At 51.8% G+C, this 62,969-nt stretch overlaps 3 protein-coding genes across 7 annotated transcripts; 1 reads left to right on the forward strand and 2 right to left on the reverse strand.

The window, feature by feature from the left end:
• Positions 1–2,111: 2,111 nt before the first annotated feature.
• On the reverse strand, positions 2,112–22,135 carry PRRG3 (proline rich and Gla domain 3). Of its 4 annotated transcripts, none has more exons than XM_037908842.2 (4): positions 21,999–22,135; positions 16,437–16,478; positions 6,711–6,871; positions 2,112–6,139 (listed from the first exon to the last, which is right to left on the reverse strand). In XM_037908842.2, exons 2-4 carry the CDS (start codon positions 16,441–16,443, stop codon positions 5,603–5,605), a joined length of 705 nt encoding a protein of 234 aa, XP_037764770.1. In that variant the 5' UTR covers positions 16,444–16,478; positions 21,999–22,135; the 3' UTR covers positions 2,112–5,602. The 4 variants fall into 4 exon arrangements, 1 of the variants encoding a protein (XP_037764770.1); XR_005226746.2 differs by lacking the exons at positions 2,112–6,139; positions 6,711–6,871 and adding exons at positions 12,673–13,285; positions 15,295–15,498 and having other exon boundaries at positions 21,999–22,116; XR_006283636.1 differs by lacking the exons at positions 2,112–6,139; positions 6,711–6,871 and adding exons at positions 12,673–13,285; positions 15,295–15,536 and having other exon boundaries at positions 21,999–22,116.
• Positions 22,136–29,230: 7,095 nt separating this feature from the next.
• Positions 29,231–41,112, reverse strand: RIPPLY1 (ripply transcriptional repressor 1). 2 transcript variants are annotated; one of them, XM_043522886.1, is made up of 5 exons: positions 37,771–41,111; positions 35,555–35,839; positions 34,727–34,802; positions 30,578–30,648; positions 29,244–30,176 (listed from the first exon to the last, which is right to left on the reverse strand). In XM_043522886.1, the coding sequence occupies exons 2-5, from the start codon at positions 35,785–35,787 to the stop codon at positions 29,921–29,923; spliced, it is 636 nt and encodes a 211-aa protein (XP_043378821.1). In that variant the 5' UTR covers positions 35,788–35,839; positions 37,771–41,111; the 3' UTR covers positions 29,244–29,920. The 2 variants fall into 2 exon arrangements, with proteins under 2 accessions (XP_007064033.3, XP_043378821.1); XM_007063971.4 differs by having other exon boundaries at positions 29,231–30,176; positions 35,555–41,112.
• Positions 41,113–47,043: 5,931 nt separating this feature from the next.
• Positions 47,044–48,401, forward strand: CLDN2 (claudin 2). The gene has a single exon (XM_007063936.3). The coding sequence runs from the start codon at positions 47,044–47,046 to the stop codon at positions 47,731–47,733; it is 690 nt and encodes a 229-aa protein (XP_007063998.1). The 3' UTR covers positions 47,734–48,401.
• Positions 48,402–62,969: the final 14,568 nt, after the last annotated feature.

Consider the following 62,969-nt stretch of genomic DNA (forward strand, 5'->3'; position numbering starts at 1 on the left):
CTGGTAGGCCGAAACCAGACCAGTGCATATTGCCTTCCAGACAAGGCTCTTGAGCTGCGCTATAAATATCACAGCATGGGCTAATCTTCCCAATGTGCCTGTGAAGTAAGCATTATTCCCACTTTACAGGGTGACAAAGGTCACAGTCCAAAACAGACTCTAGCCAGTGCTGGGCTGTAACCTGAAGACAACACGCCCTGTGTTTCCAGCACAGCGTTCTATGAGCTGAAAGTACAGTTTCAAAGATGAATTTCATGCCATTCTTTCTCTCTCAATAAGCATAATGACAGCTCTAGCCCTGCATGCAGCGTTCTTTAGTCCTTCCTTTCAAGCTGAGTTTACTGATCACCTTCATCCAAGTTAGAAAGCTAGTCCCTAAAAGGCACACAGGGCCCAGTTCATCCAGAAACCTTGTACTGTGTGTAGCTATTTACACTCATACAATAGGGGTGAAAAATGGTACCCTTGTGATTTCATAGTGCTTCACTTTGCACTGATGTAAATGACTACACAAGGTGCAAGGCTGAACTGGGCCCACAGAAAAGTCCTCCAACCTAAATAGGAGCTGACCCCCCCCCCCCAGAGTAACTCGGAACCAACAAGTTAGTTCAGTTAAAAGAAAAGTCGCACTAAACAATTTTGACAGTGTTTTTTTTTTTAATAAATAATATTTTGGCACAGAAATATACCAAGTTTTACAGAATACAAACCGCAGGGTTAATTACTGTGAATATTACAGAGAGAGAGAGGAATAAATTCCCATCTATCTCCCTCTGTTCCTTTTCAGGCTCTGGTGGATCCTGATCCGGCTACAGACCATATATACCTCTCAGCCCACTAAGGCCCACATGTGGAACACAGACCCAGAAGGAGAGAGAGACAACAAACAGTAGTGCAGGCATCTGCAAACAATGCAAGCATGGCGCCTGGAACAGAAATAACATTTTCTCTAACCTTCAGTTTCCTGAGTCCACCTTTCCGCTGTCAGACATTTTCCAGAACGAAGGAGTGAGAACACGGGATGTGCTTGGGCCAGAGGCAAACCTGGGACAGTTGAGAGGTATATGTAGTGACGGGAGTTTCCACCCAGCTGAAATGTCCTTTCAGGTGCTTGTGGGGGGAGATTTGTGCTTGGTAACATTACAGGGATGGCAGTGCTGGACGTTTCAATACTAGCACAGTGAGACCACCACATAGGGGGCTGCCAACAAGAAGGGGGGGCACAAGGGAGAGAGCAGGAGCCCCCCTTGCTAAGCCAAGCTCCTTGCAATGAGGAACTCACCAGCAGGGTTGTAAAAGAGACAGTTGGAGGTGCAACTCAGAGAAGCAACTGGATTGCTTTCCAAGATGGCATGCAACAAGAGTACGGGCAGTTTCATTCCCTCAGTAATTCCTTTCATGCTTATCCTAAGTATAAGCTGTCGGTCCTTGTACCAGTCAGGGCATAAGTGCACTGTGCAACTCACGGGCACTAAACAAACATCACCAATAATCCATTTCTCCTCAAGAAAGTAACAGAGCTGAACCATTGTTCAGATCCAGTAAGCAGTAATCAGCTACTTTTCCAAAGCAGCTTTGAAAAGGGGACATCTCCAAGTTAAATATCAGACCCTGCAAGACAGAATTAGCCTTCCAATGCTATTAGCAACACTAAAAGCAAAACAGAGTTCCCTTTATGCCATTTGTGTACTGGATGCATTTCATGGCCATGCTGCCGTGGGTCACTTTCTGATCACTGATTTCAGAGTAGCAGCCGTATTAGTCTGTATTCGCAAAAAGAAAAGGAGTACTTGTGGCACCTTAGAGACTAACCAATTTATTTGAGCATAAGCTTTCGTGAGCTACAGCTTACTTAATCGGATGCATCACGAAAGCTTATGCTCAAATAAATTGGTTAGTCTCTTAGGTGCCACAAGTTCTCCTTTTCTTTTTCTGATCACTGTCAGGCTCCTCTGCCTTTGCACAATGTTGCAGCTTTTAGATTCACAGGACTGCAGAAGAGGTTTAAAGAGTTTAGGGAAGTTTGAGGCACACAGTTTTTTGTTGGTTTCATTAAACCTTTTGCTGGGGTTTCTCTTTGATTTTACTGTGCTCATTGTGCTTCTGTTTTCTGAAGAAAGGGGAAGAGAAGGAAAGAATTTGGAGTGAGGCAAAAGCCCACTGGGAAACAATAACAAAGGTGATGTCAGTCAGAGAGCCAAATTCACAGCTGGTGTATGACAATGGAGTTGTGCCCTCGTAAGAGCAAGGAATTTGGTCCACTGTTTAATTAAGTTGCTCTCTGTAACTACTCATGATGTTCGGTTCTCAATGTTTTGACCCCAATAAAAAGTCAGGGACTAAAACACAGATTTTTCAAAAAAGATATTTAGAAAACCAAACATGATCAGTGTGTCTGACACTTTGTTTCTTTAAAAAAAAGGCTGACAATATTCTGTGAAATCCAGGCCTTAGCCAAATCAGCCCACACCCTCAATTTCTGCACATTCCATGCATTCTGAAATGGGCCCAAGAACAGATACAAGGGAGCAGCATGGGAGCATGAGGTCCACTATTGCTGATGAAAGCTGGGCCACGGAGTGTGCACTGCAACTCTAGAGAGTCTGACAGCACGTTCTGGTTTTAAATTGGTAGCCCTATAGCCTGAAGTTCAACACAGCCAATAGGGAAAACCCACAGATAATCCAATCCATGTCCACGCACCAAAGCACTCTTAAACCCATAAGGAGAAGAGGCCTCTGCAGACTAAGGAAGCTCAAAAGAACCTGCAGAATCTTACAGGGAACTTTCCTAAGCTCTGCCCATTTATCTTGCACTGGATCATTTGTACCTTGATCCAAGGATCTCAAAGCACTTTACATGCAGTAAATTTAGCTTCACAACACCCCCACAAGCTACTGTCTGTTCGGAGGAGGAAACTGAATCACAGACAGGGTAAGTGACTGTCCCAAGGTCACACACTGGCTCAGTGACAGGGCCAGAACCCAGACCTTCTAGCTCCCAGTCCTATGCCTTAACCACAATCTGCCCCACAACATGCAGCCTCTGTATGTTTGTGATGTTTCATAGATCTCTTTACAGTTACTGGTGACCAAAAGTCATAGGAAAGAGTGGAGATTTGACCTCCTGGCTGCATATAAAGCACAATACTGTGAACATGGGATCTTCAACAGAGAGTCACATTTGTGAAGCTTGGTAGTGGCCTGTATCAAACATGCACCATGCAGAAAATGCCTCCTCCCCATATGGCCAGCCCCAGCCTCTGGAGACATTGCCAGGGGTTCGGGAGGGGAAAGAGTCCACCAGCCCCAGCAACTCCCCGCTCAGCACTTCCTGCTGAACAGAAACATCACAAATCACCTGAGCTGACAGCAGCATGGTTCAGTTGGCTAATCAGAGCGCCTGAGTGTCTAGGGGCTTCCTCTGAGTTATGGGCTGGACAGCACTGAGTTCCTCTTTCCCCCACTTTACTTCACAAGACCATGTTCACCCACAATTCCCCCTCCCTTTTCCCTTGTTCCTCTGCTCTCCCTCGTCTGTGTCTCCTGCCTCCTCTAGCTCTGCCCTGCCAACTGTGTGAGCTCCAGAAGGCAGCAAGGGGCAGCACAAGATGCTGAAGCAAGTCATGCTTGCCTTACCCTTGCAGGTGCACCAGGCCCTACGGTCCCAAGTCAATTCGCCCTGATCTCACAAAGCCCCAGGGATTCCCCTCTGCCTTAGCAGGTTCTATACAGTAGCCTCAGCACAGATCACACTGTGGGCCTTGGAGACCAGTCTCACATCCTCACCTTGCAGAGCTGACGGTCCCGCAGAAGCAAAGCTGCAATGGAAATGGGGAAGCACGTCTGGGGTGCAGGATGGCAGGGGTGCTGCACTTCATCTGCCTCCAGCCTGGTGAGCATGTAGTTCAACGCATTCCTTTCTGCAGATTGTTCACAGACTGCACTGGTATAAGAAGCTGGAGCATGGTGGGATGGGGAATGGGATGGAAAGACATCCTCTTTAACTGTGTCCAATTTGTGGAAGAGGCCCTGGCAGAGGTCTGGGAGGGGAACGGGGAAGAGTCAAGGAGGAAGAGGCATCCCCACACTTAAAGAAAGGGAAGAACCTTAAAAATCTGCCAGAATCAATCTTTGATTTGGCGTCATGCAGGGCAAAAGGACAGACCACTGCCCACCTGCCTCAGCCACACACAGAGACAGGAGGCACAAGAGGACAATCCCAGCTCAACTCCCTCATCCCCAATTGTTACAGAAGCACCGCTCACTAGAACAGATGTTACAAAAAGCAGTGATCATTGAGACACAAACCCCAGTCCACACCTTTAGAGACATTCTCTACACAGGCGCTAGCCCCCGGGATATTCCCCTTTGGAAATAAGATACAGGATCACAAAACATCTCCTTGGTTGCAGCCGCATCCTGCAGAAGATCACAACAATGCAGATGGGCAGAATGAGCAGAGAAGAGGGAGGAGGACGATATAAACTGCATCTGTTTCACTGATCCTGGTAACAGAGCTAGAGAGTGGATTTGTTTCACCCCTTGTGCAAAGCTGTACAGGGATCTCAAGTGATTGACATTCACACACACCCCTGGCAAGAAACCAAGGAAAAATAAATCTTCCAAAGGCAAAATAAAATATCAGTGCTAAACAAGTGAGCAGTGAAATAGCCAGGACCATCCCCTACCCTCTCCCAGACAAAGATCCCACAGTCCAGATGCAGGGAAAAACAGGACCTCATCCAGAAGTAGGAACAACACGATTGCTGAGGCACAAACCATCATCGGCTCCACTGATGGATGCTGCAAGAAACATTGAAAAGGTCCTGTCTATCTGTTCGCTGGTCCCATGACTACGGGCGTCTCAGCGCCATGGATGCCAGGGACAGTGTGTGCATATGCAGTGAGGCTGAGGTGGGCACCGAGGCAGCAGTGTGGCTGTTTCAAACACAGGACGACACTACACCTATTTTTTGGATTGAACACACCGACGAGAACTCCCACAGGGCCAGCGACAATCTGCCACTCATCTCCTGCTGTTATGGCACTTATGGGAAAGGGCTGGCGGGGCCATTCTCTGTTCTCGCAGCCTGGCACTCCATGGAGCACCCCTCCCCGCTTCTGTGAGTGCCACGTCGCCTGTTTGGGATGGGCAGGAAGCACCTCTTGCCCCTTGGGAAGGTTTTGTTCATGCTGCTCTGCTCTTCCCACTACAAAAAGAAATGGGGCTTTGCTGGGATACAGGGAGAGGAACTCCACTGCTGCAAGATCCTTTCACCCCAGTGATCATGGGCACCAAGGAACCTAACACAACCTGCCAGGGTGCCTCTAGGGGGCTGGTCTCTCTCCATGCAGAGCCTGTGCAAGCTGGATTGTGGCTGCAGGAGAGGGGGGATCTCCAGGGCTTGTGCCTTCTTGCATCGGTGGCTGCTCTCCACTGCACCCCAGCCTGGACTCTGGTGCCACCCCCTACCCCCCGTTAGGGACAGTTATTTTTGGTGAGCGAAGAAGGTAAGGCTTTTCCGTGATGGCATCGTCTAGTAAAAGTGAGAGAGAGAATTACACCAAAAGGAGGGTCCAGGCGCATGGAGCTAGCGCCACTACTTGCCCAAGGCAGGGGCCACTCCCACTATCTCTTCATATTTGGGCGGTGGGTCATTGTAGGAGACGCTGGTTTCCTCGCCACTGCTGCTCTCCGGGTGCCCGGTCACCTCCTCGTAGGAAGGGGGCGGGGTGGCGCTAGACAGTCTGGAGAGGACTGAGACGGAATGCTCCGGCGGGTAAAGAGTGCCATCCAGCTGGGAGCTGCCTCCTGCTCTGCCATCAGCAGGCACCCTGCTGCCTGGCTCACGCTGGGACTGGCCATCCCCCTGGCTGTGAGATGTCTCTCGGTACACCATGACCCTGGGGAGGCTGCGGCCCGCTCGGCTGGCCAGGTAGCGGTTCTGGGCGTACGAGGGACGGTGGCGCGTGGCTTTCTGCAGCTGACACCTCCAGATGATGAACAGGGCAATGACTATGAGCAGAGCCACTCCCAGGAGAGGCACCACCACATACATGGCATCTGAGCGCTCTGTGCCCTGCCCGGGGTCCTTGACGGAGTAGACAGAGTTGGTGTATCCTTTCCAGAACTCCATCTGCAGAGGGGAACAAACCAGCACCAGTCACAGGCGTTCATGTCAAAGCAGTGCCCCTCAGCTTGGTGGCCGAAGGAAGGGGGCTGCTCGCTTACATGCCCGACTTCCACTCTGTAGCTGAGGTAGAACTGTTCCGCCACCGCCTACTGGTTCCCCTCCAATGGAGCACAAACCCGGGAGCCAGTACCTGAGACATCATGGGAACCAGTGCACAGGTTTCTGGGCTCTCGCCCTGACAGCAGCAAGTGGCCCAATGAGCGCCCCTGGGCTAGCACCACCTCCTGCCCTGGTTAGACTGGGGGGCAGGGAGTGTGCCACAAGCACACAGTGGCAATGCCAGCAATGCCTTGCCCACACCATGGATCGCAGTGCAAGGACACCTGGCAGGGAGATGGCGTTGCGTGGGACAGGTGAGCTGAGCTCAGGTTTCCTGCTGACACCCAGGGAACAAACCACCTCATGGGCAGGGCAATCCGCTCTCTCTCCCCTCCATCTCCTTCACACCCCCCTCAGGGCTCGAGTTATTCCATCTCCTCGGGCTCTGCTCCCCACAGCCTCACCCCCCATGTACCGTTTTCTCCTTGTTCTCAAACACCTCCTTGACCTCCTCATAGCTGCAGATCTCCTCGATGCACTCTCGCTCGATGGTGCCCTGGCGGAACTCCTCCAGGAAGCTGTTGGCCCGGGGGAAGCGTTTGAGAACCGAGTGGGCATTCTTGGCCCCCAGGAACACTGAAACACAGAACGCAGAGAGGCGCTGAGGACTCCCACACATCCAGCCCCAGCACGATCCAACGAGCGGCCTCTCGCTGCCACAGGGACCAGGCTACTACACAGGTGGCAGCTTCGGGTACCCAGCAGCACAGGTGCCCACTGGCTATACTACACAGCCCAGTGCTAGAGTCCGCCCACCCAGTCCCGCGAGCTAAGAGGGCACAACATCCTACCAGAGAGAGGGCAGAGCAGGCGCTGAGCAGCCCTTACAGGCTCTCCCGCTGCCTAGGACCAAGCTGGCCAGTGCTAGCGTGATGGAGCCAGACAGGAACCGTGCGCTGGGCTGAGGGAGGACAATGGCAAGAGAGATTCACAGGTAGAGTTTTAATAGTCCCCACCCCTGCACCAGCAGAACACAATGACCTCGGCAGTGCCACATCACAGCCCATCCCTCTCTCTCAACAGCCCTGAATGCTTCAAAGTGCGGGCAGGACTAGACTGAGGGGAAAACGTGCGAGTGCTACAACGGACTGGTTGTAACTTCAGGCCCTCGGTGCTATTGTCCATCCCGCCCCTCTGCCCAAGCGAAATCCAGTGCTGTTGGGATGCAGGGGGAGGAGATCAGAACCCAGCCTGCAATCAACCCACACAATGGTGATCACGGAGGGACTCTGGGCCGTATCCACTAAAAGCATTGGCCAAGCTCCAAGGGGATTTTAGTCACACCTGGGGTATACTGTTCATGTTAAAACCCTGCCTGCCCTTTGGTTTGCTGCTCCCTGCATATGACTGAGGGTCTCCTGTTGCAATATCACCCACCTGCAGTCTCCTGTCTAACGGCATCGGAAGCCTATGCAACACCCAATCTGGGCTGATCCAGCCATCCTGTACCACCTGCCCTGGTTCCTTACAACAACACGTGCACTCAGTTCAATTGGCTGGGAACCACCGGCTGAATTAGAGGCAAAGCGCCCGCTGCAATAGGGGACCAGAGCACAACTGGTAGCGCTATGGCACTGCCCCATTTATGGCCACAACAGCAGGAGGCAGCCTCAGGGCACAGGGAAGAGGCATGGATGGAGGAACAGGAGCTCCTGAGGCAGAGGGTCTGAGCCCTCCATTGGCAGGCTGCGTTGCCGGCAGCACCACCACTGCTCAGGAGAACCAAAGCGCCATGCGTCTATCTGCTGCCAGAACCAATGATGAGCAGGGACTCTCAATTAAGAGGCGCCACCGTCTGAGGGAAGGAGATTGGGGCTTTTGCAGCCCTTCTCCTTGCTTTTTTTACCTCTGTTTTCACTAACAAGGTCAGCTCCCAGACTGCTGCGCTGGGCATCACAAAATGGGGAAGAGATGGCCAGCCCTCTGTGGAGAAAGAGGTGGTTAGGGACTATTTAGAAAAGCTGGACGTGCACAAGTCCATGGGGCCGGACGAGTTGCATCCGAGAGTGCTGAAGGAATTGGCGGCTGTGATTGCAGAGCCCTTGGCCATTATCTTTGAAAACTCATGGCGAACGGGGGAAGTCCCGGACGACTGGAAAAAGGCTAATGTAGTGCCCATCTTTAAAAAAGGGAAGAAGGAGGATCCTGGGAACTACAGGCCAGTCAGCCTCACCTCAGTCCCTGGAAAAATCATGGAGCAGGTCCTCAAAGAATCAATCCTGAAGCACTTACATGAGAGGAAAGTGATCAGGAACAGTCAGCATGGATTCACCAAGGGAAGGTCATGCCTGACTAATCTAATCGCCTTTTATGATGAGATTACTGGTTCTGTGGATGAAGGGAAAGCAGTGGATGTATTGTTTCTTGACTTTAGCAAAGCTTTTGACACGGTCTCCCACAGTATTCTTGTCAGCAAGTTAAGGAAGTGTGGGCTGGATGAATGCACTATAAGGTGGGTAGAAAGCTGGCTAGATTGTCGGGCTCAACGGGTAGTGATCAATGGCTCCATGTCTAGTTGGCAGCCGGTGTCAAGTGGAGTGCCCCAGGGGTCGGTCCTGGGGCCGGTTTTGTTCAATATCTTCATAAATGATCTGGAGGATGGTGTGGATTGCACTCTCAGCAAATTTGCGGATGATACTAAACTGGGAGGAGTGGTAGATACGCTGGAGGGGAGGGATAGGATACAGAAGGACCTAGACAAATTGGAGGTTTGGGCCAAAAGAAATCTGATGAGGTTCAATAAGGATAAGTGCAGGGTCCTACACTTAGGATGGAAGAATCCAATGCACCGCTACAGACGAGGGACCGAATGGCTAGGCAGCAGTTCTGCGGAAAAGGACCTAGGGGTGACAGTGGACGAGAAGCTGGATATGAGTCAGCAGTGTGCCCTTGTTGCCAAGAAGGCCAATGGCATTTTGGGATGTATAAGTAGGGGCACTGCCAGCAGATCGAGGGACGTGATCATTCCCCTCTATTCGACACTGGTGAGGCCTCATCTGGAGTACTGTGTCCAGTTTTGGGCCCCACACTACAAGAAGGATGTGGATAAATTGGAGAGAGTCCAGCGAAGGGCAACAAAAATGATTAGGGGTCTGGAGCACATGACTTATGAGGAGAGGCTGAGGGAGCTGGGATTGTTTAGTCTGCAGAAGAGAAGAATGAGGGGGGATTTGATAGCTGCTTTCAACTACCTGAAAGGGGGTTCCAAAGAGGATGGCTCTAGACTGTTCTCAATGGTAGCAGATGACAGAACGAGGAGTAATGGTCTCAAGTTGCAATGGGGGAGGTTTAGATTGGATATTAGGAAAAACTTTTTCACTAAGAGGGTGGTGAAACACTGGAATGCGTTACCTAGGGAGGTGGTAGAATCTCCTTCCTTAGAGGTTTTTAAGGTCAGGCTTGACAAAGCCCTGGCTGGGATGATTTAACTGGGAATTGGTCCTGCTTCGAGCAGGGGGTTGGACTAGATGACCTTCTGGGGTCCCTTCCAACCCTGATATTCTATGATTCTATGATTCTATGATTCTCTACGTCATCGTCACAGCCCATGCTGCAGCTACATTATAGGTCAGCAGATTAGGCAGCATCTGCACCAGCGCTGAACCACGATAGCTGCAGCAGGGGATAATGCCAGTCTAAGTACCAATGGGCCAATGCACCTATGCTAGCTGTGCTCTCCCCCACTCTCCCCGCCCCTTATGCTGCATTACCAATCCCACATTCCCAGTACACCACTGCAGGGTGAGAGATTCTAAAAGGCCTTCTGTGATCCCAGAGGGATTGTCGGAGATGAGGCCAACCTCCCATAGTTCCCCAGGAGTTGGCATTATTTCCAACTCCCCTTCTCAAACAGGCCAGGACAAACCCTCAGCTCAGGAATGGTTCCAGCTGGAGCTTTGGAGAGGCCATCCTGAGATGCATCCGACAGCTGCTACGAGGTACAGAGAGCCCTGACAGCATCTGTGAAGAGCCAGAGACCAATACCAGCAGTTCACGCAGCTTCGGCTGCAATGCTCATGTCCCTACCCCACCTATGGCTGGATCTGTGCAGTACACAAGGATGACACTCCACAGATGAAATCCCACTTTGGGTCCACAGCATGCCACAAACTGGGGACACCAAGTGGTTCAGGACCTGTGAGGAGCAGCAAGCAGCTGCATAACTTCATACTAAGGAAGGACACTTTTCAGTGCAGTGGGTGTGGACTAGCCCCAATGCGGAAGCACCAGCCCACAAGGAGGAGACAGCGAATCACCCTGCCGAAGAGTGGCGATTGCCCTGTGGAAGCTATCCACCCAGGACAGTTATTTCTCCCTTGGGTCCCAGTTTGGGGCTAGGAAGTCTCCAGCAGGTGCTGGTTTCAGACTCTCGCAATGGCATGGCATTCCATGCAGTGGCATGTGCTCAGAGCAGCCAAGGTGGCAGAGAGAATTCATGGATTTAAATAATCAGGGATCACACAAAGATCATGCAAACATACCCAGGGTGCTCAGAGCACACAGGAGAATGGTCAAACACTCTGGACTCTTCCAGGAGAACAGAGGGGACCCCTACTCTCACTGAACGGCCCAGGCAGTGATGGCGTCTCCATCCCCACAGCAATTCAGGGTCACCCAGCAGGCCAACCAGTGCCTCAGTTCATGAAACCATTCCCAGATGGCACAAACCCAGAGATCTGTACCCAGGACAGTGCACATTTGGGAGACAAGGCCAGGTGGGTTACCAGTCATGACACTTCACTGACTACTGCAGCAATTATCTCTGCAATCACATGCATTTTGCAAAATCCATGTGAAAGCAAAGGCAAGATCTCCTGTGCACAATGGAGCGAGAGGGCAGTGGGATTTGAAACAACTTTCACACAGCCAAACTGTTACACATGAAGCAGTTGTTCATTAGCACAGCCTGCAATTTGCCCAGACAATAAGTGCTCTGTGCACACACTTTCTAACTAATGGCAGGACTTGGAAGAAGGATCATGCAAGCAGTTAACTAAAAATGTTACCTTGTCTTTAATTAGGAGTCATTTGTTGCTATATTGGTGGCAGGTTTCTCCTTATGTTTTCATGAGACCTTCATTTTTCCTACTCTCAACTGGTATGGTGAGTGGTTTTATGGAGTATACTGCTCCAGAGGCACTGATGTGTATTTGCAATTACTGCTAGGACATGCCACCATCTTTTGGTCATGATGGGATACACTTGATGAGTTATTGCATTTACTTTTTTCCCTAGGGTTTATTATATTTGCTCTGGTGAGGGAGTTAATGGAAGAGAGAACTGCTGTTGTATGGACTGTGACACTGGCAGATCAGGTGGCAGCTCATGCCAAAGTTCCCATGTCTCAACTGATCACGGAAAAATATACAGCTGGAAGCAGTCTGGCTCACCTGTGTGTTAGTGTTATTAAAATAGGTATGAGAATTTAATAACATGTTTAGCCTTTACAGATTGCTTGTGAATTGCTGCATGCATTAATCTCACCTTAAAATATGGGATACAGACGCTGCAAGTAATATTTAAGCATTTGTATTGTAAGCTTCTGTGACGCTGTAAATCACCAGACAAGAGAGACATTAACTAGTGTAAAGTGCTAGTCACCAACAGAAGGTGTTACGTCCTGGCCAAGAGGAAGGCCCATCAACATCAGATGGACTATTGTAGAACATTAAAGAGAACAAAAGACATTTGTTGCTCTGCTCTTCCTCCCACCACGAAGATGAGTCATGCAAGTGGATTGCTCCCATCAGCTGAGTTCACAACTCAGAGCACAAAGAATCATAGGACTGGAAGGGACCTTGAGAGGTCATCTAATCCAGTCCCCTGCATGGAGAGAGAGGAATAAAAACACTTAACAATAAAGAACTGGATCTCTATGATGCTTGGACTCTGGGGGGCAAGATTTTCTATGCATAAGCAAAAGATCCCCAGAGCTTAGTCCAGGTTAGCCCTAAAGGACATATAGAGCTTGCTTTTTATAGAAGCTTCTACCTCTTGAAACTTAAGATTGTAACTCATTTGTATATTTATGTTTACTGCTTGAATCTTGTAAATAACTCATTTCCTTTTCTATTTACTAAATCTTTAAATAGTTTATTATAGGATTGGTTACAAGTGTTGTCTTCAGTGTGAGATCTAAGGTGCAACTGATATACGGCATATCAGTATATAATATGACTCCATATGAAGGCTGTTACTGAACCGGAGTTTACACTTAATAATTGGTTGGCGAAATCTAAGTATAGAACTAGCAGGCAATTTGGGGTTTCTGCCCTGGTTCTTAGCAGTCTGCCCTGAGGTTGGTAGTCACGCTCCTGAGTCACCGCAGACAGCTCGACGTGGATAATAAAGAACAATATGAAGGATGTGAATTACAATGACTTCTCCAGAATCTACTTTATTATACAAAGATGCAGGCCAACTGCAATACTAGACCAGAGCAACATATTTACAAAAACAATGGGAATGGAGAGGCTATTTTACAGTCATCAAGTGCATCTCGCTGGGGCCCCAGCTCTCCTATTTCTTCAGTCTTTGTGAAGGAGTTTCATGGGGAATGGCTGTGAGGGAGCTGTCCTGAGAGGAGCACTGGACAGCTTAGCAGGGATGTATTGAGCAGATGATGCAGGGATCGGTTGCTGGGTCAGCTTTGGCTGTCATCTGCTCTTCAGCCTTCATGCACTGGGTGGAGATTTCACAATGGAGCTGTCTATCCTCAAGTCATTTCCTATCTTTCTGGAAATAGCGTGGCACTAGCTCCTTGGCCTTCTGCCTTGACCCATCCAGTCTTTCAGAAGTGCATCTCACTTCCTCCTCCTCGCACTGGAACACTCACTCCGATCTCCTTTGAGTCTCCCTCTGTGTTTCCTGAAGTGACAAGCCTGTTCCTGCTTTTCCTGGACCTCAGGTTTGCCAGCCTTTCCAACACTGTGCAACCTCGCCACCTGGCCCGTTCCCTGCTCTGGGACATCCACGGTGCTATACTGGCTTCTATAATGAAAAGAAACAAATAAGAGCTTCAATAAGGGAATCAAAAGCTCGATCATTCCTTGGATCATTAAGGAACACAATGGAAGTCATTGTTCTAGCTCAATTTTGAATGCCAGTGCCTCCAGAAAGGCTCTCCTTGAACTGGAGCCTGCAAGGACCCCTTAGAATTCACAATTGTTACAAGAAGGATGGAGATGCTAAATCATTGGAACGAAGGACAAGGAACGGATGGGGAGCTACTGACAGTCAGTATAACCACACAATCAAAGGCTACTTATCAGGCAAACAGGAGCCTCAGAGACATGTCTGTGCGGATGGTCCCAGCAAGAGAGAGCAAGATATCAGAGCAAGGCGGGAGGCTGGTAGGTTAGCCCTGGAGTCACTCAAGTGGACACTGGGGGACAGGCTCAGAGAAGGCAGGGGTTGCGTGAGCTTCTACAGCAGGGGTGGGCAAACATTTTGGCCCGAGGGCCACATCTGGGTGGCGAAATTGTATGCAGGGCCATGAATGTAGGGCTGAGGCAGGTAGTTGGGGTGCAGGAGGGGGTGTGGGATGGGATGCAGTGTGCAGGAAGGGGCTCAGGACAAGGGGTTGGGGTGCAGGAGGGGTGAGGGGTGCAGAAGGGGGCTCAGAGCAGAGGTTTGGAGTGCAGGATGGGGTGCAGAGTTTGAGAGAGGGTTGGGGTGTGGGATGCAGGAGGAGTTCAGGGTGTGGGCTCCAACCCGGCGCTGCTTACCTCAAGTGGCTCTGGGGTCGCAGCAGTGCGGCTAAGGCAGGCTCCCTGCCAGCCCTGGCCCTACACCATTCCTGGAAGTGGCCAGTATGTCTGGCAGTGGCTCCTGGGGGTGGGGTGGGGCAGGCAGCTCCGCCATGTGCTGCCCTCGCCTGCAGATACCACCCCCTGCCCAAAGCTCCCATTGACCACGGTTCCCCGTTCCCGTCCAATGGGAGCTGCGGGGGGGTGGTGCCTGCAGGCGAGGGCACTGCACAGAGCCCTCTGCCCCTTCCCTCCCCAGGGACCATAGGGATGTGATGCCGGCTGCTTCCGGAGCCTGCCTTAGCCCTGCTGCACCACAGGGCTGGCAATCCCGCGGGCCGGATTGAAAGCCCTGATGGACTGGATCCAGCCCACAGGCCGTAGTTTGCCCTCCCCTATTCTACAGGGTAAAGGGGAATAAGCATTGCCTCCAAACTGGATGGGAGGTGTGTGTGGGGGGGGAGTAGAGATTTTCAAAGGCACTAAGACCAGTGAGCCCCAGTGACTGTCAACAGCAGGGTGTGCCCCTGAAGATCTCCCTCTGTACACTGGAGCACAAGCGTGACGAAAGATTTATAGACACAAAGGAATAAGGATTACAGTTAATTGGTATCCACGGTAGATTTCTTTCAATGCATTCAGTGCCTGACAGCAGGTAGGATAAACAGTAATTATCCTGGCAGCTCCCATGGCCTGTGTTAGCTCTACATCACTTTGATAACAAAATATGCCAATGACTGTCTTTCATGCATTAATCAGACAGAATGGCACATGACTGAGGCCAGATAAGAGCAGCATGCTAATTGGGTGCCATGACCCAGAGACCAACAGATGCAGTGCCACAAACGTTTGGCCACAGCAGACAAGAGGTAGCTTCCTGCCACCAAGTTCTTATTTGTAGGCTTAAGCTGCAGTTTGTGTTATTTTGTTTTCCCCCCTTACTTCACCAGCTTCGAGTCCAAGCAGATGGCATTGCTCAGCGGCTGCTGGGTACAGCCACCCTAACAGTGAACGTGGCTCATATGGCCAGAAAGGCATTGGGCAGGGTTACTGGGGAATTATTGGGGAAGGGCTTGGTAACTGTGGAGCCAGGGATGGCAGGGCAGGGGGAGAGGTGGGCCCTTCCACCTTGTCTGAGGCGATAAGTGCCTTTTAAAAAGCACTAATGGCAGCATCCATAACAAGCCACTCTTTCCCCTGCACCTGCCCTCAGCCACTGGCACAATATATATATAACAAAGAGCTGCGTACCTGGCACAGAGTAGCCCTCGTCCCCCAGCTCTTCCTGCTGGCTCAGCTCGACCGCTGTCTCCACTGTCAGGTCTGGATCCTGGCATGCCCCAAGCAGATCCCAAGATCCCTGGCCTCTCCCAGTCTGGCTTCAGAACCAGGGCTATCCTCAGCTCCCAGAGGAGCATTGAACGCAGCCTCTGTGCCACGCAGCAGCACATCAGGCTGCACACAAGAGCGAGCAGGGAGGATTCAGTGTAGCTCTTTAAAGATCAAACATGCTTTTTCCACCCTGCTATTATTGTCCCAGCTTTATCGTGCTGAGCAATCAGGCCCTCGATATTGTCACAGCCCAGCTCGCTAGTCCAAGCAGCGGCCATTACAGTGGGTTACTTGGCTGTTCGCTTACACAGCAACTGTAGGGCCTGGGTAATCTCCCCTTTCCAGCTAGTCATCAATGCCCACAGCACTCTCAGATCTGCCCGTACCATACTCCCAGGAGCCATACTGGCGACTGGAGCAGAACAAAGTCAAATTACTGCTGAAGAAGTGGGTTGTTGTGAACACAGTGCACAAATGAGCGCCACCACCTGGGCAGCACAGGTAACAGGCCCCCAGCCAAATGGCCCCAGCATGGAAAGCAGACCAGGCAGGCTGCCTAAGCAGTGACCAGTGTACTGTGGGAAGGGCAAAGCAGCACTCTGTGCATGACTGGGGCTATTAGGCCAGCAATCTGTGCCCACTCTGGCTTGATAAGGTGGTGAGAGCAAGGCTGAGCCAAATGGTGGCATAACTGAAAACGCAGTTGGGTGGGGGTGCCTGGTGTGCTACAGGCATGCGAGAGGGACCAGCAATTCACCCAGCTATTCTACTGTACACCAGGCTCTGATTCTGCAGCCCGGGAACACACAGCGAAGAGATGTGCAGGAAGAGACAGAGCCGTGCCTCAAGCCTCTGATCCTAGAAGGGGCCATGACACTGCCCCACTCTGAGACCCAAGGCAACACAGACTATTCCCTACCCTCTTCTCAAAGAGGAGGCTACCAGCCCTTTCCCCCACCACATGCAAGAGACCCGTCCCCCCATACCCCTTGCTCCATAAGAGGTGAAGACACCACGCTTGCCCCTCCCTGCCCTTGAGGCCCTCATTGGGAAATACTTACTTGCCATGCTGCCTTGCTCAGATACTCAGGGCTTTCACCTACCTGTTGGGAAGAAAATGGGAGAGTCATGGAGGGCTCAAAGCCACAGGCCGTGGTTCCAAGCCCTTGGTCACACCAGTAGCAGGGACTGATCCATGGGGAAAGATGGCTTTTTGTGGAGCCTAGGCAGCCTGCTGCAGGTCCCAGCTGAGCTCTATATACCCATCGTCTCTACAGGAAACCATGACCCACCCAATACTGCCCCCAGGCTCCTTTGGTACACACCACGTGTCGCAGAATGGCAGCTGGCCCTCGCCAGCTCATCCAACCCGCTTTCAGCCCTCCCACCCCACATGTCCATTTGGCTGCCCCCAAATCCCCTGGCTTCAAGTCAGCATATCAGTGGCTCTGCATAACTCCCGAGTGCCCAAGAGGCATGCCACAAGGCCTACAGGGATTCCCATCAGTCAGCTCAGGGCATCTTTGTCTCTCAGTGAACAATGTGCCCCACTTCAGTCGGAGAGGGTAAAAACACCCCCACGGCTTCTGCTCCATCACATCATGCAGGAGAGATGTAGCACACTCAGTCCCCACATATTAACTGACTGCTTCATATCATCTAGCCTCAGGCTGGCGGGCAAGAGGCCTAGAACACGCAGGCTTGCAAAGTGCTTTACAACCTCTCCCCACAGCAGGAGACTTTGTACTTCACTGCCAGGCTACGTCCAACTTCTGCTGCCCTAACATTAACTACCCCTTTTTCCAAGGCCAGCGCCTCTTACGTGGCCAGGAAGGCTCTGCCAGCCAGTCTAAACCCACAGTGTGCACTTAGGAGCCTTACTGGTCGGAGAACTTATAGCCTGATCCTGCAACCTGTGGAGGCCGGGTCTACACCACAAAGTTTTCCTGGAATAGTTATGTTGGGCAGGGGTGTGAAAACACAGCTAGGCTGCCAAAAACCTCCATGTAGATGCTGCCAGCATGAGTCCTTTTACCAGTATAGCTTACGTCGTTTGGGCTGGAGGTTCAACCATACCGGCAAAAGATCTCTTTATGCCGCATTTCCTCTAGGCGGCTCTACTGGCATAGTTACTGGTATAGCCTCCCTCATGTAGACTGCTTGGGGTGTTCTCAGCTCCCTAAGGCAGTAGGAATTGAGGATGCTCAACCACCTCACAGGATCAGGCCCTTGAAGAAGAGAGTTTGGACATCTGGGTGCATACAGAACAGTGTCCATAAAATGAAAGATGAGCTAGATGGCCAGGAGCCCAGAGCCAAGCCAGAGGGTGAGAAACAAACAAGATTTCTTCACCCAGAGGTGCCAGATCAAAGCCGATCTCCACAGCACACAGATACTGTACTACAGGCTTGAAAACTGCACCTGGTACCTGCTAACTTTAGGGTGAATACACCAGCCACATGAAGGAAGAAACACCCACAGAACGTAAGCTGTTTGGGTTTGTACAGCACCTGGCACACAGGGGCCCCAGTAATGGACCAGGGCCCAAGGCACCACTTCAACACAAGTTGAGTAACAGTAATATAGTAATAGTATCCCCAGCTGCTAGAAAGAGAGGGTGCTGGAATGCACTGCTTAGGGGGATCGAGCAGCCTGCTACTCTATCCTTCCCCCACCTCCCAGCTACTGCTACTCTACCCATGCCCCTCAACTGCCTCCAGTGTATTTATGTTTGAGCCCTTCTCCTCCATGAACGGTTCCAGTGGATGCTTCTGCTGTTCACAGCTTTCCCGCGTAGCTGCAGAATGACAACTGCTGACTGTTTCACTGCTGCTCAACCTCCTGAATAGCAGCAGCGCAAACGAGAAGAGTTCCATTAATGCTGCACAGCAAAACTAACAGTCCCGCAGTGGGGCGACAGCGGTGTGCAAACTCAGGAAGGCAATACTACATTTGGAAGGTTAACTTGCTGTAAACAATGAAATCACATTATGCAGAAGTGTCTGGTGTCCCTCCACACACAGGAGCAATTTCCTATTCACCAGTGACAAGAGGATCCTTCAGACTCTATTCTACCACCTCCCCATTGTGCTCTGCTAGCCAGCTCAAGCCCATGATGCATCGTTACAGGAATTCCCCAGCTTTTCTCCCCCCCATCTCAGATCTGCACAGCAGAACCCAATTCCATCCAGGGGCTCTAGTGACTCTGCAAACCAGAGAGGTAAAATGATTCTCACCGGACTTTACTTTTATTATTGGGGGTTGGGGGGAGAAACAACAAGAAATAAAAGCTACACTAGTCTGAGGTCCAGGATTTACAATACTCAGATCTAGATCAGTCCTTACGTAGCTCAGCAACAGTTTCTAAGCCCAGTTATTTTACTCACGAGTGCTAGAAATAAAAGTCACATCTCTTCAAAACCCAGAAACGTAAGGCTTCCAGTAACAGAGCAGATTTTTCTTACCCCAACAGAGCAGGGAGTAGTGAACCTTGCACACAACCTCTTTTTGGTTATTACTAACATTTCTATCCACCAACACCACAACTATGTCTCACATGATTTTAGAAGCTGTTGTATCAAGAATGGTTAGACACAGAAAATAAGTCTGTAGCCATATGGAATGCACATTTCAATGGCCTAAAGCATTCTCTAGCAGTCTGTGAAATATTGACTGCAAAATACATGCTGGAATTAAAGTGGGGATGAAGGAAAAAAGCAAGATAACCTGATTTTACAGTCTGCTATCTCACATTCCACCAGGGGCTAGGAAGATAGACTGGACCAATATAGATGCTTTCAACAAAAAGAAATTTTTTCTAAGCTCTGGTTAGCCCAATAGAGGAAACTTCAGTCCCTAAAACATTGATGTGACACAGGTTGAGAACTTGTAACTGTAACGTGGTCAGTTGCATCGGCTATAATCAGAGGTTACTTTGCTCTGGCTAATTTTTGCTTATGTTCGGTTTCATTAAGAAATAAAGATTTACGTGACAACAGAAGAGGGTTACACACAAACCCTCATCTTCATCAACAATACTTAAAAGGGACAAGGTGGTCTACAATCATTAATTTATCCTCACACAAGTCAGTGGCAAGAGCTGGGATTAGAAATCAGGAATCCTGGCTCATTAGGCCACATGGTGTCTCTGATGAGCGGTGGTGTATACCCCTCTTGCGAGAGGACACATTTCAGGGGGTAGGGGTATGTGTGTGTGGGGGGGGGGGGATGGGGGATCATTTTAAGAAGAGTTGATATTTTAAACTTAATTATAAGCTTGAGGCCGGGCTGGTAATTCTTGAATTAAGCATGCAAAGGGCCAGCTGATGGGACGCAGGTCATGTGAGGAACATGAGTATATTCCTAGCATGAAGGAGTAGGGCTATTTAATCCAGTGGAAAAACAACCTGGTAGATATGAACTTCAATATTCATGTGTATACCATACACATGATTGACGTGCATGTATCATAGCAGCAAGTGACATAGATTATATAGACATGCATTTATATTCTGGGCATGTATTTCACATTTCTGAACACACCAGCATTATAGGCACCCATACAAAACACAGGGTCTGGAACACAAAATACTCCACCTCAAAGGACACTGAAGAGTTAATTTTTTCTGCCTAAGCATGACAAAAAGCTAAGGAATCCAAACCCAGAACCCAGCCTCAACGCCCACCCGATCAGTTCCCCTCCCTCCTTCTCTGAACAGTGTTTTCCTCCTCTATAAATACACCATCAATAGGAGGTTGCCATGGCAATGGTGAGGAGGCGTGAGGGATACAGCAATGGGGATGCTGATGCAGTCACACATTCGTGTCTTCCAGACCTGGCAACCCCCGGGCTCCCCCCACCCAACGATGATGCTGAAGGAGGAAACTGTGCTGGTAGAATATGGTGTCCTCCACCTCTAGCAATACAGGCAGACTCTGCGTGGGTGTGTGGTCTGAGGGAAGGATGTATGCAGAGAGAGAGATAAGCCAGAACCCCCGATCTTCTTGCCAGCGCAGGAGCGGGTTGCGGGATTCCGTAACACCACTGACGTGTGGTGGCATGTCAGGAGGCTGCCGGATTGTTGGGCGTCATACCGCCAAGGATGCCAGCTGCTTTGCAAGTTCTAAGAACTATTTTTGTTTTCAAAGCCAAGATCAACACATCGGGGAAGGCTCCACAGGCTCCAATTCCCAGAGACCACAAAGCCCCATGGTTGTCAGGATGCCATCCCACAAACCAATCCACAAACCCTCAATGGGACCAGAATTCGTCCCCACAAACCAATCCTAAAACTCACCAGGTTTGGAGTGGTATGCTCGCAAACAACTGTGTGAGCTGATACGTACCAGCCAGGCACGCTCCAGCCTCAGCCCCCTGGACCTGCCCCAAATCCCACAGTAGCCCCAGTGAACACACCTTCCCCCACAGTCCACAGCACCCACACACCCTAGCAGATACTTTCCTAGCTCCTTGGAGTTTAGCATTCAAGTGCCGATTCATTTCACTCTTCCCTCCATTGCCATCGGTGCTTCCCCTCCCCCCCACCCATCCCAACCCCTCTTTCCTTCCCCATCACTTCCCTGACATTCCTGCCTCCCTCCTGATTCCCAAAGGTGGACTCAACCCCCTTCCTCTCTACTCCAGTGCCCAAAGCCCCAAGCCCGCCCTCCCCCTCAATCCCGGTACCGTCCCTCTTCTAGCACACCCCGCAGCCTCCCACCCAGTCTCTACTGCACCCCCAATTCCCACAGCCCTGGGTTGTCTCCAGCTCCTAAAAAGTCATACTACTTCACACTACCCTGCCCCCTCCTGCCCCATTTCTTCCCCCCTTCCCCTCCACTCCCCAAAGTGCCCCCACCCCAGACATCCACCTCATTCTTCCTCCAGCCCCTTCCACATACCTATTCCTCTGTCCACGCCCCCCATCCCTATGGGCCCCCTCCCCGTCCCTGCTCCTCTATCCACCCCCCCATCCCTATGGGCCCCCTCCCCGTCCCTGCTCCTCTATCCACCCCCCCATCCCTATGGGCCCCCTCCCACTGCCCTCTCCTCTCCCTTTCCTCTAGCCTCCTGGCTCTTCCCCTCCATCTCCCCCTAATTCCCCATCCACTACCCTCCCCAACCCCCTCTCCTCTCATCCCCTGCCCCTTGCCCTATTCTCCCACTCCATGGCCCTCCCCTCTATCCCAGCCCTATGCACCCTAAACACCCACCCCTTCTCCCCTCCCCATCACCCCTTCGCCCATCCACCCCATACCCCTGCCCCTTCTCCCCTCCCCATCCACCCCATACCCCTCACCCCTGCCCCTACTCCCCTCCCCATCCACCCCATACCCCTCACCCCTGCCCCTTCTCCCCTCCCCATCCACCCCATACCCCTCACCCCTGCCCCTTCTCCCCACCCCATACCCCTCACCCCTGCCCCTTCTCCCCTCCCCATCCACCCCATACCCCTCACGCCGCCCCTTCTCCCCTCCCCATCCACCCCATACCCCTCACCCCTGCCCATCCACCCCATACCCCTCACCCCTGCCCCTACTCCCCACCCCATACCCCTCACCACGACCCCCTCCTTGTACCTCCCATTCCCCCTCGCCTTGCCCTCGTCCCCTCCCCCCAGTACCTCATGCCCGCCGCAGCTCCGGGCTCCCCGCGCGCGCGCGCACACACACAGAGCCGACGGCTCCCCGCCCGCCCGGCGCAGCCCAAGCCTGCAGCTACCAGTATCCACCCGCGGACAAGGGGCGGGGCGGGGCTGAGCCGCCCCCTCTGTCCAATCACAGAGCGGGGGCGGAGCTGGCAGACGTTTACGGCCAATCATTCAGCCGCTAAGGCGTGAGAATTCCATCTAATCTGCCCAATCACAAAAAGGGAGGGGAGGGCCGCCTCTCCCGCTGTGACCAATCAGCGTGATAACGGCGGGCCTTGCCGCCTGCTGTGTCCACTGAGAGGGCAGCCTTTGAAGGAAGGGCCGTCCCATTTCTGGGTTTGAAGGCCATTGCGCCGCAGGGTGCTCTGGGAGTTGTAGTCCTAATGGCTGGGTCATGCCAGGCCGCTGCAGGGAGTGGGCACGAAGCTGTGGGAGGTGTCTCCGCTCGCTGCGTCTCTGATGCGCCCCTCACCGCAGTGTCTGGGCCCATCGCACCAAGCCAGGGCCTCGTTGTGTGTGGCTGCAGCGGGACCTGGCTCCACCATGCATGTTCAGCCACAATTCTCCACTTGCCCCAGACTTGGAAGGAAGTTGCTCCCAGTGGAGCCCTGCCCAGCCAGAGAGCTGCTGGGGTCATGGGGGAGGGTCCCTTTGCTCTAGGCCGAGGCTGAGATCCCAACCCTGTTGTGCCAGGTGCACACATAGTAAAGGACAGGCCATGTCCAGGGAGCTCACAGAGCAGTTAAAGACATGGGGTGAGATGGGCCAGGCTTCACCCTGCTGACACGTAATAGCACATCCCACTGCCACTCTGACCCCAAAAGCATTGTTGGTGCTGCTGCTAACAACAACAGAGAAGGGCTCAAACCAAACACTTCCGAGCTGCAAAGGTTGGTCCCAGCACCACATGTTGCAGGGTATAAATAACTAAAATGATGATGACTAATGATGCTCTGCACTTCTACAGTATCTGTCATCTAAGGCTCTTACAACAACACCAGGGAGGGAATGGGGATTAAACTGGCCACAGATAAACTTAGGCTGGAAATTAGCAGGCTTCTAACCATCACATGAGGGAGGTTCTAGAACAGCGTCCCAATGAGGACTAGTTTTAAAATGGAGTTTGGTATATTTATGAACAGGATAATATGAAAGAGCTGCCTGCGATAGCAGGGGACTGGACCTGATGACCAAGGAGGTCCCTTCCAGTGGTTGCCTGAGGGTTGTCACTTGCCCAGGTTTTCCCAGGATCATCCCTTGTTTGAGGTAGCTGTCCTGGAAAAATCTATAAGGGGGCTCAGTACACTCTGGCAGCTGTCTAGGTTTATGGGTTTGGTCTCCAAATCATCCCTGATGTCCTGTTTTTTTGTGCCTCAGAGGAGCCAACCCTACCCGTCCTTTGTTCCTAACACTGCACAAACAGCCATTCACTCATGGCATAAAGAAAAGGAGTACTTGTGGCACCTTAGAGACTAACCAATTTATTTGAGCATAAGCTTTCGTGAGCTACAGCTCACTTCATCGGATGCATACTGTGGAAAGTATAGAAGATCTTTTTATACACACAAAGCATGAAAAAATGGGTGTTTACCACTACAAAAGGTTTTCTCTCCCCCCACCCCACACTCCTGCTGGTAATAGCTTATCTAAAGTGATCACTCTCCTTACAATGTGTATGATAATCAAGGTGGGCCATTTCCAGCACAAATCCAGGGTTTAACAAGAACGTCTGGGGGGGGGGGGGTTGGAAAAAACAAGGGGAAATAGGTTACCTTGCATAATGACTTAGCCACTCCCAGTCTCTATTCAAGCCTAAGTTAATTGTATCCAATTTGCAAATGAATTCCAATTCAACAGTCTCTCGCTGGAGTCTGGTTTTGAAGTTTTTTTGTTGTAATATCGCAACTTTCATGTCTGTAATCGCGTGACCAGAGAGATTGAAGTGTTCTCCCACTGGTTTATGAATGTTATAATTCTTGACATCTGATTTGTGTCCATTTATTCTTTTACGTAGAGACTGTCCAGTTTGACCAATGTACATGGTCAAATGCAAGGCACTGCTTTTAGCCGTATGGAGTGGAAATCTATCAACTGCATGAAAAAACTTGTACAGATACAGACAGACATCATCTTCCTTTCCAAATGCAAACAGATGGACATCGTACCAAAAGGACTGAAGGTAAAAAATCCATTACAATCTACATACCACACAGACTACGCTGACAGCTTGTGCCACACACTCTCAAAGAAACTGCGGAACCACCTGATCTACATCCTCTACAGCAAACAGGGAAAGATAAAGAATGAGCTCTCAAAAATGGATACTCTCATAAAAAACCAACCTTCCACACAAACTTCCTCGTGGCTGGACTTTATTAAAACTAGACAAGCCATTTACAACACACAATTTGCTTCTCTACAAAAGAAAAAGGACACTAAACTTTCTAAACTACTACATGCCACAAGGTTCCCTCAACGCACCCAGCAATATTGTTAACCTATCTAACTATACTCTTAGCCCAGCAGAAGCAGCTGTCCTATCTCGGGGCCGCTCCTTCTGCCCCTCCACCCCCACGAACATGATACAGTTCTGTGGTGACCTAGAATCCTATTTTCGACATCTCCGACTCAAGGAATATTTCCAACACACCTCTGAACAACATACTAATCCACAGAGACCTCCCTACCAACACTACAAAAAGAAGGATTCCAGGTGGACTCCTCCTGAAGGTCGAGACAGCAGACTGGACTTCTACATAGAGTGCTTCCGCCGACGTGCACGGGCTGAAATTGTGGAAAAGCAGCATCACTTGCCCCACAACCTCAGCTGTGCAGAACACAATGCCATCCACAGCCTCAGAAACAACTCTGACATCATAATCAGAAAGGCTGACAAAGGAGGTGCTGTTGTCATCATGAATAGGTCGGAATATGAACAAGGGGCTGCTCGGCACCTCTCCAACACCACTTTCTACAAGCCATTACCCTATGATCCCACTGAGAGTTACCAAAAGAAACTACAGCATTTGCTCAAGAAACTCCCTGAAAAAGCACAAGATCAAATCCGCACAGACACACCCTGGAACCCCGACCTGGGATATTCTATCTACTACCCAAGATCCATAAACCTGGAAATCCTGGGCGCCCCATCATCTCAGGCATTGGCACCCTGACAGCAGGATTGTCTGGCTATGTAGACTCCCTCCTCAGGCCCTATGCTACCAGCACTCCCAGCTACCTTCGAGACACCACTGACTTCCTGAGGAAACTACAATCCATCGGTGATCTTCCTGATAACACCATCCTGGCCACTATGGATGTAGAAGCCCTCTACACCAACATTCCACACAAAGATGGACTACAAGCCGTCAAGAACACTATCCCCGATAATGTCACGGCTAACCTGGTGGCTGAACTTTGTGACTTTGTCCTTACCCATAACTATTTCACATTTGGGGACAATGTATACCTTCAAATCAGCGGCACTGCTATGGGTACCCGCATGGCCCCACAGTATGCCAACATTTTTATGGCTGACTTAGAACAACGCTTCCTCAGCTCTCGTCCCCTAACGCCCCTACTCTACTTGCACAGTATTGATGACATCTTCATCATCTGGACCCATGGAAAAGAAGCCCTTGAGGAATTCCACCATGATTTCAACAATTTCCATCCCACCATCAACCTCAGCCTGGTCCAGTCCATACAAGAGATCCACTTCATGGACACTACAGTGCTCATAAACGATGGTCACATAAACACCACCCTATACTGGAAACCTACTGACTGCTATTCCTACCTACATGCCTCCAGCTTTCACCCTGACCACACCACATGATCCATTGTCTACAGCCAAGCTCTGCGATATAACCGCATTTGCTCCAACCCCTCAGACAGAGACAAACACCTACAAGATCTCTATCAACCATTCTTACAACTACAATACCCACCTGCGGAAGTGAAGAAACAGATTGATAGAGCCAGAAGAGTTCCCAAAAGTCACCTACTACAGGACAGGCCTAACAAAGAAAATAACAGAACGCCACTAGCCGTCACCTTCAGCCCCCAACTAAAACCCCTCCAACGCATTATTAAGGATCTACAACCTATCCTGAAGGATGACCCAACACTCTCACAAATCTTGGGAGATAGGCCAGTCCTTGCCTACAGACAGCCCCCCAACCTGAAACAAATACTCACCAGCAACCACATACCACACAACAGAACCACTAACCCAGGAACCTATCCTTGCAACAAAGCCCGTTGCCAACTGTGCCCACATCTATTCAGGGGACACAATCACAGGGCCTAATAACATCAGCCACACTATCAGAGGCTCGTTCACTGCACATCTACCAATGTGATATATGCCATCATGTGCCAGCAATGCCCCTCTGCCATGTACATTGGTCAAAGTGGATAGTCTCTACGTAAAAGAATAAATGGACACAAATCAGATGTCAAGAATTATAACATTCATAAACCAGTGGGAGAACACTTCAATCTCTCTGGTCATGCGATTACAGACATGAAAGTTGCGATATTACAACAAAAAAACTTCAAAACCAGACTCCAGCGAGAGACTGTTGAATTGGAATTCATTTGCAAATTGGATACAATTAACTTAGGCTTGAATAGAGACTGGGAGTGGCTAAGTCATTATGCAAGGTAACCCATTTCCCCTTGTTTTTTCCTACCCCCCCCCCCCAGACGTTCTTGTTAAACCCTGGATTTGTGCTGGAAATGGCCCACCTTGATTATCATACACATTGTAAGGAGAGTGATCACTTTAGATAAGCTATTACCAGCAGGAGAGTGGGGTGGGGGGAGAGAAAACCTTTTGTAGTGGTAAACACCCATTTTTTCATGCTTTGTGTGTATAAAAAGATCTTCTATACTTTCCACAGTATGCATCCGATGAAGTGAGCTGTAGCTCACGAAAGCTTATGCTCAAATAAATTGGTTAGTCTCTAAGGTGCCACAAGTACTCCTTTTCTTTTTGCGAATACAGACTAACACAGCTGTTACTCTGAAACCACTCATGGCATAGGAGTCACATAAGACCCAGCTTGATTCTCAGACTTTAGGTGGACTGGAGACTAGAGTGCAGGAAATTTGGGTGGGGAGAAGGGATTCTCTTTTTGACATATAAAATGGGGCCCTTACTATGGGAGTGCAGGACGTGGGGTCCACACAACTGTAGCTAAGAAACATTAATTTAAAGGGGAAAAGCAAAGAGTTGTTTAAATTGAGGATATAAGTGATTGATGCATAATATGGAGAGCATAAGCTGTATATTAGCTAGAAATCAACATTTTTCCTCGCTGAATCAAACTGAGAGGGGATCCATGCTCTTAAATGACAGAAAGAAAGGTCTGTGGACTCGAATGGGCTTTGCCAACTCAAGAAATAGCTGAAGAGGTTCACATAATCTCCAACTCTACAGTAAAATGTTAACTAAAGTGCAACACGCCTAATGTCCACCAGGTGTCAGTAGCTGCTAATATTTTAGAAAGGCCTGACAGCACAGTAATTCGGACGGGTATCAATTAGAGGTCCTGGAGTTTTCATTACAGTTTACAAGAAGCATACGTTTTTGTTTGGAGGCTGTGTTTTAGAACTGGGACCCTTATAACAATAATAATACCTATAAGAACATAAGAATGGGCATATTGGGTCAGATCTATGGTCCATCTAGCCAGTATCCTGTCTTCCAACAGTGGCCGGTGCCAGATGCTTCAGAGGGAATGAACAGAACAGGGCAATTATTGAGTGATCCATCCGCTGTCATCCAGTCCCAGCTTCTGGCAGCCCGAGGCTTGGAGATCTGAGAGTCAAGCTGGGTTCCTCCTGGCTCATGGATCCCCAGCAGGATTAAAGATTCTGCAGCTGGAACGTAGCTGACAATGGCATGGATGATCCTTAAGACAGAACAGATTCAGAGCTAGGATGGCTCTGCAGGTCTGCCCATAAAAGCTCGTTTCTGTCCACAGAGGCAGCAGCTATGACTCGGGAAGGGCTGACACCTGAACTTGTACCAAAACTACAACCCTGCCTTGGAGTCCCACCTCTTGTTATTTCATTGTAGGTCTGTGTATGGACACCTGTTTCACCTGTTCTGATTCGCTCCTGACTTCAGCACACTCAGAAGAAGGCACTTTGACTCTGGGATAAGAGCACCCGTCCCCAGGGTTTGTCTGCATGGACATTGCACCAGTCGAACTGATGGGGTCACACTGCAGCCACTTTTAGTTAAGCTGCTGCAAATGCATGTGTGGGCCCAGCGCTGGGCATCCTCAGCGGGCGTGACCCTCATCCCCTCACTCACCGCAAGAGCCAGCGTGAAAGAGGGGCAGGTGGGAGTGGGGAACGGGTCTGAGGAGATGGGGGCATTGGATGTTCAAACGGCAAATACGCTCACCCCTCAGTCCATTCAGCCGCGTCTTCTAGCAGCGTGACTAGAACTTGGATCTCCTGATTCCCAGTGCAGAGCTTTAACCACTCGAGGTTGCTGTCACACTATTAGTCCAGCGAGTCACAGCTAGTTTTGTCGTGAAGAAGGGGCAGGAATGCTGCTGCGTGGTGTGGTTCCCCTCGGTGGCTCTAGGCCGCGCTGCATTCGGCCACTAGATGGGGCTATTTAAGCAGTTTGACATAAAAATGAGAGTTTCCTGTCCTGAATGCCACTGTAGATTCTGCTCTGAGCCCGACTGCATGGCAAGGCTGGTGTAGTGGAGGGCATTGGGCACCCCCTGCAGCCTCCCCCAGCCCCGTTAGCCTGCAGGGCTGCACTGTCCTTGCCTGATGACACCTGTCCCCAAGTGCTAATGGAGAGGGTGCCCCAGGTCAGAGCACAGATTGGCACCCGGCCTGGCCAGCAACATAGTTCTCGCCCTGCCCAGAGACTGGCTATCAGCCACCTGCCCCCTGCAGACAGAGGTGCAGGTTGTAGACGCCATAATCTTGTGCCCAGCTCCAGGGACAGCAGTCAGACCTTGGAGCAAAGGCGCTAATCTGGCACTTCCCTCTGCCGTGTGGGGCCCCCCTCGTCCCATCCTCCCCACCTTCTGTTGAGCACAGTGATGACCCTGCCCTGCCCCCACCAGGTCATTCCCCGACCCACAGCCCTCTCCCCCCATCACACATGTGCCCGCTTCACCATGCTAGGCAGATTTCCTGGCCGTGGACTCCAGAGCACCATGAACCCTGATGTTAAAGCATCACATGCTTTATTTCACTCGTCAATGCCCTGTTATACATTAACCCCCAGAACACACAGACTAAAACCCAGAGCCACAGCTAAGCTCCACCTGGGCACCAGCACGCCCGAGTGGGAGCAGACACCCCCTCGGGGTTAGGGGGAGCAGGCTGGAACACTCACTCTCAGCCCAGCTCCCACAGCGTTGTCTGTCCAGGCTTCTTCCTTGAGACCTCCTCACCCGGCTCCCAAATGGGCTGGTGTAGAAGGGCAAGGTGACCTCTGCTCTCCGCCCAGCCCCACTCCCCAGCACTAGGCAGGCATTGCTCAGGGGACGTCATAGTCTGGAATGGGAGAGTCCTCTCCCTGGCAGACACTTAGACCAGCTGCCCCGAGCTCTGACTGCTCACCTGGGACAGGCGTGCGGGCCTCTCGCCTCCCGCAGGACCATCTTGGAGTTTTGCAGCCCCTAGGTTTGAACTGTGCCCCCTGCTGGAGAGACCTGAAAATGCTTCCGAACAACCCTCTGGCCCCCCATCACCGCACACACACACCCTGGTGTAGGACGGCAAGGGCCGGGGTCTCAGAACCTTGGGGCGGAGTCTCTGGCAGGCTCCTTTACCGGCAGCATTGGGAAAGGTGGTGGCATTTATCCCCACAGCTGAGTCTTGCCCAGGTGCGCTGGGCACTGTGGGGGTCACTTCAGACAGAGCTTTATTGGCTGACTGGCCCCAGCTGGCCCCTGATGGCAGCCTGCCTCCTGCCGTAACACAGACTCCTCCGCCTGCTGACCCCCCTCCTCCGCCTGCCCTTCCTCCCCCCAGCCTTCCTCCTCCTCCTCGCTGTCGGAGTCCTCATAGAGGCTGATGGTGGCTTGCACGGGGAAGTTCTCCAGCAGCTTCTCCCCCTCACTGTACAGGTAATCGAAGGATTTGGAGCGGGGCCAGAAGAGTCTGTGGGAAAAACATGCTTGACAAATACAGGTTCCTTTGCTTCCTCTTTGGAAGGCCCGGGGGTGTGAAAGAGGCACCATATCCTGCCTGGGGCCCAGCACTGGGCTAGCAGGGGGTTGCAGGTCAGGAGCGAGAGGCATCAGCACAGCTGCGTGTGGGGAGCCCAGTGGTAGAGGGGCAGGAGTGGGGCTGCAAGGCAGGCTTGTGGGGTCTTGGCAGAGCTATGGGGCAAAGGCAGGGCGGGACTGGCCAAGCACGGGGGCACTGCAGGGCTGGCCAGTGGGGCATTGGCCGAGCCAAGTGCACGAAGCTGACGCTGCACTCTAGTGAGCACCATGAGCGCTGGTTACCCACGAACAGAAACAAGCAGCCTGCCCGCCATCACTGTGGGGTGCACGTACCTGACGGGGTGCCGGAACAGTGCCGATGCCTTGCCGGAGCCACCATCCACCATTGTCTCGCTGCCACGGGCCTTGGGAAACACAGAACAGGAATTCGGATGCATGCCTTCAGCACCTACGCTGCAACCTCCCCCCAGCATGGGGGATGGGGGCGAGTTAGGATCCCTTTGGGGGCTGATGGGATTCCAGGGGCAGGGATGGGGGATGCAGCGGGTACACTGGGAGAGCCCAGGGATCTCCTGCTGGGAAAAACAGGATGTAACTAAGCAAAGGAAAAGTTAGTTTGACTAGCAGGAAAGATTGGCCTGCCAGTGGGATCTCTTGGGCCATGGGATCATCTGTCAAGGGAAGCAGGAGCAGCTCCGGCACACAGGACCCACCAGCTTAGATGAAAGATCAGCCATTGTTGTTTGCAGTGCTGTTGTAGCCGGGTTGGCCCCAGGAAATCAGAAAGACAAAGTGGGTGAGGTCATGTCTTTTATTATCTTAATATTTCTCACCAACAGAAGTTGGGCCAATAAAAGATATGACCTCACCCACCTCATCAGACTAGATCAGAGACTAGGTCCATATGGCCTGTCTCTGGCAGGGGCCAGCAGGCAAAAAAGCAAACAACGCTGGTAATCATTAAGAAAGGGATAGATAATAAGACCGAAAATATCATATTGCCTCTATATAAATCCAGGGTACACCCCCCCAACCCCCCCACTGTTCCTCAGACGTTCTTGTTAACTGCTGGAAATGGCCCACCTTGATTATCACTACAAAGGGTTTTCTCCGCCCCCCTTCCCCCCCCCACTCTCCTGCTGGTAATAGCTCATCTTAAGTGATCACTCTCCTTACAGTGTGCATGATAAACACTCATTGTTTCATGTTCTGTGTGCATATAAATCTCCTCACTGTATTTTCCACTGAATGCATCCGATGAAGTGAGCTGTAGCTCACGAAAGCTTATGCTCAAATAAATTGGTTAGTCTCAAAGGTGCCACAAGTCCTCCTTTTCATCTTAAATACTGCGTGCAGATGTGGTCGCCCCATGTCAAAAAAGATATATTGGACTTGGAAAAGGTTCAGAAAAGGTCAACAAAAACGATCAGGGGTATGGAACAGCTTCCGTATGAGGACAGATTAATAAGAGTGGGACTTTTCAGCTTGGAAAAGAGACGACTAAGGGGGGATATGATAGAGGTCTATAAAATCTTGACTGGTATTGAGAAAGTAAATAAGGAAGTGTTATTTACTCCTTCTCATAACACAAGAACTAGGGGTCACCAAATGAAATTAACAGGCAGCCGGTTTAAAACAAAGAAAAGGAAGTATTTCTTCACACAACGCACAATCTTTTGCCAGAGCAAGTTTTGAAGGCCAAGACTATAACAGGGTTCAAAAAAGAATTAGATAAATTCACGGAGGATAGGTCCATCAATGGCTATTATCCCGGATGGGCAGGGATGGTGTCCCTAGCCTCTGTTTGCCAGAAGCTAGGAATGGGCGACAGGGGACAGATCACTTGATAATTACCTGTTCTGCTCATTCCCTCTGGGGCACCTGGCACTGGCCACTGTCAGAGGACAGGATACTGGGCTAGATGGACCTGTGATCTGACCCAGTATGGCCACTCTTATGTTCAGCACCAACTGCTGCAGAGGGAGAACCTGCAAGCAGGCGGTGAGGGACTAATCTCCCCGCAGGGAGAGTGGCGTCCTTACCCCACTAGTAAGAGTCACGGAGGGAACACGGAGAACACGGAGGGGTCACACCCTTTGCTCTAGCTGATTTAATTTTTCTGTGGTGCCTATTCTAACCCCAGGATGTTAGTATGCTGTTATGAGCCCTGCTAAACTCTTGGCCTCTGTGATGCTTTGTGGCAGAGAGTCCCGCAGGCTAACTGTGTGGTGCCCAGCAGGAAAGTATTTCCTTGAACCAGTTCTGAATTTGCCTCCCACCAGTGTCCCCTTGTTCTTGTGTTAGACCCAGCCCCAGCACCGATGCATGCGCTGTAGGGACCAGCCTGCATAGGCCGGAAGAGGAGGTGAGTCTTCTCCCAGCTCTGGAGTGTCCAGTGCTTTCTCTGTGGGGTCAGGCAGGATAGGAGAGCAGCAATGGCATGAGATGAAGAGAGGGGATGTTTAGGCTGAATAGCAGGAAAAGGTACCTGCTCGTGAGATGTGGGAGGCTGTGGGACCTGCTCCCAGCAGAGAGTGGGGAGCCCCGTTGCTAGCCCATCCGGGACGACAGCCCTGGCATGAGGAGCCAGCTGCCCTTCTGGGACTTTGTCGTCTCTCTTGGGATCTGTGGCTCCTTTGCCTACTGGTATTCTCCAACGGGGCAAGGCACATGAGCAGTGCAGGGAGTAGGGAGGCCATGCTGGCCGCTCCCCATCCCTGGGGGAATCACACCCAGCAAGGCAGATTTCCTTTCCTTCCGGCCGACTGCCACCCGCGCTGAGAGGGTGAGCCTGCTGAGGGGACACAGTCCGGCCTCCTCCGCACCCCAGCCTCACTGAACACACTCCCTGGTGCCCACAGCAAAGACGAGGACCAGGGAGGAAGCTGGCTCTACCCTCGGGAGGGCTTTATCCATTGTAATCTCCCCCTGTGCCAAACCCCTGCCTAGCGCAGCTAACCCCTGAGGAATCCCAGCCCTGGCCAGGGAAGAGGCATCCCTTTCCCACCACTCACAGCCCTCTGAAATCTAACCCCCCACAGCAGCTACACAGGGAGAGCCAGCCCTGCCAGCAGAGATGCCAACCTGGCACTGGCCTACACTACCCACTGCAGGGAGGGGGCTCATTTCACAGCTCCTTGCCTTCAAAAGGAGAGTCTGTGCCAGCTGGGAGGGGTGGGGGAAGATGCCCTGTCTTCCAGACAGGTCTGCCTGCCAGCCTCCAGGATGCCAGCCAGGGTGGTCTGCCCCCAGCCTCCAGGGGACACCAGCTGGGGGGTGAGAGGTTGGCCTGCCAGCCTCCAGGGTGCCAGCCGGGAGGGGTCATCCAACTGGGAATGTCTGCCCCCAAGCCTCCAGGGGACACCAGCCTGGGGGGTCCACTCACCAGTCTCCAGGGGTGCCAGCATGGGGGGGTGGCTGCCTGCCAGCCTGCAAAGTGCACCAGCCGGGGGGGTCTTCCCACCAGCCTCCAGGGGTGCCAGCATGGGGAGTGGCTTCTTGCCATCCTCCAGGAGTTCCAGCCAGGGGGCGTCTGCCCCCCAGCTTCCAGGGGGTGCCAACTGGGGAGGTCTGTCCCACAGCCTCCAGGGGGTGTCAGCTGGGGGGGTCTGCCTGCCACCCTCCAGGGGTCACCAGTGTGGGGGGATCTGCCCACCAGACTCCAGGGGGCACCTGCTGGGGAGGTCTGCCCCCCCCACCCCAGCCTCCAGGGGATGACAGCCGGGGAAGGTCTGTCCACTAGCCTCGAGCAGGATGCAAATGGAGACTACTCAAAGGATCCCATGTGTCAGGTTGCCAGGCCCTGCACTTAGAATAACTTTGCTTGGCTCCCAACCCCTCAGTCCTTTTCTGCCCCTGCCCCTGAGCGGTCCCCGTGTGCAGCCCAGCAAGCCGGTGGAGCTCGGAGGTTAGAGGTGGAAAAGGCCCAGCAGCTCAGCCTGTCCAGCTCCTGGGGCCAGCCAGGATCCGGCCCTGTCAGGTGCTGTCCAGCCCTAGCTGTAAAAAAGTGTTGAGGGATGGATCTCCCCTGGGAGCCAATCACCCAGCCCCCCCGATCTCACGGCCAGGCAGCTTCCCACGAGCTCCATCCTGAATTCCCCCTCTGCAGTGCGTCCCGTCAGGCGAGCTGAAGCTCTGGGCCTCATGGAAACAGAATCCAGAGCCGGAGGTCACCCAAGGCTACCTCCCTGGAGCCCGGACCAGTCCCTGCTGGACAGCGACTAGCAGCGTGGGGCCCAGAGCTGAACGCAATAACCCCAGGGGCTGGGGACAGCAAAAGAACCCAGGGGAAATGCCTCGGGAACAAGGCTGCTCAACCTAGGAGCGGCCCCACCGTGGGGATGCTGTGATGCAGAGGTCCGCAGAGGTGAAGGGCGAACGCCCAACCCCGCCCTCCGACCCACCTTGAGCCCCAGGGGGACTAGGCGGATTCTGGGGCTGGGCCGAGCTGGATACCCTCTGATCAAGAAGGGTGAAACTCACTGGGTCTGTCTGGTCCCTGTTCTGCCTGCACAGGTCTTTTGCAGTGGGAAGCCAGGGTCTCCAGAGCGGTGGGAATCTGCGAAGTGAGACAAGAAGAGGGGGTGGAGTGGGCCAGTCAGCGGTCATCAAGCCCAGGGTGCTATCATGCTGAGAAGCCCCAGCTCGTGACAGCTGATAGAGCCGTGGCATCACACAAGCACCAAGGCAAATGCAGGCCCATAGTGCCCGCGCACCCACACAGGGCTAGGGTGTTCTCAGCACTAAAATCCCCTGTCCTGCAGCCCCCCCACATCCACACACAAACGCAGCGATGCAGCCCTGTCCCTGGCCCTCCGCCTCCCCCGCTCCGGGGGATTTGTTTTTTGTGGGCAGACCCTGTCCCCAGATTGCCAGCAGTTTCGTAGGATGATCTTCGGAAGCCCTACGCTTTGCAGTGCCAAGAGATGGTTGGGAAGGGGAAAGCGCTGCAGTCCCCACCCTAACCCTCCCCCAAAAGTAGAGCTCAGGGACTAAGGGCTGGCAGTGACAGCAGGAGAGTTCCTGCATCGTGATCCTCTGACACAGCCTCAAGGTTTCCCCATCTGGGAGGTGGGTTGAGGGGCCTGTTTCTGAGCCCCCAGCGCAGAAGGGAAGAGAAGCACAAAGTCCTTATTAACAATCACAGACAGACGCACCCCATTCCATATGACACTCTCCCCCACCACACCTTTGCCAAAAGCAGCGAGACGGAGCGCCACACTCCCCCCTCTGCCGGCCCCGTCTCCTCCGACTCGGCTGCGCCAGCCACAGAGCGGGCAATGGGCACTGTGGCCACAAGACCCTCATTACCTTCTGCCTTGTTCTCGGCCCTGCACAGGGCACCCACAGCCCCAGGCAGCTGGGGCGCCCCGGAGCCAGCCAGCCAGCCCGAGGGGAGCGTGGACAGAAGCATCCATGGTGTGAGCTGGCGAAGAAGGAGCAAGGTCTCTCTCTCCGGCCTGTCCTAGGAGCCCTTTATAGCCCTCCCAGCCTGGCTGGGGCTGGGGAAGGGGGAGAGCAGGAGGTCCCAGGGTGTCCAGCATGTCCCAGTTGAGTAAACAGTGGCTCAGCAGGAGGCTGGGGGGGCACCGTCAGCTCCGGTGGAAAAACAAAACACAGAAGGGAAAAGTTAGACACCATTTGTGAGAAATGCCCCAGGGAGTCAGGGGGAGCGGGGCGGGGACAATTAATGAGGGTGATTAGGAGCTTTGTCCCCATTACCCTAAGGAAGGGGACTGGAGGGGCAGTAATGTGGGGAGGAAATGGGTCTGTGCAGGATGGCCCAGCTAATGGAGAGAAGGCCAGAACGAAAGAGAGGGAGGAGAGAGTGACTTTCGAGGGAGGGGGGCAAGGAACAGAGGAGGGGAGGAGAGAGAGGCGTGAGATTTCAGGGCTGTAACATAGGCGTAAAAAGGGAAGCAGGCCTGGCTCGGTACCAATTGGGGGTTTCTCACTGCGGGCCCCATCTGGCTGCCAAGGGCACCCACGGGGCAGGGTCGGGCCTTGGGCTCAGAGTCCCTGCTCTCAAGTCACTGCTCTGTAGGCTGGACAGCACCAGGGCAGCCCAGAGATCCAGCCCCAGCAGCACCGGGCGGGGCGGGACGCACATAGTCAAAAGGATTTGCTGTCTGGGATGTAGGCACGCGGGGAGCAGCCCTGCAAGGGAAAGCGACACTTCAGCTCCTCCTCCAGGGCTGAGCTGCATCACTGATTGCGGGAGAAACAGGCGACTGGTGCCTCTGGGGCAGCACAAGGCAGCCAGATCCCCCTAGGCCTGTGCTCTCTGGCAAGAGAGCGATGGATAATTCAGCAGGGGTGATCAATGGGGCAGCCCCATTGCAACTGGAGATTACAGGCCCTGCTTTTGTCTAGCTTGGTGTATTCCAGGACTTTCAGGGAGCCAGCTCCCGCTTCCCAGCCCCAAGGCTCGGCAGGAGAGACTCTTTCCCAAGCATTCTGCCCTCCCAGCCTGGCATGGGGCTATGCCACTGCTAGGGGCAGCCCTGTGCGTCTCCCTAAATGAGCTTGTTTTCAGCTGGGCATTGCCAGCAGGCGCTGGGCTGTTAGCAGGGGCTCCCTGGGGAGCGGGTCTCTGGAATTTCCCTGGAAGACCAGCCGCGCAGAGCCCTCTCACCCTCCCAGGGGGGACGGTCCATGCACCTTCCACTAAGCCCCTGCCAGAGCTGCCTTCCCAGCACTGGCCAACTTGCCCCCCTCCCCACCTTGCCCCTTCTCACTGACAGCGCAAAGGGCATGCAAAACCAGCCCAGAGCCAAACAGCACCATCTCTCCCCTGCTCCGTAGAAGGGATATGCTGCACAGGGCACAAGGCTGGGACCAACCAGGCCTCATGTCTCATGCCCCCCCACGCCGCTCTACTTCCCAGTCTGCCCGTCACCCGATTCCTTCCCTCTGGCCTTGGGGAGGCATTGCTCTAGTATCTGCAGCACCAGAGGGAGCCTCTGATAATGATAGCCCCGAAGGGGCCCTAATGAAGCTTTAATAGGATTTGTTACGGGCCTCTGATTAACACTGACTCTGCAATGCATCCGCTGAAGTGAGCTGTAGCTCACGAAAGCTTATGCTCAAATAAATATGTTAGTCTCTAAGGTGCCACAAGTCCTCCCTTTCTTTTTGCGGATACAGACTCACACGGCTGCTACTCAGAAAACTGGCTCTGCAGTGACATCTCCACCTCCCGCCCTGGCCGGGCCAACTTCCCCTTTACCCAGCCCTGGGAAATCTCTACCCAGGGTGGGGCCACAGCCCCCACTTCCCCAGCCCTACCTTTGGGCCAGGAGGAAGGAGTTGGAGGGAATTTTCCCAGCTGAGTCAGTGCAGCCTGAAAAAAACCTGCAGGGAGGGACTTTGCACACGGCACACCTCAGAGCACCTGAATCGCTAAGCGTTGCAAGCCCTGAGACAGCCTAATGCTGGGCTGGGGGCACGGTCTCCCCTTCGGAGCTGTATCAATCCCGGCTTACGCTGGGCCCTTCCTCACTGTGGCAGCTGAATTTTTCACTCACCTCCGAGGCTGCACATCTGGAAGCCACCACTCCAGTTCTCTCCTGTCCATGGTCACAGAGCAGGGATCCTACTTCAACAGCTGTTGGCCACTAACTCTGCTCCTGGCAAAGCTATCATTGGCCCTGGAACAAGAAGCTGGGAAAAGGATCCTATGGACAATCCAACTACAGAAAATGCCTGTAGTGACTATTTCTGAGCCGAGCACTGCAGGACTGAGCATGCTGATGAGCTATAAAGCGTGCAGCACACCCAGTGATCACACAAGAGTCTCAAGCCATGAAGCAGTCCCTGCTTTCAGTGCAGAAGCTCGCTCGTGTCTGATTGTTAATACTCGGTGCTCGATTTCTTGGTACAAGCTACTCCTCAGCTCTGTAAAACATGTCATTTAAAGTTTACCCCCCAACAGTATCTACCGTTACCAGAGAACTGGCCAGCTGCAGCTCGCCCAGCCCTTTACACAGGGGAGATCAATAAAACAAACCAAAGGGTAGCTCAAGCAGAGATGGGACACTTCAAAAGGAGCCAGGCCAGAGATTCCAAGTCCCCTAGGAACTTCCCCATTGCTATCAATTTCATATGGAAGGTGCCCACATACAACGATAATGGACAGCAGTATAAAATCATTAGCTAGACTGTATTGTTAGCCCCGTTTTACAGTGGAGGAAGCTCAGACATGGGGAGGGAAAGGCCCACAACCTCAAAGGTATTTAGGCACCTAGCTCCCATGTCAAGGGAATTTCAATGGGTGCCTAAATACATTTGAAGATCGGAGCCTACGTGACTTGCTCAAGGTCACTCTACAAGTCAGTGTGGGCTTTGACAGCCATGAGACATCTCCTTTCTGGGCCCACCTGACCACTGTCCTTCCACCTGCCCATTCGCATAGCAGCCTGCCATGGAGGTGACCCAGCTCCCACTGCTTGTTCAAGAGAAATAATCAAGGGAAAGAACTTGGGGATTCAGTGCACGGATGGGACCCCAGCCCTGGCCTACTCCCCCACCACGCTGGCTGCTCCGATGCCTGCGACTGCCTTTTGATTCCAAACATGAGGGGACTGTGCTCTGGTCTTTTTATGGCACATTTAGGGGATCAGTGCTTCCGTTTTAGGGTCTGATTTGGGGGGGACTTCATGCCAGTTGCTTCCCACCCCTTTGCCTCCATTCCCTGCCCTCATTCTAACCCCAGATTAACTGTCTTTCACTTTGAAACAGAGTCAGCAACCATCCCCCTCAGCCTCAGCATAGCAGTACAGCAAGAAGCACGTGGGCCCTAGCTGATGTAGAATACAGGGCATGCAAAGAGGTAAATAAAAGCAACCTAAACACGATGCTGTAGGATGCCCCACCCTATCCCAGGAGACCCACTCCAACGATATGCCTCTTCCCCGTTTGCTATTCTCATCATCGGGTGAGACCCGGCTTAGAAACACTCGTAGGGTGGGGACGGGGGCAGGAGGCAAAGTGGGGTCACAGGTCAGCCCCCTCTCTCAAGATGCCTTCAGCGTGGGAGAAGAAAAGAAAATAGCAAATGGTCCCGTCCAGCCTCTGCCTTCTGCGTCCAGCTGTCCCAAATGCTCCGGCTCTGGGAACAAGCGTTGCAGGCTTTGCTGGGCCCTTCTGGAGAACACAATTTGTCACCCCCGGGGCTTCCCTCTGCCCCCCATTTGTGACAGTGGTTAGGCCTTTGCCTGCACGGCAGCCTGTGCAGGGCTTCTTACATTTCCCCATTTGTTTCTCATTTGGGCCAGGAGTCTTAGAATAACAAACCCTGGGGAGGGCGGAGAAGGCTGCTGCTGAGAGAGGTATTTCAGCCAGTCAGTCCAGATCCCCCGTCCTCCTCCCCTCCCCGCTACCCTGCTCCAGAGAGCCCTGCAGCCTCTGGGAACTAGCCTGAGTGCCCCATCACCTTTGTTACACTGGTGGGGGGAAGAGGGGAATCACATTGGGGTTATTTGTACGCACCAGACAGACAGACACCATGGCACAGATTTTCAGGATCCCCTCCCCTCCGGTTCACAATGCTGAGGATCTGTGTTTAGGGGCACTCCAGCTTGTGCGTGCATTCACACTCCTCCCTCTAACTCTCAGGGTCTGCTTAGCCAGGCTGCGCGTGCAAATGCCGCTTGCACACACAAACCAGAGGGCTGGGGAGACGCGGGGATAACAGCCCTTCCCTGCCTACCAGGAGCGTTAGGACACTAAATATATTACAGGTTGTGCGGTGCGCAGATGTGAGGGGGCGGTTAGGAAAACATGGGCCTGCCCTGGAGTAAAGAGAGCGAGCGCTGAGCTGGCACGCCCTGGGCATTGCTGAGCTCTGTGTGGGAGCCTTAGCCAGCCTTTAGCCACGGCATCCTCACCCAGGACTCAGTCTTGCTCTCACTGCCAGCATGAGGTGCTCTGCCATCGACTTCAGTGGGCACAGGCCGCCGTTTTGTCCTCCCCACTGTTTCTGATACTGGATGGGCAACTGTTGCCTTTCAGCTTGTTTTCCTCCATCCTGTTCAGGAGCCTGATTTGTTATTGTAGGGTTGCTCAGGAGGAATGGACGCCTTCTCCCAGCCGGATGACTTGGCCCCCTGTCGATGTTGTCTTGGGCCAACTCTTGGTGGTGTGGGGACACTTGCTCCTCCTAATACAGAGCCTTCCATTCCCCTGGAGTGCCCTGTGTACCAAACCCAAGCTCATCGCCTGCCAGCAGCTTCAACCCCAACGCTCCGATAATCAGAGGGGCTAGACACCCGTAATTCCACCTGGAGTCAGCCAGGGACACAGCTGCCCAGCATTATGGAGAATCAGGCCCTACAGACTAGCCCTGGGCAGACAACCCACAAGCTGAGCCACAGCAGGCCAGAAGGGGGCGCTGTAGAATGGCACGCCTGCCCCACAGCGTCCCCTTTCTGGCCTGGTGTGCCTCAGCAGCAGCCTGCATCCGGTCTCTTCTTTGCACCCCTTATTAATTCCTCACGGGCTTTATTTTTGTCCAGTAGCTCCCCTTCTCCCAGGGTCTAATTTAACGGCCTAAATCGCACAACAATGCGCAGTCCTGGGGCTTCTCTTTTCTCCCCTGATCTGCTCTCTGCAGCATTTCCCTGCCTTGGCAAGCCACTCCTAGCCCTCCCTGGCTCCAGTCTTTTCTACTCCTGCTCACCTGGCTCTCAGCCCTCACCTCTCTGCAGCCCGCAGGAGCCTCCCAGCGTCTGCAGCCCTCTGCTTCATTCCTCTTTACGAAGACCCCAGTGCCTCCCGTAAGCCCCAATGGCGCAGCAGGTCGGCAGCCCCGGTGCACGGGCCCCTGCTCCCTCTTCACGGGCCCAGTCACCCTGTGACACCTGGAAACCTCCCCTCCCCTGCCACTCCATCCAAACCTCACGTAACTGGCTCGCTTTCTACCCCTACCTGCCCACACCTGCCCCCCTCCCCACCGCTCACATTGTATTTTATACAACAGCCATGGTACAAACAAGCCAGACGCGCACGCCCCAGCTCAATCCCTTTGCCATCACGACTGCAGCCCTTCCCCACCTCCCTTGGTCTATACTTGGCTGTTGTAGGTCACAAGCTCTTTGGTTCAGGGACATTGTCTCCCTTACTCGGGCTCACTAAATCAACTCGTGGTCACATGAGGGGGCCTGACAACTGCACACCATAGCAACCTGCCCTGTCATGGGATCCAGCCCAATTGCTCCGAGCATGTACCGCCTGGCTCCCTACGAATGGAAACTGGCCATGGTGACCACTCCCCTGGCCCTACAGCTTCTCTTGACAAAGCAAAAACCCTGACAGGAATTCTTTAAATGCCAGCTCCCCAACTTTCAGTGACCCCCACCAACAGCAGGGCTCAAGCGCTCACCAACGCTTTCCTTTGCAGCCTGCCTAACAGGGCTCTCTCTCTATCCCTCCTCCTCGCTACTCAGTGTCACTTTCACAGCTGCAGCACGAAAGAGCCTGCGATTTGGATGCAGGTTTGAGGCCCTGGGAAAGCCCCAAGCCTGAGGTTAGACCAGTCTGATGTATGGCCGTACCGGCTGCAGCGATTCTTTGATCACACTTGTCAGGACCCCGTAGCAGCGTTCACCCATCTCATGACTAGCACCAGCAAAGATAGGATCAGCGGAGTGGACAGGAGTCTGGAAAGTGTAGCCTAAATGGGAGACTTCACACCTCAGCCTCCCAAATGGTCTCTCTTGCCCTTTTCAGAGGCGACAGCTTGGCCCGGGAAGGTGTTGGCACACTCTGCTTAGCTGTCACTTCTCCAGACCTTTGGACCCAGCACACTTCGGAGTTTGTGGCACAGAGTCAGACAAAGGTCAGAGAGTCACACACCCCCTTTCCGCATCTGCATTTCTCACACCCCATGGGGCTGAGAGTTTGCAGAGCCATGGCCTATCTACAGCAGATCTGCCATTACACTGGCGACAGAAGTACCGTGCATGCAGCAGTATCCCTGTGACCTTTGATCTTGATAATCTGAGCTCATAAACTAAGTGGGGCTGCAGCTGGCCAGTGCCTTGATGGCCGCTCCCCAAGGAAAAGCCGCGTGCTGACGGCTATCCCACCAGAGGATCTACTGGGGGCACAATGATGCATACGTGGGGATGGAGGTACAAGAGCAGTAGCAGAACAACACTTGCACGGACTCAAGAACTCTTGCATTTTGTCTCCCCTGAGTCTAATTCACCTTCAGTTCCAAGACACTTCCCCACGCACTGGCTGAGACAATTCAAAGGGATGCTTATAGGATGCGGCTACCTAAAATCAGCTCTGTAGGTTTACTGGCAATCCTATATTCACCAGTAAGAGTCCAACCCTCTCTCCACCACCACGGGCAGCTCTCACCATCTGCGTCACTCCTCGCCGAGTCAGTTTCCTACTTTGGCACCAAATCGGCACCTTTTCAGCTTTGCAGTTGTTTGCCCCAAACCATCTTCTTGCTGCTCTATCCTCCCTTCCCCCCACACCCCCCCCCCACAAAATCACATGGGCAATAAACCCCAAACCCCTTTGCCAAATATTTACAATTTTAATTAATTGGGGGGGGGGACAAACAAAAAGGTGACCACAGCTCCTCAATGCTTTGCATCTTCTCAAGGATTTAGTTCTGATCTGGAATAAGCCTCTGACCCCAGGCTAAGATTTGCAGATGGACCCTGGACCCCGGCCTGGACCCCGGCCCTGGACCCCGGCCTCCTCTCTGCTCGCCCTGTCCCAAGGAGACACGGTCCTCCTGCACTTGGATAACTCATGCCCCTTGTGCAATCCCCACTCGGCTACTCCGTCGCTCCCTCCGGGTGCTGTATTTCCAGTAAGTATTTCAAAGCCTTCGTGCATTTTTCTCTGGGTGCCGGTCAGGGCCGGCTCTAAGTTTTTTGCTGCCCCAAGCTCCTAGAGCGCAACGGCCCAAACAAACAAAAAAAAAAAGGGTAGCCGGAACGCCGCCCCTGGAACTGTGCGGCCCCAAGCACGTGCTTGCTTTGCTGGAGCCTAGAGCAGGTCCTGGTGCCAGGATGAGATTTCCCCTCGTTCCTTTCTTCACTTCCTGGCCTGGCCTGACCCAGTCCCAATGCCCTCGCAGAGTGTCACTGAGCCATACATACAGGCTGCTACCGGCTTTCAACACTCCTCTTTAATACTTAGTCCTGCCGTGAGTGCAGGGGACTAAACTAAATGCCTTCTTGAGGTGCCTTCCAGTCCTACAATTCTATGATTCTCTTCCTGGCTGCATTTCAGGGACGGGGGATGCAGCTCTGCCTATGTCACTTGGCAGGGCTTAAGCCAGACCTTTGAACAACACGTCGCTCCACTTTTGGAGTCCACACTGCAGTCATCTGCAGAGGTCACATCAGAGCTGTGATACGACCCAGACGGTTGGCACCAGTGAAATGCCCTGGGACTAACACGGGCAGTGCCAAGAGACTAGTGTGATGTGCTCAACAGAAACACCGAAGGTAGACAGCTGGGATACCATCAAATTGCTGGGCTGGAGTGTGGGGGCGCTGGTGGCAGGGAGGGAAACAAAGACATGTTGGGAAAACTTGCAACAATATGATCACGAGGCAGATCTGAGGGAAAGGGGACAGGCCAGAGGCTCTTTTGCTTCGTTCTATTCTCTCTCGGGTTGTTGCTTTCAAATAGAGTTGCCAGCCCTCCAGGATCATCCCAGAGTCTCCAGAAATTCAAAATTAATCTTTAATTAAAGATTATGTCACATGATGAAACCTCCAGGAATACATCCAACCAAAATTGGCAACCCAACTGTCAAAGCAGGGTGCTGACTTTCCCAGGGAAAGAGGCAGCTGGCCTACAATGGCTGTGTCTTTTAGGAGTGCCAGTCCCCATTTCTGAATGCACCTGTGGGAATTTTTGGAACAAACGGGGACAGGGAAAGACATTCATTTGCTGCAAAACTCCAGAAGTATACATATAATGCAGCTGTCTACATGTGTCCATGTTGTCATGCCATACTGGGAGGGGCCTGGCGGAAGCCAGAGACAATGGAGGGCCAAGGAGAGGTGCTGCAGCTGGAGAAATACCCCAGCAGAGCACCGAACAGCAGCGTGAGTACAGAACAAGAGCAGCCCTTAGGGATCGTTCACAATCCCAGCCTGGGCTATTGTCACTGCCAAGCAGCAGGCGCCTGCACTGCTGTCAAGTTTGTTTCCTCCTTGTGCCAACTGAGGGGCTGCTAACAAAAGGATCCCTCTCTCCACCTGAAATCAGCAACCGTGGCTCACCCAAGTCCCCTAGGACAGTTACAGAACCTCTCCTAGGCTGACATTATTATAAACACTTTACACTTAGGCAGTGCTTTTCCTCTGCAGATTACAAAGCGCTTTCCTGAGCAGGCAGACCCCTGGGTTGGGGATGGGAATATTGAGGCATAGACAGGTGGCGACCAACATTTTCAAAATATCATTTCCACCAACTCAGGCATCTCCATTTTTAGGTGCCCAGCTGGAGACACCATTGGTGGCCAGGAGAGGCATGGGCATTAAGTGCCTGGGGAAATCAGGCCCTAGGCGTCTCAACTCACCCATTAATTCCAGCTGTCCACATCTGACCTAAGTGACTTGCACATGGTCAACAGCAACTCACTAGCAGAGGCAGGAAGAGAAACCAGGTCTTCTGACTTCACATCCCAGGCCTTAGTCACTTAACTGAGGTGTCTGTCTGGCCCAGGCTGTTAGCAGACAGGGTTTGCCTGGGACCCAGAAAGGCCAGCCTGTGAAAAGAGTGCACCTGGCCAACACAACCAGCAAATTTAAGTTCTCCCCACTAATGTGACAATCTGGGTTAGAGCTGCAGGTGTCACTAGGCAATATAGCACCCCCTGCTGGAGGCCTGGGGCCGTGCTTGGTCACCAAACTGAAGACAAAAAGCAAAGCATGTCTCTGCAGCAGTTAATTCCCAGATGATGTCATTCCCTTTCAGGCCACAGTCCTCTCTCTCACATGTCTCAGCTTCCCCTCCAAGGAAAGATTAGGAAGCGATCCTAAACACAGCCTGCTTTCCTCCCCCGCAGTCTGAGGTTCTGGGGGATTCAGCCACGAGGCGCTGGTGCACACTATGGCTTAAGCTCAGAACTGCAGTGATCCCCAAATGTAGCCCCAAACCCACTGGGGAGCCATTGATTGCAAGGGGATGGGCTTATTCAGAAGATGTTTTAAGAGGGAAAGGAGCTGAATTCGAAATAAAGATTTTCCCAAAGCAGGAAAAGCAGGGTGATCAGATCCACTCCCAAGGGTCGTCCCACTGCTCTCTGGCATTTCCCTGGAAGCGTCCCAACAGGATTGTGTTAGCTACTGGACTCTAAGCTTGTGCGACAGGGGGTAAGGTCCCTCCCAGTGCTCAGCCGAAGCCACCTGGGATGGCAGGACCTGAAAACACCACATGGAATGGGAGAAAATGCAGGAGAACGAGCCCTGCACTGAGGAGAACTTAACTGAGGGCAGAAAGCACAGGGGCCAGGAGACCTTTCCTCCCTCCATCCCATTGCTCAGAGGCCTATGCGTTGCTGTGCTGTACGCACCAGGAGTGGCAGGAACCCCAGCAGAAATGAATTCTGCTCCTACAGCATTAAGAAGTGCTGAATTGGCCAGCGAATGCCAGGCAGGGGCCAAGCAGTTGCACGCCCCAGAGGAAACAGGTTTGTAGCTTAGGGTGGGGAGCAGTGTGAGAGAGCCCAGGATGAGATGGACATGGAGACCTGAGCTGTCCCCTCACCTCCGAAGGGTGAGCTTCTTCAGGGTCAGGTCTCTGCTGTCACCTGAGATGCCACGGCAGGGCTCCCAGGGACAGCATACTGGAGCTGCGCCTTCTCACTAGTGCTGTTCCCATCAGGCAGTCAGCGAGGGAGCCTAGGGGATCTTCTTCAGGAGGGAAACACACAGCCTCCTCCCTGGCCCAGTCCCTGCTGCACCTAGGGACAAAGGTGGAGTCATCCCAGATGAGCGGAACCTCGGAGCAGGGACAGGGTCTCTGTTTTGAAGGGCTTTGCATCCTGACAGCACTACCCCTCAGGCTGCCTTTGCATTACTGCTCAAACTGGCCTGGGCTGGCAGGGAGCTGGGCGCTGGCCTGGCACTTACAGCGCACTCCTTCCCTATGTGCATGACATTAGCGATGGCTGGTGGAGATGGCTCCGGGGAGGTGGTGTTCTCAAACACAGGGGGCCAGAGGGGTCAGGATCTGTGGGCAGCCATAGGCGATTCCCCGCCAGGCTGCAGGAGAGAGAGAGAGAGAGCGTCTAATCGCAGGGTGCCCCAGCTCAGGCAATGCAATGGCACGTGCCACTAGCCGCTGATCCAGCAGCCGGGCTGGAAGGGAACATGGAGATGTGGAGCAAAGCTCTGATTCGTCTCATGTTCCTGCACGTGGGTGTTTCGCCAGGCCCCTGCCACCAAGGCACATTTAGACTCCCTTGATCGAGTTTATTATTTGGGGGGCTTTTTCTCTCGAAAGGTTGTTTGGAATGATAGCGGAGGTGAAAGGGCACTTGGCATCTCTCAGGAGTCTCTGGTCAATATTTAATCTGCTATGGATTTTTTTTTCCTTCCAGGGAGTTTCTCCTCCCCTCTCTCCCGCCCCCACACAGATAGCCCCACAGACCTAGCATACAAGGACCGGGGAGGAGATAAGCCCAGACCACCGAGCTGCTCTCCAAGAGCTGGGACAATAGAAAGACAAGAAAGGGGCTGGTGGTGAGGAGCCAGGCAGCCAGCAAGGAAAGGCAGGAGCAGTCAGCCACAGCCAGGTGAGGAGAGCGACTGAAGATGATCTCAGTCGGGCTACAGCTTGTGGGCTACATCCTGGCGGGGCTGGGGTTGCTGGGCACAGTGATCACCACGCTCCTACCCAGCTGGAAGAAAAACTCCTACATTGGCTCCAGCATCGTGACGGCAGTGGGCTTCACCCAGGGCCTTTGGATGGAATGTGCCATACAAAGCACCGGAGTCACCCAGTGCGATAGCTACAACTCCCTGCTGGCCCTGCCGTCCGACATCCAGGCAGCTCAGGCTTTGATGGTGACCTCCTGTGCCGTCTCCTCGCTGGCCTCTATCGTTTCCGTGATGGGGATGAAGTGTACCATCTTCGCTAAGGGCTCCTCTGCCAAAGACAGGGTAGCAGTGACAGGGGGTGTGATCTTCATCGTGGGGGGTGTGCTGTGCTTCATCCCCGTGGTGTGGAGCACCCACGTGGTGCTGCGAGATTTCTACAACCCGATCCTCCCAGACAGCGCCAAGTATGAGATGGGGGAAGCGATGTACCTGGGCATTGTCTCAGCCTTGCTAACCCTCCTTGGCGGCTGCATCCTCTCTGCATCCTGCCCGCCCCGGCAGTCTGAGACAACCTACCAGAGCGCCTACCAATCCAAAGCCCTGATGACCTCCCAGCCATCCATCAGCCATACTCAAAAACCTAAGAGTGAGTTCAATGGCTACAACTTGACTGGGTACGTGTAGGAGCCCCGAGGCCTGGCCAACTCCCCAGCAGCAAGGCAGCCGGTATCTAAAACCCTCACCTGCCTTGGGGACCACTCAGAAGGACTGGACTGGGGGAGGTAAGAGGAGAGGCCGAACCAATCACTCGAGCTCGTCTCTCTCATGCACTTGTCCTTGAATCCCAATTTCCACTGACCGACCGATGCTCCCACAAGGCACTCAGCAGCTCGCATGGACTAGGCTGGTTCTGGCCTTCTGCCGTAGCCCCCTCAAGTGGCAGGCAGCAAAACACAAGCCCAGGGGAGCGCTCTCCATTGGGAACCCCCCTCTGCGCCAAGAGGAAGAGCAGCATCCCAGATGGCCGTCCGCATGAGAGCAGCAAGTGCTCAGTCGGCACAGCAACAGATGGACTTGTGGAACGCAGCCCCAGCACCTGGCTCTCGCAAGTGGTCACTGGCCTGCGTGCTCATGTGCACTGGACACAGAACAAGGGGCATGTTTGCCAATGCCGCCCGCCTGCAGGTGAAGGACAGTGAAGATGGGAGAGTGCAGTCACACAGCAGGTGGAAGAGCGTTTGACAGGGCGGTGGGTCAGGGGTGAGCTTGCTAGGGCTGGCCATGAAGCACTTACTGTACTTTGGAGTGATTTGGGGAGGGGGGTGGGGGGAAGAGGCAGCAGCTCTCCGGGAGCAGCACATTTGCTGAATGGCCCCGTGGGTCAAGAATGACGAGGCATTGCAATAAATCTGTGTTACAGTCATGCTGAAGCTGACTTAGCTTTCCTTCTGCGCCGAAGGGGCTCTGCCCTCACCCCCAGGGAACCCCACCCACGCTGGGCCAGGCCATCTTGTGCCCATTACAGCTGCCCACTTGATGCCCAGCCAGAGGGCAGAGGCTCGGAGGTATATTTCAAAGGGGACTGGGAGCCCCAAACCCAACCCCCCGTGCAATCCTGTGTTTGTTTCCGTGCTTGGCTTTGAAGAGCCGTGACCCTCAGGCATGAGAACGCCACGGCCCCTTGCAGATGGTCCGAGTAAACAAACAGATCTAAAAGAAGACAGGCTGCTGCTCAGGAAGGGCCCGATTCTGGTCCCACTCAACTCAGTGGGAAAATACCCACTGACCTTCGGGGAACAGAACTGGGCCCTGAGGTAAACAGGTGACAGGAGCTCAGTGTGGAGAGTAGATATATTAGCATAACCCTATTACCTCTGGGAGCACAGCTCCAGTCCTGCCAGAGATTCGCAGGGAGCAGAGAGACAGCATGGTCCAGTGGATGGAGCAGTGCCCGGGGAGCCAGGAATGCCTGAGCTTAAGCCCAGCTCTGCCAGTGACCTTGGGCAAGACTCCATTCCTCTATGTAAAACAGAGCTAACACCTGCCTTGGTAAATGCCTGGAGACCCTAGACTGGAAGGGTCTCTCAACAGGCACTCAGTATTGTTATTAAGGACTTTGGTGGGGTCCTCCTCACATGAGACCCTCCTGGCATGTGCGTGGCGCAAACAGCTGTGTGATGCCCCGTGCGTCACTCCCTGCTGTTAATTCAGAGCCCCACAGGCAAAGCTAGTCTAAGAGCAGCCTGGCGTTCCCCAGCTCACAGGGGCTGTGATGCAGAGGGCAGAGGGCATTCCTTGCCTCTCAGCGACCCTCGCTGGATGACTGATGGGCCCTGAGACTTCCAGTGAAAGCTCCTTTGCATGTTCTTCAGCAGTGGAGGGCGGCAGCTGCACACAGCACTGAGCGGGTGTGTGTGTGAGGGGGGGCAGGAAAGGGACTAGGGATTTAGGGGAATAGCCCCGGTGGCGGGGGCGATGTCCTCGCTGTCCTGTGTGCGTGAAAGTTTGCACATTACAATGGAAACACACAGGCACTTCACAAACGCTCCCACCCCAGCCCCAAGGGGTGGCTGATCTGGGCATCCCGAAGGACCTGTGCTAGCAATGGCCATTTAAATGCCCCTTCCTATGCTGAGGTTGCCGAACACTGCATGGTTTCCCCTCGGACACTGAGCCTTCTTCCCTGGCGCCTTCTGTGCTTCAACCCTTCCTCTCTCTCTGCCTAGACTAATCCTCATAGCAAAAAGCATGTGCAGCCTTCTGCTGCACCAGCCCAGGGCCCCACATGGCCCAAATCGGACCGCGCGTTGCCTCTTGCTCTGGCCACTGGCTCCAACAGTGAGCTGAGGGGGACAGGGCACGTGTCCACAGGCACACAGCAACACTAGCCAGGATACACGACAAGACCTTCCAGGCCCATGTGTGAAATGATCCCTGCTCGGAGTCTGCAGGAAAGCTCCCCCAGTGAGAAGGGATCGCACAGGTAGGGAGCCTGGGGAGCAACCCTGACGTGACTGGCATTGGCAGATCAGATGGGCCACTGACTCCATCCCCCCGAGCAATCCTGTGCATCAGAATAGCACATTATCCCTTGCTAAATAACAACCTAAAGCCAGGGGAGCCCTTCTTTCCCAGGGCAAACACTCCAGTCCAGTGCTCCCCAGAACTGGGACACCAGAGGTTCTGGTCTCCCGCTCCATGCTGAGGGCCGGTGCCTGCCATCTGTCTAGCTGCACTGTCTCTGCACCGCTCTGTCACTCACAGCTTCGCTCTGTCTGCTCCTCCAATATGTCAGTCACTTCTAGCAACTGAAGATGAGTCCAGGAGGTGAGTGGAGAAGCAGAAGGTGCAGGTTTGCATCCTGTGGCAGCCTCCACCCCATTGTGATCAGAGAGTGTTTCCCAGTGTGAGGGAATCCAAGTGTTTTCACAGCATGGACCAGGGTCAAGGGACAATGGAGCAGGGGAGTGCAGCTCCCAATCCTCTCTCTGGCTTGGGTAAACACCACTCCTGCACAACTCCTCTCCTCTTTGGCTGGTGCAGTAAGAGATCCCACTCCGGTTTCAATCCACTTTCACTCTTGGTGAGGACCATTCCCTTATGGAGAGAGTCAGTGTCTGGGGGTAAGGACTGTCCTTACCACCTCCCAACGCAGCACAAGGGGCCCTGATCTTGGCTGGGATCTTTAGGGGCTGTGGCAATACACAGCAATCATGGGCCGTCTCCCCTCATGCACGGGCATAACATCCCTGCAGAAGCTGTGTACCCAGACAGAGAGAGCCGGGGTGTTTCTCTCTCTCTCTCTTGCTCAGTCTTTGGTGTTCTTAAAAATTAGAGCCAACATCCCCTGTTGCTCTTCAGTCCACTACCCCATCTGTTCTCCGCCAGAATAAGGCGAGCCGGCACCATGTGACCAGGCAGGCCTCTGCAGACCACAGATGGGAAAGCCTCTGGGCTAGCAGCCAGGCCAGGGAAGTGGAGTCTGGGCTCTATACCCAGTGCTACCAGCGATTGGCCATGGGGCCTTAGCCGGTCACACCAGCACTCTATGCCTCAGTTTCCCTATCTGTAAAATGGGGATAACAGCCACCTATCTCAGAGGGGGAACTGCCATGCCTAAATGCACTGATATTTGCCAAGTGCTTTGAGACCCTCCACAGGAACATGCTATAGGTGAGCAAAGGAGTATCTTTCAAGCTAGTTGTGTTGGGGACCATCTGGCTCGGAGGACTGGTACTGACATAGCACCTTTCACCTTCAGGACAAGGGGACAAATCCAACCTGGGGCAGCAGTAACACAGTCATTGGCATATTAGCAGGCAGGTGTCATCACACAGGCACTGTAATCACAGTTCACTCCCTTGGTACTTGGGAACAGGAAGGGAGAGGCCTTGGGGAGAGAACCCCCCTCTCTGCAGCCCCCTTGGGTCTGAGCTGAGGGCAGCTTGCACTGCCCAGGCTGTACCTGTTTCACACATAAACAGAGCACTTCCCTGTGCAGGGCCAGCCATACACTTACCCCATAGAAGGAATATTAAATAAGCTCTCTAGGGAGTGAGAGACCCAGAAGCTGGAATGTTTAATCCTTGAGACACTTAAAGAAAGAAAAAGATCAGAGAGGGCCAAAGTCACGGCCCAGCCTGGGAAAACCAGGCCAGGCGGCAACACAATAGCCTCTGCCTGTCACTTTAAAACACTGAGACCAACGAGGATCTCTCCAAATATTTACAAGCCCCGCCTTTGCTAGTAATTTCTGGCACTTCTGTAGCTCTCGCAGACACCAGTTCATCCTCCCCAATGCCTGTAAGGTGGGTTTTATTGGTCCCATTTTACAGATAGGTAAACTGACAGTGCGTGGGGTAGCTTGCCCCCCAAAAAAGCAAGGCAGTGGTACAGCCAGTCTAAATATAGGCATTCCTGGCTTCCAGGCCTGTGCTCAGACCACGATGCTATGCTGCAGCAGGCTGGGTCAGCAATCACAGCGCAAGACCCCTCTCGATGAGCAAACTGGTTTTCATAAATCCTCTAACTTGCTGGAGGACAACATGGCGCACTCTGTACCACCATGGTCAGTTTCCCAATCTGTCCGGCTGAGCCACGGGACACTCTCATCCCAGTGCCTTGGGGCTCAGGAGACAAGGGTGCCTTACAGAGTTGTGTATTTCCAGGGCACATTCAGCTGAACTCTGCCACCCACTCTGGGAGGTCAGAGATGAAGGATTTTGCTGACGTGCTTATGCTGGCTCTGCCGCGTTCTATGAGAGGCATTGATCAAAAATGAGGAATAAACTAATTAAACATGGCAGCCTCAATATGCTCTGCACATGCCATGAGCCCATGGCTACATTGTTAGATGCTTTATAATTAAAAAGCCCTGCACAGATGCAATAAGCTAGAGGAAAGCACACCATGGCAACAGCATAGGTTGTTGATGATGCAGCGATGAAACAAACATGTGCGACAATGGATGAAGGTGATAAGGGACAGTCCAGCCAGACTGGAGCACTGGCAGAGTCTGCAGGGACCATCCATCGTTTAGAGGGCAGCTGGTTTTGCCACGGTGTTGCCCAACCCTGCTGAGGTCTGGGGTGGCACTGACCAAACACTACATCACAGAGCCCTGCAGAATTCTGTAGTCATGGCTGGCACGGCCAGTGCACTGCGACCAGGAATCACACATTGCTGGGCTCAGTATCAGTATGAACATCCTCCAGCTAATCCTTATCTGGTGCACAGTGAATGCCTCTTCGCTTGCCAAAATTCCTTTAACGAACTTGAGGGCATCAGGTTCAGTTTTAAAAGTTCTCTACATGCCGTCCCAACATAAAGCAATTTAGATTAGCAAGGGCAAGCGGGGCAGGAGGTTCACTGCTCAAACGTCACCGCCTCCACCATTAACCTTGCACAAGGGAAATTATATTTATCTGAAGCACTAATACTCCTGATAATAGCATGACTCATGCTTTCTCCCCTCTAAGTTTGTTGCAGCAGCAACCCCAGGGACCTGTCCCCAGTGATAATGGAGACGTTAGTTAGGGGAGGCTGCAGTTCATAGCAAGGCAAAGGGCCTTCGCCTCTCTGGGCCCAGCTTCCTCTGGAGCAAAACAATGAGCCTGAAATCTCTTCCACAAAGGGCACGAGGGATCAAAAGCCACAAAAGGCCCCGAGATGGATGAGCAAATAGGTTGGTGGGACCAATCTGTTGTCCAACCCATGTATTGGTGGTAACCGGCCACAGGGGCAGGAGAGGGAACTTGGGTCCCGGTTCAGCAGAAAGAACACAGGACGAGAAGAAAACTCACTGCAGCAGGTGGCAATAGAACAGAGGACTCTGCAAACGCTAACCCCCTGCTATGCAGCAAGTCCTTTCTAAAGACTGTTCCTCACAGAAAAAGACACCTTCATTTGAGTTGGGGAAAGATGGTGAGTTCATCACTCAGGACATGTCTACACTACAAAATTATCTTGACCTAAGTTACATCAGCATACAGCCACCACAGTAATTAAATCGCTTTTGCACGTCCACACTATGCTTCTTGTGTCAGCAGTGCATGTGCTCACCAGGAGCACTTGTACCAACCGTACTGTCAGTACCGGGCATTGTGGGACAGCTTCCGAAAGCCATTAACAGTCAACGTAAACAACACAGTGTCAGTGACCTAACTACGTCAACCTTGACTCTATGCCACTCATGGAGGTGGAGTTATGAAGTCGGCGTAGCGTGGCAGTTATGTCGGTGAGAGTGAAATTTTAGTGGTGACACTTCCATAGTTAGGTCGACATAAGCTGCCTTGTGTCGGCCTAACTGGAGTTTAGACCAGGCGCTATTTACATTTACTTAAGCCATTCAATTGTAAATGCTTGCTTCTTTGCAGATGATGTACAATGGTGACTTGAAAAACACTTGAAATAATTTTTTCCCCTGCCCTAGAAATTCAGGTTTTGTCTATCCAGTGTTGTCCTGCCCCTCCTCAAAGATTCTACAGCTGACAGGAGAACCAGCAGGTTTACGATATCATCAATATTCAGGGAGACCTGATTGAGAAAAGGGGATACTTTATTCAGACTATTAAAAATTCTGGGGTTTATTTTTAGCCACTCCTAATTAACCCAAATATCTGAACAAACAGTCAGAAGTAAAGCTCTTTTGTTAAAAGATTCAACACCCCAGCAGCTACAATTAAGGGATGAGAGCGCTCCCAATTCACAGGACAGGCTGAGGGAAGAACAGAATATATGGCGGATATAATCAAAATAACAGATGTAAGGTGCATGGGTGAAAGGATGTCTGAGAGTTGGGCACACAATTTGCAGGGCTACGGGGGCAACATTAAGGTTGTTTAGGATAACGTAATAGACAAGAAGTATGCGTAACCTTAAAGTAGAGTTTCTTAGCACAACGTGTGGCTTTTGTAAATCTAACGTTCTCTTAAATTACCAATAGGAACTTCGAATCACTGCCTTAGAATTTCCTTTTTCATTTCAAAAACAGAGTGTCAGGCTTGATCCATGAGCACTTAAGGCTCCAAGCAGAACTCCAGAGTTAGCAGCAATTGTAAAGTGAACCGGAACCAATGTTGCAATTTACAAGACTCTGAAACCAGAGATCTAGGGGCCTGATTGCAGCAGGGAAATTTGCATCAACGTAACTATACTGGAGCAGAGCCCTAATGTAGACAGTGCCCAGGTACTATTGTGATTTACTCTGGTAACTTACTGTGGACAGCCCATAGGCCTAGTGGCACTTTTAAGTTGAGTCAGCAGTGGGAAGGGCGCTAGATCTACATTCCATCCCTGGTTCTGCCGCTGAGCTGCTGTGTGACCTCTGCTTGTCTGTGACTCTATTTCTCCTCTCATCGTTTGTCTGTCTTGTCTATGGAGACTGTAAGCTCTCCAGGGCAGGAGCTGTCTTTCACTGGGTGTTTGTACAGTGCCTAGAACAATGGGTCCCTGAGCTCAGTTGGTACTGCTGTAATACAAATAGTAACTAACAGGGCCTGGCTCTGGCAGGCATGGGGAAAGCTTTCACGGAAGCCCCAGAATCCAAGACTCAGGTGGTGTGCCAACAGGGCACAAAAAGTCCCTCACACATGATCAATCCTTTCACCAAGCTCCTGTAATGAACTTCAAGAGTAAGCGCCCCCTTCTCCAGCAAGTCCTGTGTGCTACATCCCAGACACTCTGGAACCAACTCTGAAGTGGCCAAGCCAAGCTGTGTTTGAGCAATGAAACAACAAAAGAAAATTAGCATAAGGCTTTTCAAAATGCATCATCAGGCCTTCGTCCAACTTTAACACACCTGGAAACTTGCAACAATCTCTGCTCGCTTCAGACGACCGACGAAACGTGAGCTGGTTTACTTTTAAACTAGGATTAAGGACAGGAAAAAGGAAAAAAATTGGGCAGATCATATAAATCCAGTCACAATCTTCACTACACGCGATTGCAATATACGATAGGGAAAGAGATCAATTAGACTAAATCAAGTAAGCAGGCCATTGGGGGGGGGTCTCCCAATACAGTCCAGCTCAGCGACATGGTGTATGCACTGTGGTATTCGACAGCCAGGGGCCCACACCCTGCAGCCCGAAAGAATGCCTGCGGATATTGCTGCAGCTGAGTATTTTTCAAGACCATCGAGGTATCACGATTTGCATCACTGCTGTGCATGTCTCAAGCTGAACGGACTTGTGAGCAGAACCATTTCCTGTTTGAACCAAAGCCAGTCAATAATCAGGCACGTGAATGAGTGTGGGGTGCTGGGGATGGAAACGCTGCACAGAGAGGTTGCTAGAAGCTCATTCAGCACAATAATGTTGAAAACGTGGCACTGTCTGAAGTTCCCTGTTCTCCAAGCTGCCTTTGTTTTCTCAATGTTAATGTGAATTTCTTGCTAGTGGAATGTGCCCAGTTGACGGGTTCTTTTAATATGCTGCCCAAAGAGAAGACCGTCTTCTCCCCTCTGCTAACTCAGCTCAGCTACTCAATTCAGGGCCCACTCTCTAGGGGCCAGAGGCCCGTTTTGTCTTCATGCCCATGCACCTGTCTGGGCTGGGCTGTTGCCAGCATGCCCTGTATCTTGATGGGCAAGTTGTTTATCATCAGCCCTCAGAGCCTTCTTGGCCTACACACCAAGGATGAATCACTCTGAAGAAAGGCCAAGGCAAGCAGGACAGTGAGTGCAATGGACTCGGTGAAACAGAAAGAACAAGGCACTGAGGGCGCCAGTTAGTGGCCAGGGCAGGAGCGACCCCTCCCCCCAGGCTTTAGCCCCTGCAGCAGTTCTCCCACTGTACTTCCTTCCAAGGACAGGGATCACTTCCATTCCTGAGAGCCCTTCCGCCACCCCCACACTGGAAAGAGTGGGACCAGGAGGGCCAGAGCCCAGCCTTCTCTGCTAAGTGGTGGCCCTGCTTTGATGACTCATATATAAATATATCCCCACCACAAAAGCTAGTTTTGATTGCCTTGTTGCCTGACTGGTGTCTCAGATCAAGCAATGGGCAATAAAATATTAACAGGCTCTTATCTCCAAGTGCGATACAGGCACCATAAACAGATTTAGGTAGAAACCAGCAGCCACACCTGGATCTGGGGGTTGCAGAGTTCAGCATTAGTGCTGCTGCAAAGAGCATTTTCCTGGCTTTCACCATGTCACCTCTCTCTTTGCATCCCTCCACTAGCTTCCCCTTCCCCACTGCACCCAAAAACTTGCTTTCACTTTGAAGCCCCTTCATGGCCTATCCTCACCCTACCCATCATATTTCTTTCTATATCAAGACGTCAACCGCTCCACCTTTTCTTTGCAGGTTATGCCAGTCTTGATTACCCATGATTATAAATTTCCAAGAGGCAGCTTCATGTTCTCTGCCATGCATTTGAGAAGCACCCCACAAATATCTTCTGTCCTCCTTCGAACTCTCCTTCAGTATGATGCCTTCAGAACACTCAACAATGGCTGGTGTGCTGGGACTGCTGCTTTGCAAGCTGACCTAAGTCGTCTCCTAGCTTCCTGGTGCTCCCCTGCCTGCCTTCGCCTGTTGTCTATAGTTTTACACATAGATTATAAACTCTTTGGGGTAGGGACAGTCTATCATACGTTTCTGCAGTGCCTACCACAATGAGAACCTGGCTTCTATCACAACTCAAACTCTAGTCAATACCCCTGCCAAGTGATGGAACCTTCCACTTTTTAACCTGCCAGAGTTACCTCTGCCTCACATTGGGAAGGGGTCACAGGCCAACTGAGAGAAATGTGGGGCCTGGTACGTAGTGTTCACTGGGGCCTACTCCCCTCCCATTTCAGTCCAGTTACAGATGTTTGGGGGGCTCCCCTGAGCTGGAGGCCCTGGTACAACTGCCCCCTCTTCTCCCCCTCTCATCAGCCCAGTGTCAGTAACTCTCATGCCCGGAACCTCCCATCCACACTAGGAAGGGCTACCTTAGCACTCACTCCACAGCTGGAGAAGGTGCAGTGCGTCTGTGCCTCTCAGCCAGGCTAAAGCAAATCCTTTCCCCTAGCAACCTGGGTCAAACACCTCGCGTCTGGACAAGCAAAGTTGAATTCCTAAGGGTCTGTCTACATGGCTAAATAGCTAGAGTGCAAATTTAAACCGCAGTAGCTATATCATATTAAGTTCCCCTATGGACACTTGTTTTCCACACTTCCAAAGTGGATTAACCTCATCTGCACAAAGGAGCCCAGTGGGGAATCGGGGTGTCCATGGGGGGAGCTAGTGTGGCATAGCTCTACTGGGCTTTTTGCCCCACGTAGACAAGCCCTTAGTGCCAACAGACATCCGAGAATCCTGCCTGCTTGTGTGGACTGACTAGTGCATACAATAAGAGACTCAGACTAGAAACCAGCCTCATGCCACAGTTTTCCTGTATTTCTGAAATATTTATCTTGAGGTAACCCCCAAAGGAACCGCTTGGGCATGAAGCCCCATGGTGCTAGATGCTGTCCACACACACAGTCAGAGACAGCCCCTGACGCAAGGCGCTCGCAACTCAAGGTGATAGCGTGGAGGGTGAAAGGTGCTCATGGCTGAAGAGCAGAAGGAAAAAAAACGGCGACAAGTTTTCTCCTGGGATGAGCAAACTGCAGATCCAGGTTGTCTCTGATCTAGCCACCTTTACGTTTCCCCCCAGCTTGCTTCCTCTCCCCTAGTCATGATTCTCAGCAGCCTCTCCTAACCCTACTGGGGAGCTCCAGGACCCCATCGAGGAATAAGGATTGGCTTTTTAAAACAGCTTAGAATTAAAAGGTTATCAAAGTAAAGATGCCAGGAAGATAGGAAGTTAAAGCCCACACAAGTCTGTAATCTGCAATGGCCAAGTCCTAGCCCAGAGGGCCATGAGCCATGTGGTATCCATCCACTCTGCTAGCAAGCTCAGGGGCAGGAGCTATGCTTTCTGCCCCTGGTCTCTGCAGGGGGTCTGTGCCAAGTCATGTGACCATCCCAGTATGCAGAGGACTTTTCGTGCTTGCTGCTGCGCTCCCCCCCGCCAGCATGTGTTGGAGGAAGAGGTAGTGGCCAATGGAGAGAGACCAGGGGATAATCAGAAGTCACCCTTCCTTATACGAGCTCTATATTGAGCCACCCACTAAATCGCTGCAGAAGATAAAACGGGCTGGGCTGCAGCACTGTATAAAATAACCCCAGCAAGGGCGGCGGGTGACGTTGCCTCCTCCCACACAGGACCCAGCCTTCCCCCAGGGTGCACTTTGAGTCACCACATTCCTGTTTTCAACCAGTGGTCATTTATCGGGATCAGAGACGGGAGATCCCTTGGGAGCATTTAAGAACCTGTCATTGCTACGGGACAGGGCGGAAATCCCAGCAGGGTGCTTGTCTCCCGGGGGGCGGAGGGGGGGGCATTGATCTGAGGGGCTGCTCCTCTCATGAACTTTAAAGTTATTAACCAAGACTCAGGCTTTCTTAGCCATGACTGGGCGAACAGGGAGTTTCAAGAGGGAGTTTGGAAGGGGAGTGGAAAGGGGGCGAGGTACACTTGCCATTCTTTAAAACCTTTAAACTATAATCAAAACTTCTTGATTTAAACAAAAACCCTATCATTAACCTAGGTAGCTGCAGGAGAGAATGCAGGCAGAAGCCCAGCAGCAAAGTGGGGGCTATCCTGTTTATTGTGCTCAGTGTAACATGTATGATTACCTGCCCTTTGGGTGGGTGGCATATGTGTGCATTCGGTGCAAGGAGCTCCTGGCCCTCAGAGACCGTGTACAGGCTTTGGAGGCCAGGGTGGCGGAACTGGAGGAGCTAAGGGAGGCAGAGAGGTATGTTGATGAGGCTTTCCGGGACACTGTAGATTTGTCCCACCTCCGGTCAAACAGCCTTTGCACTGTTAAGGAGGATGAAAGGCCCAGAGGCCTTTAAGGAGGATGAAAGGCCCTCCAAAGGAGGGAACTGCAGTCATTAGGAAAAGGCAGGTGTTAGTAATGGGAGATTTGATCATTAGAAATATGGATAGCTGGGTTTGTGATGACTGGGAGAACCATATGGTGACTTGCCTGGCTGGTGCAAAGGTTACCAATCTCTCAAGGCATCTAGATAGACTTATGTGTAGTTCTGGGGAGGAGTCGGTGGTCGTGGTACATGTAGGTACCAAGGACGTAGGGAAGGGTAGGAGAGACATCCTGGAGGCCAAATTTAGGCTGCTAGGAAAGAGACTGAAATTCAGGACCTCTATGGTAGCATTCTCAGAAATGGTTCCAGTTCCACGCGCAGGGCCAGGTAGGCAGGCACAGCTTCAGAGTCTCAATGCGTGGATGAGACGATGGTGTAGAGAGGAGGGGTTTAGATTCATTAGGAACTGGGGAAATGTTTGGGGTAGGGGGAGCCTATACAGGAAGGATGGGCTCCACCTAAACCAAAGTGGATCCAGACTGCTGGCACTTAACATTAAAAAGGTTGCAGAGCAGTTTTTAAACTAAGAGATGGGGAAAGTCAATTGCTGCAGAGGTACACGTAGATCAGACGGAGACTTCTCTTAGGGAAGAGTCTACTGGCAGAGATTCTCTAGGGTTTAGTCAGGAGGAGAAGATGAAAGAGGACAAAGCATGGGGAAGATCAGACGAGAAACATTCACATAAAGAATCTAACACATCAGAAAAGGGCAGACAAATAAACAGTGACAAGTTTTTAAAGTGCTTGAACACAAATGCTAGAAGTCTAAATAATAAGATGGGTGAACTAGAGTGCTTGTGTTAAAGGAGGATATCAATATAATAGGCATCACAGAAACCTCATGGAGTGGGGACAATCAATGGGACACAATCATTCCGGGGTACAAAATATATCGGAAGGACAGAAGAGGTTGTGCAGGAGGGAGGGAGAATGGCACTATATGTGAAAGAAAATGTAGAATCAAATGAAATAAAAATCTTAAATGAATCCACATGTTCCATAGAATCTCTATGGATAGTAATTCCATGCTCTAATAAGAATATAACAGTAAAGATCTATTATTGACCACCTGCCCAGGACAGTGATAGTGACAATGAAATGCTAAGGGAGATTAGAAAGGCTATCAAAATAAAAAACTCGATAATAGTGGGGGATTTCAATTACCCCCATATTGACTGGGTACATGTCACCTCAGGACAAAATGCAGAGACAAAATTTCTCGATAGTTTAAATGACTGCTTCTTGGAGCAGCTGGTACAGGAACCCACAAGTGGAGAGGCAACTCTCGATCTAGTCCCAAGTGAAGCACAGGATCTGGTCCAAGAGGTAACTATAACAGGACCACTTGGAAACAGTGACCATAATATAACAAAATTTAACATTCCTGTGGCGGGAAGAACACCTCAACAGCCCAACACTGTGACATTTAATTTCAGAAAGGGGAACTTTGCAACAAATGAGGAGGTTAGTTAAACAGAAATTAAAAGGTACAGTGACTAGAGTGAAATCCCTGCAAGCTGCATGGACACTTTTCAAAGACACCATAATAGAGGCTCAACTGAAATGTATACCCCAAATTAAAAAACACAGTAAAAGAACTAAAAAAGAGTCACCATGGTTTAACAACCATGTAAAAGAAGCAGTGAGAGATAAAAAGGCACCTTTTAAAAAGTGGAAGTCAAATCCTAGTGAGGTAAACAGAAAGGAGCATAAACACTGCCAAATTAAATGTAAAAATGTAATACGAAAAGCCAAAAAGGAGTTTGAAGAACAGCTAGCCAAAAAACTCAAAAGGTAATAAAATGTTTTTTAAGTACATCAGAAGCAGGAAGCCTGTTAAACAACCAGTGGGGCCCCTGGAGCACTTAAAGACGATAAAGTCATTGCAGAGAAACTAAATGAATTCTTTGCTTCAGTCTTCACGGCTGAGGATGTTAGGGAGATTCCCAAACCTGAGCCATCTTTTGTAGGTGACAAATCTGAGGAATTGTCACAGATTGAAGTGTCACTAGAGGAGGTTTTGGAATTAATTGAGAAACTTAACAGTAACAAGTCACCGGGACCAGATGGCATTCACCCAAGAGTTCTGAAAGAACTCAAATGTGAAATTGCGGAACTATTAGCTATGGTTTGTAACCTGTCCTTTAAATCAGCTACTGTACCCAATGACTGGAAGATAGCTAACGTAAAGCCAATATTTAAGAAGGGCTCAAGAGGTGATCCTGGCAATTACAGACCGGTAAGTCTAACGTCAGTACCGGGCAAATTAGTTGAAACAATAGTAAAGAATAAAATTGTCAGACACATAGAAGAACATAAATTGTTGTCCAAAAGTCAGCATGGTTTCTGTAAAGGGAGATCATGTCTTACTAATGTATTAGAGTTCTTTGAGGGGGTCAACAAACATGTGGACAAGGGGGATCCAATGGACACAGTGTACTTAGATTTCCAGAAAGCCTTTGACAAGGTCCCTCACCAAAGGCTCTTACATAAATTAAGTTGTCATGGGATAAGAGGGAAGATCCTTTCATGAATTGAGAACTGGTTAAAAGACAGGGAACAAAGAGTAGGAATAAATGGTAAATTTCCAGAATGGAGAGGGGTAACTAGTGGTGTTCCCAAGGGTCAGTCCTAGGACCAATCCTATTCAACTTATTCATAAATGATCTAGAGAAAGGGGTAAACAGTGAGGTGGCAAAGTTTCCAGATGATACTAAACTGCTCAAGATAGTTAAGACCAAAGCAGACTGTGAAGAACTTCAAAAAGACCTCACAAAACTAAGTGATTGGGCGACAAAATAGTAAATGAAATTTAATGTGGATAAATGTAAAGTAATGCACATTGGAAAAAATAACCCCAATTACACATACAATATGATGGGGGCTAATTTAGCTATAACTAATCAGGAGAAAGATCTTGGATTCATCGTGGACAGTTCTCTGAAGACGTCCACAAAGTGTGCAGTGGGCAGTCAAAAAAGTAAATGGTATGTTAGGAATCATTAACAAAAGGGAGAATAAGACGGAGAATATCTTATTGCCCTTATATAAATCCATGGTACGCCTACATCTTGAATACTGCGTACAGATGTGGTCCCTCATCTCAAAAAAAGATATACTGGCATTAGGAAAGGTTCAGAAAAGGGCAACTAAAATGATTAGGGGTTTGGAACAGGTCCCATATGAAGAGAGATTAAAGAGGCTAGGACTTTTCAGCTTGGAAAAGAGGAGACTATGGGGGGATATGATAGAGGTATATAAAATCATGAATGGTGTGGAGAAAGTGAATAAGGAAAAGTTATTTACTTGTTCCCATAATATAAGAACTACGGGCCACCAAATGAAATTAATGGGCAGCAGGTTTAAAACAAATAAAAGGAAGTTCTTCTTCACTCAGCGCACAGTCAACCTGTGAAACACCTTACCTGAGGAAGCTGTGAAGGCTAGGTATAAAACAGGGTTTAAAAGAGAACTGAATAAATTCATGGAGGT

The sequence above is a fragment of the Chelonia mydas genome, chromosome 9 (genome assembly GCF_015237465.2).
Source record: "Chelonia mydas isolate rCheMyd1 chromosome 9, rCheMyd1.pri.v2, whole genome shotgun sequence".
NCBI lineage: Eukaryota > Metazoa > Chordata > Testudines > Cheloniidae > Chelonia > Chelonia mydas.

Bases quoted from the DNA above. Each gene is read 5' to 3' on its own strand.
- PRRG3 (XM_037908842.2), bottom strand. The intron at 6,140-6,710 runs GTACATGGGGGG...TCCCCTCTGCAG, and splicing joins TTGAGAACAAGGAGAAAACG to ATGGAGTTCTGGAAAGGATA.
- RIPPLY1 (XM_007063971.4), bottom strand. From the start codon at position 35,787: ATGCTGGACACCCTGGGACCTCCTGCTCTCCCCCTTCCCCAGCCCCAG. The intron at 30,649-34,726 runs GTGAGTTTCACC...GTGTTTCCCAAG, and splicing joins ACAGGGACCAGACAGACCCA to GCCCGTGGCAGCGAGACAAT. The intron at 30,177-30,577 runs GTACGTGCACCC...TTTTTCCCACAG, and splicing joins CTGTTCCGGCACCCCGTCAG to ACTCTTCTGGCCCCGCTCCA.
- CLDN2 (XM_007063936.3), top strand. From the start codon at position 47,044: ATGATCTCAGTCGGGCTACAGCTTGTGGGCTACATCCTGGCGGGGCTG.